The following is a 67,570-nucleotide window of genomic DNA, read 5'->3' as shown; positions in this document are numbered from 1 at the left end:
AGAGAGAGAGAGAGTTCTAGAGAGAGAGAGAGAGTTCTAGAGAGAGAGAGAGAGATGGAGAGAGCGAGAGATGGAGAGAGCGAGATGGAGAGAGAGAGAGGTGGAGAGAGAAAGAGATCGATTATATATATATATATATAAGAGAGAGATCACACATCAAATACACTCCCCCGCACACATAAAATAATACTGGAGTATCTAGGCCTTCTCCTGGATACTGCTCTGTCCAGGGTCATCCATTCACAGAAATGTTTGGACTCCACAGTGTTCTGGGCTTAATGGTAGCCTCTTTTTGAAGCAGTTCCATATTCCCAACTTGGCATTCTGGCTGCTTGAGACAAGCAGGCTTAGTCTCTGGACTATCCCATGTTCTGACCCCAAGACCAGGCTTGCCCTGGCCTGGTGGATCACAAGTCCAGAGCTGGAATTGGGGAAATCCTTCCTCCTGCTAGTCTGAAGGTTCTGGTGATTGATGCCAGCCTGTCAGGCTGAGGAGGAATCCTGGAAACCCTCAGTGAAAGGGACTTGGTTGCTGGAGGAAGGTTGTCTCCTGATCAACATTCTGGAGCTCAGAGTGATTTGGTTTTCTATTCAATGCAGAACCTCTTGACTGTAAGGTCATTTTGACCAGGATTCAGCCAGAAAATGCCATGGCAGTGGCTTACGTCAACCATCAGGGAGGAACCAGAAGTCTCACAGCTCAAACAGAAGCAGATCAGATTCTGGCTTGGGCAGAACTTCACTAGCCCTGTCCGCCATGCACATTTCAGGTGTGGAAAATTGACAACTACCTCAGTCAGCAATGTCTAGAAAATGTTCTCTTCACTCGGAGGTGTTTCAAGACCTCTGTTTCAGGTGGAGAGCGCCCCCCGATGTGGACCTCCTGGCTTCTGGGTTTATCAACAAATTAGCCAAGTGTTGTGTGTGGGCGGAGACAGCCTGCGCTGTCACAGGAGGCTGATCTCTCCTCCCTGCCCCACTCGTACAGCCTCCTGTGACAGCGTGTCAGAGAGAAGAGCGGTACAAACAGCCAGTGATCAGTGATCGCTGAGTATTTGTACATAATTGAGGACATAGTATGGTTAATATATCCTCAATTATGAATGAATGGAAGTGATCTACATCCCCTCCTGTTCATTCATAGTCATAGTTATAGTAAACATACTCTGTCCTCATGTTATGAATGAAGAGGAAAACTCATAGATGATTCCTGTTCATTGATAACAGGGGATAGAGGACTTTGTGTCCTCAATCTCTTTTTCTATTTTAAAAGGGAAATATCAGGGGTCTGTTTAGACCCCTAATATTTCCCTGAAGCACCTAAAAAAAGTGAAAAATAAAAATATTTAGTAACTAATTAATAAATACAAATATAAAAAAAATTAAAGTTGTTTATAAAAAATAAAGTATTAAAATAAAAAAAAATGTAAATAAACATTTTCGGCCTGACAATTTTTTTTATTTCGGTTTTGAAATTTCCATTTCGGTGCACCTTTTAATACTGGGTTCATGATACAAGGCAAGGAAGTTCCATCTTAGGCTCCATTCACACTTAGGCGTTTTTGTTGCTCAAAGCTAAGCGTGACAAAATGCTCAAGACAAGGAATCCAATTCATTTCTGTGGCCCCTGTTCACTGCAGATTTTTTTTGTCACACACACAAAGTTTCCCATTGAAGTCTAGGGGGACTAGAAGTACTGTAATCTGCCAAAAAAAATAGCTCATGTACTTTTTCCAGCGACGGGAGTTTTTCGGCTTGCAACAAAACGCTCAGGTTATGAGCGGGGGCCATAGAAATAAATAGGATTCCTTGTCTTGAGTGTTTTTGTCGCACTTTTGAGCGACAAAGCGCCTAGGTGTGAACGGAGACTTGGAAAGTACTCTGTTGGACGAATCCTGTCTTTTCTCCTATCTGGTCAGGATCACCATTTGGCCTTGAGTGCCATCAAGGGTCAAATTCCGGACCTTGGGGATTCTCCAGATTGCTTGACTCTGTCTTGGTTAAGGCCTTTATACAGGGTGCCGCTCAAATTGTTCCCCCTGTAGGTTCCTGCAGTGACTCTGAGACCTCCAACCTGATTCTGTTGGTTCTTTAGAAACCATCCTTTGAACCCAACACAGATATTCCTCTGTCTACTGAAACTCACAAGAAGGCCTTCCTCAGTGCCAACACCTCTGCAAGACAAGTTTCCAAGTTGGTGGCGTTAGACTGCGGCCTTACCCCTTTCTTGAGCTCCTTTCACCTTTTATTCAGGACATTGTTCTCCCATCTCTGTCCTGCTCCACAACATCCCAAGAATGGTTTTTCAGCTACAGTTTCCTTTTTAGAAAGTCTGATATTTTGTCATTCCTGTCTTTCTCATTCCACAAGCTCCAGGTGGATTTAGCAGCTCAATATTCAACCCTATAATCTTAAGGACAAGGTTCTATCCCTTCCCTATCAAAGTGCACTTTACTAGATCAGTTAATGCTTCATCAGCTTTTCAGCATCAGCCCTCTGTTTCTCAGAGCTGCAAGGCTGCCACCTGGTCTTCTGTTCATTACGCTTTACCAGTGGATGTTCAGGCCCCATATGATGCTTTACAAAACATGTCAAAATGTGATGCTCCCGGCATTGCTCCATCGTATCTATCCAGATGCCCCCAACACATGTTGGCGATAGGGATGCACCGATACCAAGTACCGTACTCGGTACAAGTACAGATACAGTACTAGAGAAACATTCAAAAGTTAGGAGGCATCTGTCATTTGTAAGGAGCACACTGAGCTCCTGGGATTTGTACGTCTGTTTTTAATGTATGATTTTGTTTTTATAAATGGATGTACCAATACCATTTTTTTCAAGTATTGATACTTGCCCAAGTACTCAGTTACAAGTACTGATGCATTTTTGTTTATTGTCATGTGACAGTTTTTCTAAAACAATACAGACTAATGATTTCAGGACAGTGGTGGTGCACCAGAGCCAGGTCCCAGTTGCAATCTCTGCAACCCTGGTAGTTCTCATGAAAATGCCAAGTATTGGCACTGGTATCTGGACATCCCTAGTTGGCGATGCACTCAGGCTGTCGGTACACTCCTTCACGTTAGGTGGTCATGCCCACTTATCTCATCCTTTTGGACGGAGGTACATACTCATTAGAACCATAACTGGTATTTCGTTAGAGTTCTCCCCAGCCTCCCTCTTATTTATATCATTTTGATGAAGTCCACCACATCGCCAAGAAATCTCTCCCACTACACCTGCTGAATGCAGCGAAAACAGTAATCCCTAGACATTGGAAGTCACCCTATCCACCGACCGTCCGGGAGTGGCTGTCTCGACTGGATACGGTGTCGACCATGGAGCAACTCCTCTTTTCCTGTAAGGATGATATGCCCAGCTACCTAAAAACCTAGATGGCATGGCACCTGTTCAAGGACACGGACGCGTATGTTGCTTTTGCTCAGTAACTGCTTACTTTTTCTCTTTTTTTTTTTTCTTTCTGTCCTTACCCCTTTTCTCTTTCAAAGGGAAGCCCAGACGGGACAGTCTCCTTTCACTTACCTCTTATACTTGTATGATCCTCTCGCATCAACTCGCAGCACTTATCAGACAGATATAAAAAAAACTCTTTCAATGGTATCTTTAACAGTCCAAAAAGTTAGCAAATAAGAGAAGTTCATTAAAGGGGGTTTCATACACTTTTTAAAATGAGCCACCTCTAGGTACCTTACTTTTGTTTTGTTTTAGGCATTGTACAGGCACTTATGGTACTTTGCACTTGCATTATATTTTAATACCTTTTAATCCCGACTCTTATAAAGCACTCATAGATTATGGGAGTTGTAAGCAAATAAAAGCATTCTTCTAAACAAAGGCAGATATGTTTTATTTGTGTGTGTGTGTGTGTGTGTGGGGGGGGGTTCTGCTTTACACGATTGCTATATATGATTCATTGCTGGTTTATTTGCAAGTTAAATAGATTTAAAGACTTGTCTCCTGCTTGTGGTTTTTGATTTGTATGCATACTTGTGGCTTTGAAATAAATATCTGATGGTGCTGCATGATCTAACACTTGTTACCTCACAGACATCAGATTAGCCATCTATACAGATCTCTTGCAGATTGTGATTGCTCCATCCATAAGTGTACCCTAAAAGACCTACACAAAGTTGCCATGTTGCTTCTTCTTGCATAGTTGTCTTCTAATATAGTTGCCTTGTAAAAAGTAAGGAATATGATTGAAAGGTTAAGTGGAAAGGAAGTATACATTACAAGAAGCAGAAGTGCTAGATAAGTGTGAGGCAATTTGAGGTCTCGAAAGAAAGGTGCTGGTTGAGTAAGCATGAACATGACTGACGGTCATAGCATGGTTTTGTTTTGCCTTAGACAGTAACCTTATTACTTCTAATACTTTGGCAAGACACTCTAAAGGCTTTTCATTGGGAACATAACTAATCTCAATTTGCAGCCAGGAAAAGACCAGAGGCTGCAGCAACATCTTAACTACTGAACAGGAAGTTATCTGCGGCTTTCCTCATGTTCAACAAACATGTCGGGTATACATGCTTCCATTTTCTTTGTTCAACTTGCCGACTCAATTAAGAAAATAGAACAGATTCCTCCAACAATGCTTATGAGCGTTGATCGAGGAATCTCCTGCCGTTTCCTTTTGTATTCTGAAAGCGACCGCCATAGCTGGCATGCTCCTCATGAATATGTGCAGTGTTTTGGGTTGTGGTAGACATGGAGTTTGGTCTGTTGGCCTTGAAGCTCCGTTTTGATCTCATTGGACCATAGAACATTATTCCAGATTGAGGGATGCCGGTTGTAAAGGTGCTGACAGCGGCACCCATGCATCGAATTTCAGCCAGTTCATGAAAAACAAGCCAAAGTATAGCCGGCTTTAGACAGTTGTCACCAGAAGCTTTACCACTTATCGTTCAGTCTGATTGTTTGACTAATACTACTGCTATCTGAAAATCTATTTAGCGCCTATAAAAAATACTCACCCTATCGGTTTTCATGCTTTGTGGTCAGAACATTAAATTAGTGGATAAAATATTTTTTGGACAATGATCTGATCAACAGAAATGGGCCATTTCATGACACTAAAAATGATCTCTGCAAAGTAATTTTACATTATTTACAATTGAAAAAACACAGAATAACTTTTTCCATAGGTATACAGCTCAATGTTTGTGTTTTAGTAGAGAAAGCTCTGAAACAATTGCAGCCTTGAGTCTGTGTGGATAGGTCTTGATCAGCTTTCCCTTTTAACAGAATTGTTATGGCTCTCTCAGGTTGCATGGGAATTGTAAGTAAATTGCTGTTTTCAGGTCCAGCCTCAACTTCTTTAATGCACTGAGATCTGGACTTTGACTTGGCCATTTCAGAACAATAACGCTGTTTGTCTTCCAGCAAGGCAATCTTGTCCCTGGACTGCATCAAATTTTGATCCAGATTTTTCTATGTTTCACTGCATTCATTATACCCTCAAAACCTTCCAAGGCCTATTGCTAAAAAGCATCACCATAGCATGTTGCAGCCACCATGTGTCACATTAGGTATGGTATATTCATGAATAGGTGCAGTGTTTTCGTATGGTATATTCATAAATATGTGCACTGTTTTGGGTTATGGTAAACATGGAGTTTGGTCTGTTGGCCTCAAAGTTTCCTTTTGGTCTCATTGGACCATAGAAAACATTATTCCAGTTGACCTCAGAGTCTCTTGTACTCGCCTGTAGGCATAACGCCATGTGAGTTTAAGTTAAAATCAGTTTCTTTCTGCCACTCTCCCCAAAAAAAACTGTGATGGGTGAAGCACCCAGGCAAAAGTTGTATGCATAGTATCTCCAATCTCAGCCACTGAGGCCTGTACCCCTCCTAGAGTTTCGCAGCAGTTGAAAATCAAACCAATAGGAAAAAATTGCAGAAAATTAAAAAATGGCTTGGCCAGCTGATTTGAAAAATGTTCCGGGATCTGCATGGTTAATACTGTCTATGGCAGGAACAATAAACAATGATGAGCCATTCTTCATGGCAACCAGTCAAATGGTTTATTTAGAGTCTGAAAATATAAAACACCTACTGTATTTTTCCGTGTATAAGACTATACTTTATCATTAAAATATTTACCTAAAAATGGAGGGGCGTCTTATACACGGGGGGCCAAGAGGAGAACCGCAGTTGCGAAACTGCCGATACCTCTGCAAACTAGCCTCGCGAGTGAAACTTCGATTGCAGAGACAAGCTAACCGGTTTCCTCCAACCATGACCCTTATGTACCCGACGTCAGCTGAGGCTGCGGAGAGCCTGTAGCCAGTGCCCAGATGCAACAGGGAGCGGTAATGTCGGAGCATTCTGAGCCCATAAAATGTCAGAAAACAAACAAAATCCCGGTAAATACCAATACCAGGTTACGGCTGTCTTACTCTGCAAAATTTAAACTGGATACAATCAGTTATGCAAAAGAGCATGGAAAATATTGATTTCAGAATTTTGGGTAAGAAAAGTGGAGGGCGTCCTATACATGGGGGCGTCTTATAGACGGAAAAATACGGTAATCTGGTTTCTGCTGAGAACAGCATTGCTTCTTATCCAAATGTATCTGCAGGTTATTGTCAATATGCCAGTGTCCTATAGTAACATGCTTCTATTTTAAAGGGTGAAGCTACATGCAAAAACATCCAAGCTGAGGAATACCTGGAATGTTCAGCCAAATTTCAGGAGAATGTAGATAATGTCTTCAGGGAAGCCACACTCATTGCACTGAATGGCATGAAGAAGGAACAGAAGATGAAAAAGAAGCACAAGAGCTGCTTGCTTCTCTAAGACTGCACTGCCTTTCTACCTGCCACCTCCTGACTTCCCAGGACGGTCATTTTAAAAGTACCTGGACTCCTTTTATTGTAAATACATTTTTGTTTTAATTATTCTATGGGTATTTTATAATTCAAGCCCAGTCTGCTGTTGACTCATTGTGAAACATTTTACCTTGAAGACTAAGTAAAGTTTGCTGAATAAGTTCAGGCAGTGGTTTCCTATGCAGGGAGATGGATGTTGTCTTCACATCTATTCTTCTTGCCTGCTGGAAACCACATTGCTTACCAAGGCTGAGGCTCTCTGGCTGGCTGGAGTAAACCCAACGCCTTTTATGCCCATGACCGCAGGACGGGCTAAGTACAAGTGCTAGCAACCATGGCATAATGCTGTAAATGGCAGAGGAAAATTTACCATACCACAAATAAAGATCATGCCTGAAGCTAATTTTTTTTGGTTAAATATGAATCACCATTTACAACACAAACACCAAAACAATTTTTTACATAAGTCGATTATTTACAGTTTTGCATACCTTCATTTTTTTACCTTTTCGCAAAAAGGCGCAATTACAAATTTGCTAATATTTGTTATTTATTAACTCAATACAGTTTTATCTTTTAGATTTAGTCAGAAAATAATTTTTTTTGTGCACGGATACTGATTTTAGTGTGTTTTATCAATTGAATTGTGTATTTTTATCGGTTTAATATTAATTTGAGAAACATTTGCACAATTATCGCACGGCCTACAAATTTAGTATCACCATCTTTTTATTCTACCGGGCCTGCGCTTTCAGAAAATATATGGTTTGGGGGGTCTTTTACAAACGCTAGCAACGCAGCAGTTGAAAATCAAACCAATAGGAAAAAATTGCAGAAAATTAAAAAATGGCTTGGCCAGCTGATTTGAAAAATGTTCCGGGATCTGCATGGTTAATACTGTCTATGGCAGGAACAATAAACAATGATGAGCCATTCTTCATGGCAACCAGTCAAATGGTTTATTTAGAGTCTGAAAATATAAAACACCTACTGTATTTTTCCGTGTATAAGACTATACTTTATCATTAAAATATTTACCTAAAAATGGAGGGGCGTCTTATACACGGGGGGCCAAGAGGAGAACCGCAGTTGCGAAACTGCCGATACCTCTGCAAACTAGCCTCGCGAGTGAAACTTCGATTGCAGAGACAAGCTAACCGGTTTCCTCCAATCATGAGCCTTATGTACCCGACGTCAGCTGAGGCTGCGGAGAGCCTGTAGCCAGTGCCCAGATGCAACAGGGAGCGGTAATGTCGGAGCATTCTGAGCCCATAAAATGTCAGAAAACAAACAAAATCCCGGTAAATACCAATACCAGGTTACGGCTGTCTTACTCTGCAAAATTTAAACTGGATACAATCAGTTATGCAAAAGAGCATGGAAAATATTGATTTCAGAATTTTGGGTAAGAAAAGTGGAGGGCGTCCTATACATGGGGGCGTCTTATAGACGGAAAAATACGGTAATCTGGTTTCTGCTGAGAACAGCATTGCTTCTTATCCAAATGTATCTGCAGGTTATTGTCAATATGCCAGTGTCCTATAGTAACATGCTTCTATTTTAAAGGGTGAAGCTACATGCAAAAACATCCAAGCTGAGGAATACCTGGAATGTTCAGCCAAATTTCAGGAGAATGTAGATAATGTCTTCAGGGAAGCCACACTCATTGCACTGAATGGCATGAAGAAGGAACAGAAGATGAAAAAGAAGCACAAGAGCTGCTTGCTTCTCTAAGACTGCACTGCCTTTCTACCTGCCACCTCCTGACTTCCCAGGACGGTCATTTTAAAAGTACCTGGACTCCTTTTATTGTAAATACATTTTTGTTTTAATTATTCTATGGGTATTTTATAATTCAAGCCCAGTCTGCTGTTGACTCATTGTGAAACATTTTACCTTGAAGACTAAGTAAAGTTTGCTGAATAAGTTCAGGCAGTGGTTTCCTATGCAGGGAGATGGATGTTGTCTTCACATCTATTCTTCTTGCCTGCTGGAAACCACATTGCTTACCAAGGCTGAGGCTCTCTGGCTGGCTGGAGTAAACCCAACGCCTTTTATGCCCATGACCGCAGGACGGGCTAAGTACAAGTGCTAGCAACCATGGCATAATGCTGTAAATGGCAGAGGAAAATTTACCATACCACAAATAAAGATCATGCCTGAAGCTAATTTTTTTTGGTTAAATATGAATCACCATTTATTTATAAGGGGAGTCTTGTATGTATGTATGTATGTATAAAAAAAAAAGTGTTCAGCCTCTCCGTTTTCAAACCTAATAGGGAAATGTGGAGGTATTTCTTCAGATACTTTGGCAAATATTTTATATTTAATGAATCTACCCAAAACTAATATTTCAGTGTTTGTGAGTCCCCAGGGACTTAAGGGGGTCTTCTGCATCTTTGGTGGCCTATTGGAGGAGTTTAAAATCATCCACAGGAATATGCAAAACTTCAAGGTGGGAGGTAAGAGAGCCTGGAACCACGGCAGGGAAATCTCACAGTCCCAAGAGAGCAAAGAAGCATAAAATAACTTTTCGGTTTCAATATTTTTTTATTAACATTTTATAAAAGGTGTACCATAGGACTTCTGTAATTGAAGCAGTGAGCTTTTGTTGTCTGGTTGCTCCTTGTAAGTGTGCTTTTCCCCAGCACATTGAAACGATGGTACAGCGCAACACCATTTTGTGCTGCACATCTTATGCATACATAAAACATCACTAAAACTTTTTGGGTAAACTCATTTCCGAAACACTTTTTGTCTAAAAAATGAAGGTAACACAAATAGACATGCTTTAATTGTAACAACCACATTCATGGTGACTCAACGGGAATGCAAGATTTCCCATACGTCTCGGATGCTGTGGCCCAGTACTATGGAAATTCATGATACGATGGGCAGCTAAAACTACTGTTGCGGTCACTGCAGATCATAAAAGTAGCAGCTAGACGTGTGGTACATTGCGACACTGATAAGGATGAATGCAATTTTTCATTCTTACTGACATTTGAGACCAATAGATAGTTACATAGTATTTGAGGTTGAATAAAAGACATAAGTCCATCAAATCCAACCTATTGTTGTAGATATGTACTCCAATAATAAACAATTGGAAGGGAATTGTTCAAGGGCTATACAGAGACATTGATGTGGCTCTCAATACTTTTGTGTTCTCCTGAATAGTATAGGTCAGGGTTAAGTAAACTCCAGCCCTCCAGCTGTGGTACAACTACAAATCCCATTATGTATTGCAAGATTAAGCACCACAGGCATGACTCCGTGGCAGATGCATGCTGGTATTTGTAGGGTCACCACAGCTGGAGGGCCAGAATTTGGAAATGATCACCTACCAGGGGTTGGCAAAGCTGTCCAATTTGCAAAGACCATCCACAATGATAGTCAGACTAGGCCACAAAGAGCAGGGAAGTCACAAGAGAACAAGTGGATTTATTAAAAGAAACTTTGGCTGTTCACTGAAACTGCTATCTATGCTAATCATCTGATCATGTTCAAGCAAAAATCCTGTGTTTTAACCAAACAAATTTTTTTTAAAATAAATCAATGCTACAATATGGTTCTTTGTTATCCATGCGTGCTTCAAACCTCTGGGCTGCCGTTTCTTTAAAATCTTCAGCGTTCAGAATGCTGGGGTGAACTTCCATCCTCCGTGTTCCATGGAGTTGCTCCTGTGCTAAGACTACAGAAGTACGTAAGAATACAACCTGCCTGACATGTACAGGACTGTCTACATTTGATTGGCAGCGGCTCGCATGTGCTGGATTGCTGTGATTGGCTGAGATCTCTCATTCATATTGAAGGTTTTTTTTCCCCCAACAAGCTTTATGTCTTATGTACATGGAATAGCCTATGAAGTAATGTGTATGATGGCTCCAGCCTTTTTTTTTTAAACAAGCATTATGCTTAATGCGTATAGATTGTGGAGCAATGTAACATTTACATTGCTGCAGTCTTTCTTTTATCAAACTTTATGTATGCATTTTGAGCTCTGAAGATTTTAAAGAAACAGCAGCCCAGAGGTCAGAAGCAAGCATGGATAACAGTAAGAACCATATTGTAGCATTGATTTACAAACATGGGAGGGTTTAAAAGAACTATGGGGTCAGTGGTTTTCCCAATAATTCTAAAGGGTCACAGGAGGACACAAACTAGCATCCTCCCGTGACCCAAAGCTCAGTATACCGCAAGCTACAGCTCGCCGTATACTGAGACGGATCCCGACATTACTGTCGAGATCCACCCAGCTGCATAATTGATCCGTTCTGCCAGTCAGCGCTGGAGGATCGGGCGGGTAGGGGCGGAAATCCCTGCAGGGAGCCGTGAGTGACAGTCACAGATCTCTGCAGGGAGATGATTGAGAAGTGAGCAAGTGCCGGTATGCGTTCGCTCACTTCCCGATCTATTGAGCCGACCTGTGACAGTTTCATTGTCACACACCGGCTCGAACTAATGAGGATGAGTGATTTCTCATAGTTATCCTTTTAATATCACTTTGCAAGGTGAACATACTTCTACACACCTTTTTAATAAAACAAAAATGTCCGAATCATCTGTGTACCTATAAATTAAAGTTGAGCAAGGTTTTTCCTGCTCTGTGTGACATTTTCAAGAACTGGCATGTGTAAAACATTTTTTTGAAATGCTAAATGCAGCTACTCCTGTATCCTTCTAGACAGTGTTGTGGGGCTTTACAGAATTTCCCTCAAGCTGTTGAAGATAAAGCAATGTGCTCTAAAGCTAAAGGGCTGTCAGCTGAGATGTCAAGGTTACCAAGGCTCCCAACATCTTAGAGGCTACTGCAGCAGCAAGGGTGGCAATGCTGCAGATGGAATATGGTCTTACATCACATACAATTTTATGGTTTGACCATAGTTCTATGTTCAGAGAATAAAAGCAGATCTTTACCGCTATTTACTAAATAATAAACCCAAATAATGCTACAGAGTGAAACCTAAGTGGCTGCCAAGTACCATTGCACATCATTTACACTTTGCATTTTTTTTTATGCAGCTACAGTGGGGCAAAAAAGTATTGTCAGCCACCAATTGTGCAAGTTCTCCCACTTAAAAAGATGAGAGAGGCCTGTAATTGGCATCATAGGTAGACCTCAACTATGAGAGACAAAATGAGAAAACAAATCCAGACAAATCACATTGGCTGATTTGGAACAAATTTATTTGCAAATTATGGTGGAAAATAAGTATTTGGTCACCTACAAACAAGCAAGAGTTCTGGCTCTCACAGACCTGTACCTTCTTCTTCAAGAGGCTCCTCTGTCCTGCACTCATTACCTGTATCAATGGCACCTGTTTGAACTTGTTATCAGTATAAAAGACACCTGTCCACAACCTCAAACAGTCACACTCCAAACTCCACTATGGTGAAGACCAAAGAGCTGTCGAAGGACACCAGAAACAAAATTGTAGACCTGCACCAGGCTGGGAAGACTGAATCTGCAATAGGCAAGCCGCTTGGTGTGAACAAATCAACTGTGGGAGCAATAATTAGAAAATGGAAGACATACAAGACCACTGATAATCTCCCTCGATCTGGGGCTCCATGCAAGATCTCACCCCATGGGGTCAAAATGATCACAAGAACTGTGAGCTAATAAATTTGTTCCAAATCAGCCAATGTGATTTGTCTGGATTTGTTTTCTCATTTTGTCTCTCATAGTTGAGGTCTACCTATGATGCCAATTACAGGCCTCTCTCATCTTTTTAAGTGGGAGAACTGGCACAATTGGTGGCTGACTAAATACTTTTTTGCCCCACTGTATATAAATGTACCTTCAGATTTACATGTCAACTGAATCACACCAAATTGGGCTGATGTTTAAAAAGCACACTTGTTTTGTTGTTCTGCCAATCGCTGTAGGTGGATTCTGTGAGCACCAGGGTGTAGGTGTAATTTTTTTTTCTCCAACATGCGGTGAATGAGAATGTGCTTTTTACACACACCAAGGGCTTGTTCACGCCATTTTCTGGTCCAGATCTGGAGCAGACGCGGTGCTATGCGTGCAGTGTGTTTTTGACACGTTTTTACCACCTTCCAGTTCAAAAAAAAAAACTGGAGTGGGGCTCAGTATGTTAGCTGCAGTGCATTTTCAGCACATTTTCATTGCGTTGACACATTCGTGCGTGTCCAGACCAGATTGAGAACTGTAGACGATAAAACACATATAGATGCATTTTGGGTGCAGGAGTGCATGGTTCTGGTCCAGACATCGTGTGAACAAGCTCTAAATATTTGCTTTGGCTTTTTATTCCTTTGCATACATCATAATTGAAAGTAAAAAATATAACACAGGCCTTAGTATGATGACAGCTACTAACCTAGTTTAAATAAAATAGTCTTCCTGGCTGACTGTAAAGGACAACCGCAATACTCCTAGAACACAGCAAGCATTCTGTTGTAAGAAGGGCACTTGGAATATTTAATATCTTCTCCATGCATCCTGCAATATTTTTATTTTTTCCCAATATAGATTTAAAAGTCACTTGTTCTAAATGGGGAGATCAAATCAAATTCTTTAACACTGCACTTTTTAGGGAAGGTGCCAACTATTAAGATTCCTTTGATGACTTTGGACACTTTCTGTTGCTTACGTGTAATCAGCTGCAAGTCTGGCTGATCTTTTCATCCTGTATGTGGTCTACTGTATATACAATGGGGGAAAAAAAAAACTTGCAACTGCTATAATGCAAACCAGGGATGTTCAGATACCAGTGTCGATACTTGGCATTTTCACAAGAGTTACCATGTTTGCAGCTGGGATCTGGCACTACACCACTGTCCTGAAATCATTAGTCTGTATTGTTTTAGAAAAACATGACAATAAACTAAAATGTATCAGCAATTGTATCTGTGAGTACTTGGACAAGTATCAGTACTTGGGGGGGGGGAAATGGTATCAGTGCATCCCTAATATTAAAAAAAATAAAAATCATATTAAAAACAAATCCCAGGAGCTCTGTGTGCTCCTTAAAAATGACAGCTGTTTCCTAACTTTTAAATTTTTCTCTAGTCTTGTCTTGGAGCTGGAAAAGTATCTGTACTTGTACAGAGTACGGTACTTGGTATCTGAACATCCCTACTGCAAACATTCATTTTTACATTAAGTACTCTGGTTAGCTGTTACATTTAGTGTGTCTGCCTCACACAGAACTCACCCTCCGCTGTGGACTAGAACTGGAAGGGTCAGAGAAGCGACGAGTCAGCTGGACCTGAGGGGCCTGATGAAGCCAATAGGTATCTCGCGGCCTTTATTTTTTCTGGGGAACATGAAATAAAAATTTTAGGGTCACTTTAAGATGCTGCCTTTTTAACAAGCATACATTGCACCGCACATTTGACTCTTGTTTTTTGCACAGCAGCTGTAAAAAAAAAAAATTGTACTTACTGTAAAATCTCTTTCTTGAACTAGGTTATTATGAAAAAGCATCTGCTGTTTTTAAAGTGCATTGAGGAACACAGGGATTTAGTAGTTCTTAAACTCTTGGGTTATGCAGCGGCCTTCAGGAGGTGGCCACTGGCAAACAAAAATAGTTTAAGGCCTGCCTCCGTATAACCCTGCCCCTAACCATCATGCATCAGTTTGTGAGCAAGCAGTATAAAAGGGTAAGTGACGTATAAAAGGGTGTGTCCCTCAATGAACTTCAAGAAAAAGATTTTGCGGTAAGTCAAAATTCTTATTTTGTACTATACACAGGGATATAGTAATTTTTAGATACTTGGGACATCCAAAAGCAGTGCAACTGAGGGGTAGGCAACAGCCTCTGAGAGATCCAACAGATGTGAAGGTTTTACTAGAAGAAATCCATTAGGAATAAATGCCTGAAGAGGCTAAAATGAAAGAAAGTAGAGCAAATATACAAATTGCTACGAACAAGGAAAAGAACCAGGAAAAAATCTGGTGCTCCAGGAGGAGAATAGGTGGCATCACTAAGGGAAAACTGCTGTCGAAAAGGACGATGGACCTCAACAATAAAGTGATGGATAGCCAAGCAACCACCATAAGGAAACAAATGTGCAAGAATAAAGGTGGAAGCCTAAAAACAAATCTTGACTTTAGGGAAGTAATACTGGACAAACAAGTATGTCTCAACCAAGATCAACCAGTGAACAGCTGAAGGTTGATGCAATGTACCCCTAACCCTTGATTTCAGAGTAAGAGTTCCAAAACAAAAAATAGCCCTCAACAGTCATCTAAAAGGGATAGATGAGAGGAGACATTCAATGAGAAACAAAAAGGGGAAGACAGATTCACATACCTAAGTGAAGATACACTGTAACATCATTTTAATGTAATAGGCTTACAGGAGGTGGGAAGGAGAACTTCCAAGACACAGGAGGTGTGGTAGTCACAATACAACTTGTCAGCTAGGTGAACTCTGTATTGAGGTAGTGTACATTGATCTTTCTGGGATGTACGGAACTAACAAAATGAATTTCCATGAGAGGAAGGAAAAAGTTCTAGTTAACGGAACCCTCTGTGTAAGGAAGGAAGTTCAGGTGTAGGAATCCATAAATGAGTTTCAGTCCATCATGGCATAGTGTATATACCCTGTGTGACCGATAATGCCATCTGGCGTAAGGAAACAGACTTCAGTAGTGATAGGGGGAAATATTAAAATTCTTCTAGAAGAAAGTAAGTGCAGACAGTAAACCTAAAGACCGACTCGTATAGCAATTTGCTTATGATCTGAAAAGGTGTCTGTTCCACAGAACCAGATCCAAGAACAGGAAAAACAGATCTGTCTAGATAGAAAAGGTTTATGGATGAAAAGGAGGGGGGGAATTCCCATCCTATTCCAAAACCAGCAAATAAAAAGGAGTCTTGTTCAAAAGTCAGAATCTGCAATTTAGGATAACAAAACAAGCAGAGGGACAGTACAAAAGGGAAGTCTGAACAGAGTTCCAATAACCCCAGAAGCCCTTAGAGGATAAATGGGAAAGGGTATGTTATACGAGAGAGAGAGGAGCTGACACTTAGTACAACAGCAAGCTTTCAAAAACATGGACACTGAAGTCTCAGTGAAAAGCTATAAGCATTCCATGATGGGAAACCTAGGAGCACTAGTGAATGTAATAGTCGGGGCTGTGACGGACCTGGCCCCTCGAAGAAACCCAATAAAACAGGTGATACCTGTGTTGGTTGAGAAGTTTCCCTGGAGGGAGACAAGAGCACCACTAGAGTGCAATAATCCGAAGAGGACTAGATCTATATAGTAAGAGAAGGGGAAGAATACCCCAAGACAGGCTCCTATAACATAGGGGGACAAAGCCCCAAGGCATGGAGAGTCTACAAAATGCAGGATTACATATACTGGAGGTACCAAAATCTAGAAACTAAGGAAACATGCAAGATCATGTACCCGAGTAAAAGCTGAAGGGTAAACCTGAGCATTAAACTAAAAGGTAGAGTTTCCAAGAGAACTTAGGCTAAATAACAACCTACTGGTAAAAGTGGGGGTAGGGTTTTAAACAGAAGGCTTATGACTGTAATATCTGTGGTCCATATGGGAGAAAGATTTTGCTTACCTATAAGGTTGTGCAGCTGTAGGCTAAAGATTCTTCCACGTCATGAACAGGTCCCCTACAGTGAAGCAGATGCCCAGAGCAAGAATCCGGAGCTTTGGGCATGCCACTATTAGAGAGTATCACCAAAGAGACGCCTTCTCTGAAAAAGCAAGTGAATAAGATATTGTTTAAACATATGTATATCCCAAGCACGCAGCCACAGTGCCCTGTACATATGGACAAACGTAGCTGACATACAACTTAACTTCAAAGAGGCCAACTCAGCTGGATCGTGATGGTTAGGGGCAGAGTTATAGTGGACAGGTCTGTAACTTTCTTTCTGTTTGCCTCGGTTTGTCTGTCCACCTCCAGAAGGCATCTGTATAAACCAAGCATCTAAGAATCACCATGTCCCTCAATGCATGATATAAAAAAATATGTTTATTACTGAAGAAAATATCAAAAATAGATTCTTTAAAGAAGAACTTCAGTCATTTTTTGTTTTGGATGGAGCACAAAAGAACTAGAACTTTTGGTCTTTTTTTGTTGTTCATGACCCCCCGCCCACCCCCAATTCCACATGATGTGTAAAAAGTAACTATTCATACTTACTGTAGATGTGATGCTGAGTTTTCTGGTGGATTACATACCAAAAGAGCTACAAAAATATTTTAACCTAGCTGGACTCAATACGGACTGCAATGCATTTCTGTAGTTCTATTACCTGTATAACAAATGTGTAACACTCCACAAGGGCAGATCACTTGTCAAATGAAATAGAATAAAAAATTGTCACTTGACTGTTTTTGCTACAATCAACACATTTTAGATGCCAGCTTGAATATTTCCAGAGCCCTTTTTTCTTGAATGGATCACTTGGAGATTATTAGGCGTGCTTGAACATCTCTACACGGTCTCTACAGATGCCAAAGATTTTTGTCACACACAGAACAACGTACTTTAATATTTAGGCTCATTACTATTGAAACTGGTATACAATATGGCTGGCACGAGGTTCCTTGCTCTAGGAAACACACAAGACAGAGCCTACCCACCAACTGTCAGTACATTACAGACATCATTACATGCTGTCAACATTTTTTATTTCAAAGTTTTTCCTTTCATTTACAGTTTCCTGAAGTATCAGACTCCGGGCTCCCCAAGTAAAAACCAGCAATGCGCTTTTCTATGAAAGACTATTTTGTTTTATTTTGCACTCTTTCCAGTCATAACCCACACATTGTCACCAACATAAACATTTCCTTATGTAAACATATCATTAGGAAAAGTCCCTTTTCACATTAATTCATTTGTCATCAAGTTTTAAGATGCAAAATGACTGAACAGAAAATAAAAATGAATGCCGGTCTGTACACTCTTCCCAAAAACAGTATTTGTAAAAGGTTTAGGACACAAATAATTATTCACGCTATGCATGCACCTAAGACTTTGCATATGAGAATCAGACTTTCACGAAGCTTCTCCAATAATCCATCAGTTATATGCAGGTGATTTCACAAGCACTTTAAGACCTTAAAGTGGTACAAAGTGGAGCACTACACCGTGATGCCCCAAGTGGCATGTAAGGTCTTATCACTGCAGATGAAACTTAGCGGTTTGGTATAGTAAAGTCAGTGGTCTCTCCTGGAGAGAAAAAAGGAAGCAGCATGTGAGGACTGCAGACAGTCTCCAGTAGTGTTACAGATGTTGGGATACCTGTAGCTTCCCACAATCCCTTTTTCTGTTAAACAGGTTTCATTTTGGGTAATTTTTTATTAGCTACATAACAGTCAAGTCCAGGGTCTAGTTAACATCAAGGTTTCTTTTCTTTATTCTTCTGAAACTTTGCATGGACCACTTTCAGAGTCGTCAAAAAGTTCCCCAGGAACAGGATAAGAAAAGTGAGAGCCAACACGAGAACCTGGAGGATGCAGAAAAAAAAAAAGCCCAAATTAATAATGCAGCAGAGACAATAGCAGATAGCTTCCCAGAAGGTGCTAGCTTAGTAGCTTCCTATCATTATTAGCCCTGTAGGGGAGAATATGTACAACTTGATAGCGACGTGACAGGTTGAAGCATCATTTAGGGCAGCGGTCGCCAACAAGTGGCCCTTGAGAAAATTTTGCTGGTCCCCGGGCCCCTCTGATGCCGTGCAGGCTGGGCCATCATTGAAGCGGCACAGACGCTCCGGGGCTGCCTCTCACTGACTCAAGCAGTGGCTGTCACAAGGAATGCGCGGCTCTCAGTACAGTGCGGGCTCTGCAGGAGGCGGGGCATCTTATACACACACACACACACACACACACACACACACACACACACAAAATTAATTTTAGTGGTTCATGAGGTCCGAAAGGTTGGCGACCGCTGATTTAGAGGTATTTGCTCCAGTGAGAATGAGCAGTTGCAGGCCTTTGTAATGCTCATTACTGACCAGAGATTTCCCAATTGCTTCTAAAGCCAGCGGAGTTGCAGAAAGAGAGGGACATACACACTGTGGTCTGTAGACTCACAACTACGACTAGGTCGACAAACTTCAATTACAAAAGGAGATGGGTGGACAATTGTCAGATGCTGCCGCTATTCAGATATTCAGACAGCCCCTGGTGCTGGCTGAATGAGATTGGTACAGTGTGGATTTATCCTCCACTGTCACAGTGTTCCCTCCACCCTGTCTCCTCCTCTGTTGCAGTAGTGGGATTTTCCTCAGCATCCTCACACCTAAAGACGGTGTATAGATGTGATGATTTACGGGACCTTAGACCTCTGTAGAGGAGGGGGAAGAGACACCCCAGGGACCAGCCTAAGAGCAAACCAGCTCAGAGAATCTGCCAATTATTACTTTGTTTTTACCTAGAACGTTAACCCCTTTGCAGTGCAGAGGTAGCCCTACTGCAAGGGTTAATACATTTTTTTCTTGGAGTTCTTATGTAAAAAACATGTGGGTTTGATAATGGACGCATCTTGTATTAAATGTACAACCCTTGCTTTTATGGGGGATGATTTTTGAATTCCATCTTTATAGAGAATAAAATGAGTGAATGTGATATCTATATATTCTTGTATCTGTGTATGCACTGAAGGGTACCTGAAAGCCCCAAATAGATTTACTCCACACAGATGAGGAGTCTAACGTTCTTGGTGGAAATGCCAACATGAGACATCTGAACAAGGTCTTAATGAAAGTTCAATGATACAGCGCCTACTTGGCTGCAACCTAGGAGGCTCCAGCAAGTGTCATCTGTAAGTGTTTGTACTAGCTAGGTGTGCCCTCAATACTCCAACATACTTCAGCCTCGCCTGGGTCCCGAGCCAGGCTCCACCCTTGATAAACTCTGCAGACGTCTGATCTGCAGCAGCACAAGGTATGAGTGATTCATGTACCTGGGTGACAATTACAGCTTTCATTCTGGATGAAACCACTGATATAACTTTTTATGAAGTGTGACAAATCTCGGTCTTTACACCTCACACACCTTTAATAAATAAAAGACATTTAAAATGGTATTTAGTGAATGCTCTATGACAAAGAATGAATCACTAGACCTGCAAACATCAAAAACTCATTATGACAGAAATGAGGCCACTGCAATGGATGACTCCTAATAGAAGGTGCAAGTTACAAGGTTGTCACTCTAATCCTATCATTACTTTTTGGTTGGTGACCTTAAACAACATGCAGCCAGAAAAGTCCTAATCTTCAGTTGTTCTGGGTCAGTGCCTCACACAATGGCTGCTCCCATATTTCAGTTATGACATGATTACTTTAAAGAGAATCTGTCACTGTGAAAAAACGTCTCCTGCTGATATGCCCCTTCGCCATGCTCCCCCACTCTTCTGTTCATCTTTCAGAGCCCTCACAAATACTTAGGACTTCCAAGTATGAAAAATACAATGACTTTTCCCCTTTCCTCTCAATATGCAGCGCTCGGTTTGAGAGCCTATAGTCGGCCCAAACACTGTCATGTGGGGAAGGTAACAAGATAATAAACCCTGCATGAACACCAATAGTGCCCAACAGCTTGCAAAGGGATTAGGTTCAGGGTTACAGCAGGTGAACAGGTTGGTGGGGGAGCACAACGAAGGAATGTGGAAATCCAGGCAACAATCTCAGGATCTCAATAGTTAGCGCGTGTGCGTAATATATCCATCTGTTCTGGGGTAACCATCGTAGTCTATTTGTAAGGTAAGTGCCCGGGTGCTCATACAGAAAAATAGGTATAGAGGCACTCACGGGTAGGTCAAAGCATCAGCATTTTATTGTCAACTTTTGGACGGAGCATACATACAGTACATATACACCGATTAGCCATAACATTATGACCACTGGTAGGTGAAGTGAATAACATTGGTTATCTCATTACAATGGCACCTGGAAGTGGGTGGGATATATTAGGCAGCAAGTCAACATTTTTTCCCTGAAGTTGATGTGTTGGAAGCTGCAAAAATGAGCAAGCGCAAGGATTTCAGAGAGAGAGAGAGGAGAGGGAGAGAGAGGGAGAGGAGAGAGATTTTTGTTTAATGGAGCCAATTAGTTATAAAAATAAAATCGGACAACTAATCATTTATGAAAATAACCGTTAGCTGCAGCCCTACACTCATGCTTTTGTTTCTGAAAAAGCATGCTTGCTGGTTTATGTTAGGTAGGTAAGTGGTTAATGTGTATGTAAGAGAAAAACAATTACACTGTGATGAACCTATAAAGCACATGTAAAATCCATCCACAAAAAAAGTAAAAACCACTGAGGGGAATTTATCACAACTGGAGCACACAAAGTCTGGAGCAGTTGTCCATGCCAACCAATCAGCTTATCTCTTCAGTTTGTTCAGTTGAGATTTGAAAATGAAAGATAGAAGCTGATTGGTTGCCATGCACAGCTGCTCAAGATTTGATAAATTCCCCCCATTGTTTTCAGACACAGAAGTATGAATGATGCAATTCATTGTGTTAAGTCGTGAAGAAGTGTACATTACCTGCCACTCTTTGCATGCTTGGTGTCTAGACAGCTCAAAAAGTGTGACTGAATTGTACAGCTGCCAGAACTGGGGAAAGAGAAGGATGGTTACTAATGTGCACAGTCTGATCTTCATCAAGTCTACTGATTACACAGTGCAAAGCTACCAGGGACAGCTACTGTTTTCTGTGACTCCGCACTGCACTCTGCTGTTCAAAAAAAAAAAGCAGCATGGAAATACATGGACAGCACTAATGGTTCCTTCTTTCATAATAATAATGAACCTTGACCACGGGATCAATGAACCTGCTGGGGAATTCCCTAGGTGAGGATGTCATGAACTAAAACTGTAAAGAGCACAACCGTGATAAATAATTGAAATATACACAGACACTAAAAAGTATTACAAGTGCAAGTGTTACCTACTAACCCGAGTCCAGTATTAGTGTAACACTTGCTCTAGAAAAATGACAGCTGATGTCAACACAGCCCTTTATTTTTGTACAGGACACCCCCTAATTTAAAGAAGAAGGTTGCAATTAAAAACAGTATCTTTTATGGTTTGTAATTGCAAAGCTGAGCAGATCACAAACAAAACTGTGCTGCTTTGTCTCCATTTCCAAAGCCAAAGGATCACTAACATGTAATTTAGTAGTTGTTACGTTGTGCCTGTATCCTACTTCACCACTGACAGCTATGGCATGCTAAGGAGGAATGAACACACACTGCTCCGATTTCCCTTTACTCTGCCTTATATGTCAGAGTGTTTGAAATGTCTTGAGGTTCCGCAACTCTATAAAGCCAGTAGCAGAGTTTTTCTTTACATAGGGTCATATAATTTATTGAACATACAGTACTTTGAGGAAAACCATATGTAGTTATACGTTTTGCATATTCAAACAGACAAGTGTACACGGGGTACAAAATAGCACTTACATGGCCAAAGAAGAGAAAGGGGAGAAGAAAGGTCAGTCCTCGCCACATCCATGACTGAAAGCCCTCTAGAAGATAAGAAGAGATGTAACCCCCTGTAGAGAGACCCCCCCCCCCTCTCCCATATAAAACACAGCTTCTGCGGTACAATTACAGGGATATCTGCACTGTATTTATACTTACAAGTCATTTAACTAATTCTATTAAGTGTCAGCATGACACAAGCTACAATTGGGATACTGTTTTTTGGTTCAATCTAAATTTGATTGTGTTTAACAGAAAAAGGGTAAGAAATACAATAAGAATGGTGTGTGAACAATGAGTCACGGAGGACTTAAAAAAAAAAAAAAAAAATTTTAATGCTTCATTTTTTTTGATTCTTTACATTTTTGTATTACTTTTTTTTTTAACACAACTTTTGGCTTTCACATAGTGGGGCTAAGAAGCCTCCTATGTGATAGCCAATTTACATGACAGGTCCTCTTTATGAAGACATTCCAAGACCCCCAATATCACCTAGGGACCCCTAGAGAAGCTGATGAAGCAGAGATCTGCTTCATCAGCTTCTGTAGCTGGAAAGTGACACTGAATGTAGGAAGTGATGTAATATACATCACTTCCTGCATTCCTGGACTGGAGAGTAGATCAAAGGGAGATCGTGTACTGATCTCCCTTTGATCTCCTGTCACAGAGCCGTGCCGGTCCCGGCCGCATCGGGCACAGCGGATCTCAGGACCGGCAACGGCAGTGACAGCTGCTGGTAATACAAGCGATTGGGCGTCTCGAGACGCTCGATCGCTTGAATGTAAATCTCCCGGCCGGCCGTGTAATTACAACGACCGGCCGGCAAGCTGCTCGTCGGGCTCCGCCGTCCTCTCGCCACAGACGAGCGAACAAGTGTATTTTTTAAGCCCTGACTATTACACTTTGTGAAAGGACCATATAAAGGTTCCAAAACGGTGCATTTTGTATGCGATGCCATGTTTTAAGCCTTGTTTGTACCCCAAAAATTTATGTGGAATCCTTTTGTGTGGTGAAGGTGAAAGTAACAGTAATTTAAGCATCTGCTCCACCCCTTCTGCTACCAAAATGCACTGCAAAAGTGTTAAAATAACACCCAAAACGTTATTTTATCACAGCAATAGATAAAATAAAGTCTGTGATGTTAAAATAACACTTGCTTAAGGAACGTTAAACTGCGTGTGCATTAACGATTCCGGCTTTTGTGAATTGCATGTTTCAGCCAGTAAAATAAAGAGTGGTAAAATAAGGATAGATAAATTAACTTCTACTCTCATAACGCTGAGCTTTGTGAATTGACCCCCATATAAGGTTCCAAAACGGTGCATTTTGTATGTGATGCCATGTTTTAAGCCTTGTTTGTACCCCTAAAATGATATGTATTACATAGTAGGTGAGAATGAATAAAGACAAAGGTCCATCCAGTTCAACCCAATTGTAACCAATGGTGGACTTTGGACCTTTCTGACCAATAATATTTAAAGGTCTTTTCATTAGTCTTGTGCGATTCTATCTATATATCATTTTTTATTTTATGTTGCTTTAAAAAAACAATATTAAAAAAAAAACTTTATTTTATTTGTCAACAACTTTGCAATATTTTTTTCTACCAGAATCATTGTGAGTGTATTTTAAAGCAGGGCAAATTATAAAATAAAATGTATACCTTTTTATCTATAGTAGCGCACTTCCTTTTTTTTGTGTGTGTTTTGGATTATATAAAATAGACTGATTTTGCTCTGTAGGAATTCAGTATCAATTTTTGTCAGATATTGTATCTCAGGCCTTTTTATTGTCTAAATATTCTTCTTGTTTTGCAGGCTGTGTACAGTTTCTACAATATTACTATCAAAGTGGCTCTCTATACAGATTACGTGCATTAGGAGAGAGAAACCATTTAGACCTTACAGTTGGTAAGTACATCAACTTGCTGTATGTAGTTTTATTTTTGGAATGAGCACAGATATCTTCTAAAACAGCAACTATATAACAAGCGATATCAATGAAATAACGGCCGAAATGAAGAAAATAAGCTTTGTGAATTGACCCCAAGGTCCTTTCACAAAGTGTAATAGTCAGGGCTTGAAAAATCCACTTGTTCGCTCGTCTGTGGCGAGAGGACGGCGGAGCCCGACGAGCAGTTTGCCGGTCGGCCGTTGTAATTACACGGCCGGCCGGGAGATTTACATTCAAGCGATCGAGCGTCTCGAGACGCCCAATCGCTTGTATTACCAGCAGCTGTCACTGCCGTTGCCGGTCCTGAGATCCGCTGTGCTCGATGCGGCCGGGACCGGCACGGCTCTGTGACAGGAGATCAAAAGGGAGATCAGTACACAATCTCCCTTTGATCTACTCTCCAGTCCAGGAATGCAGGAAGTGATGTATATTACATCACTTGCTGCATTCAGTGTCACACTCCAGCTTCAGAAGCTGATGAAGCAGATCTCTGCTTCATCAGCTTCTCTGGGGGTCCCTAGGTGACATTAGTGGTCTTGGAAACCCCTGATGTCTTCATAAAGAGGACCTGCCATGTAAATTGGCTATCACATAGGAGGCTTCTTAGCCCCACTATGTGAAAGCCAAAAGTTGTGTTAAAAAAAAATACAAAAATTAAAGAATCAAAAAAAATGAAGCATTAAAAAAAGAATTTTTTTTTTAAAGTCCTCCGCCCCCCACATACACATGCAGATATGCGTCGGGTGCGCCTACAACGATTGCGCCTATTGTGCCACACGTTACATATAACCGCGAACGTCGGAGTGTGAGCAATAATTTTAGGGCCATTACTGATAACACTAAAACTGATGAGCAGTAAAAGCGTCACCTATGGGCACTTTTCAGTGTGGTAGTTTTTTTGCGATTTTGCGGGCGCATGCAATTTTAAGGCTTGACATGTTTGGTGTCTATTTACCTGACGTGACCCCATCTTTTATATTTTACCAAAAATATGGGTAAGAATAGATTTTTAATATAACGTAGGGGGGAAAAAATTTTTATTCGAAATTTACTGTACTTTTTCATTATATAGTAAAAAATAACCCCCCCAATGGTGATAATATACAGCCAAAAGAAAGCTCTATCTGTCCCCAAAAATGTTAACATAAATTGAAAGGCTATAGTCCGGTCATGCTGACTGGTGACATTTTTGACTGACTGGTGAGACACCATCAAATTTTTCAAGCCCTGGTAATAGTGTTGGTGTGTGATGACATGCGATGAGAGAGACAGTGCTGAAGTTTTTAGAACTTAATTGAAATGTCGCAAGTGACATTTCACAAAGTTCAGACTCCAGAGTTACTCCACAATTGCACTCGCCTTCTTCAATTGGGGTAGCAAGTGACTTCTATGATACAAAGCTCAGGCCCGAACAGTATGATATTTTACAGCCGCTGCCACAGAGGAACAAGCAGCAATGTTGAGATAAGAATAACAGAGTTGGGAGGTGGCTGTCACACATTACAGTTTCCCTTCAAAGTGGAATGCAAACTTTCCCCCCACCCATCTGTAGCAATGACTACTAACCAATGTGCCTTACTTTTTATAGGATTGCACTGTAGCCAATATTGTTATACAATTCTGTCCCAATCTTTGCTGTAGTGGAAGCAACACAATAAAATATTAAGTGGGACAGTCAGATCATCTGACCATTTTATGGCACTTTCAGGATTATATATATTTTTTGTAGGGCTGCGGAAATTAACGATTAATTTCTGGATTAATCGTTAAAAGTTTTGATCGATTAAAATTCTTTTGATCAAAAATGAAAACTCACCTCTCTGCCGGCTTCCGGGAGTCTCGTCGGAGATCCGTTGACGTCACCGACATCGACGTTATTGGACTCCTCCCCCCTTCCCCAAGTGGCTCCGTCGGCTAACAAAGGGAAGGGGGGAGGAGTCCGGTGACGTCGATGTCCGTGACATCACCAGACTCCTCCTCCCTTCCCTTCGTTAGCTAGTAATCCAGCACGTTATTTATCTCAGGTGCCCCACTCAATATGGCCGCCGCTTGAGTGGGGCTACTGTATTATGTGTTGAAACTTTCTGAACCAAAAACCTGTGCACCAAAAATTACCTCACCAATGATTTTTTTTTTACATTTCAGCATGTGATATCATATTACTTGCTGTAATATCAAGTGTACCTGCCATTTCTTAGCATGGCTGTGGCCTAATAGCAATATAATACTGGTACTATGCTAAGGTTTAAAGTGACATTAACCAGTTGACATCCAGGGTGTTAAACCCCCTTCCCATCCAGGCCATTTTTCAGTATTCAGCGCTGCGGTACTTTAACTGACATTTATTCCGTCATGCAGCGCTGTACTGAAATGAATTGTATACCATTTTTTGGGGACAGATAGAGCTTTCTTTTGGTGGTATTTATTCATTATGGGGGTTTTATTTTTTACTATATTAAAAAAGGAAAAATTACCAAAATTCTACAACAAAAAAAAAACCTGTTTCCCCTATATTAAATAATAAAATATAATTACCCCAAGAGATCTGCTTCATCAGCTTCTTCTCTCTGGCTATAGCAGCCAGATGACTGACAGGTGAATGCGGAAGTGATTTAATACACATCACTTCTGCATTCACAGCCCGGAGGGAGATCAGTAAGGAGCTGATCTTCCTTCCTCTTGACGCCCTCCCGAGCCGGTCCCGGGCCGCAGATGGGGCAGCGGATCCCGGGATTGAATGATGGGGGGATGGGGGGGGCGGCAATGCGAAAAATCGGCGGCAGCAGATGGGGACCGAAAAAACGAGCACATATAGACGATCAGCAGGCTATAGAGCACGGGTCTTCTCTGCCCGGGGGCGCGCGAGAGCATTAAAAAAAATGCAGACGGCAACCCGCCAATGCAGCAGTGCCATCCGTCCGTTTTTTTACAACAGGCGGACGGCAATCCCATCTTCTTTCCTGTCGTTTTGATCTGTCCCTCCAGCGGTGCGGCAGGTCTCCGATCCAGCGCTGACTCCTCTGAGCTTGTTGGCACTTCCTTTTCCACGGTGTCTGCATGCGGGTTCAAGCGTCCATAGACTTACCTTGCGTCTCTCCTCGCGTCCCAGCCGTAAATGTGATCTGTTCATGTGCCCGCCCCAAGATGCTTTGCGGCCGCCTGAGGATCTTCACATTTTCGGACGGGAGCGCGCAGGGAAGACACGAGTAAGTATTAACCTCTGTTAAAGCGGGTTTTTTTTGTTTGTTTTTTTACACTTTTTGCATAGATTTACTGCTTGCCAGCAGATCTATGCAAAAAAATTGAGGCTTTAATTATCCTTTAAGAAAGCTAGAGCCTGGAATCCTGACAAATATGGAAGGCAACAAACCCAGAGCAATGCATTACACATCCCTTTATTTGGGAAGAAACACTATTAAAAATTGTGTGTTTACATTCCCTGACATTTGACAGATTCATTTTTTTGGCACCAAGTGTGCTTACGGAGTGCAAAATCCTTGGCCGATTCCCATGTGAAACCTATCATATGCACAGAACAGCTCCTGTCCTTTATGAATATTATACAGGATTTGTATTGCACAGTTTGCGCAGTGATTTACAAAATGAAAAGTGATCGTGCTGCGACAATACCATTTCAATACAGGAGGGTTAGGAGGGCCCTGCTCATGAGAGCTTATAATCTAGTAGTAGTGGCAGGTGATACAAAAAGGTAACATTTGTGTGGGATGAGTTAATGGAAGAAGTGGAAGGACATTTATTATGGTGAGGTGGTATAGGCTTCCACTGAAGAGATGAGTTCTCAAGGATCACCTAAAATTTGGACAGAATAGGTGTAGAATGTGCTCTGCTTTGGGGTGCATTGAATTACTGACGGACAACTGAATCTTAAATAAGTGTTTGAGTTTATTCACAAATAGGGATATACATACATTCTAATTGCAATTAAGGGAAATGGAGAGGGGATTTGGAGGGAGGCAGTAGGGATAGGAATTGAGGTTAGGATCCTTCAGCTAGCAAAATCATTCTCTCTCTCTCATTCACACATGCCATGGGTTTTTCTCTGTGCTCAGAACACTCCTCTCCAGCAGGTCTCTCTTTCAAAATGGCTTCCCCTCCTCTAATGGCCTCTGCCTCTTTATTCTAACCAAGCCAATTCACTATCAGTAGGAGATAGGCGGACAGATTAGGAGATAGGTGGAGAGATTAGGTGGAGAGATTGGGGTAGGGAGTTCCAGAGGATGGGAGAGGCTATGGAGAAGTCCTGGAGGCAAGCATGGGAGGAGGTGAGGAGAGCTGGAGTTCTTGAGGAGTGGGGAGGACAGTTTGGGTGATATTCTGAAATGTGCTTGGTGATGTAGCTAGGGGCTGAGTTGTAGATGGCATTGTATGTTGTTAATATTTTGAATTTGTGGGCGGAGACAGCCAGCGCTGTCACAGAAGGCTGAGCTCTCCTCCCTGCACCGCTTGCTCAGCCTCCTGTGACATCGTGTCAGGAAGGAGAACGGGTAAAAACACTCAGCGATCGCTGAGTGTTTGTACATAATTGAGGACATAGTACGTTTACTGTATCCTCAATTATGAATAAATGGGAGTGTTCTACATCACCTCTTGTTCATTCATAGATGTAGTTGTAGTAATAAAAAAAAAAAAAAAAAAAAAAAATTTTAAAAAAAAAAAAAAAAAAAAAAATACTAAAAAAAAGTTGAAGAAACATTTTCCGTTTCGGCCTGACTTTTTTATTTCGGTTTTGAAATTTTCATATTGGTGCCCCTCTAATTTTTTTCGCATTGTAACATATCTGCACTACCCAAAATCAATATTCTTGAAAGTCCCCCCCATCACTTCCTATAACATAAGGAGCATCAATGCGCTTTTTAAACTGCATGAACAATGCATGCACGCAGGTGGGAGAGGACCCCGAATGTAATGCTCTGGCCAGAAAATACATCTACTTACTTTGAAATATTGAAAATGCAAGAAACTGATTGCGGAACATCCGATACATTAGCCCATCTGGCCTAGATAGATAAAAGATACATGCATTAGCTCCTTTTACCCGTGTTACACCTTTTAAATAAAACAAAATAATGCTGACAACAAGGAGAACTGCCATCGTTTCTATACCAGGTTGAAGGAAACACTGCCCTTTTGCTGTGGCAGCAGCTCCACTTTCCTTCATTTAGGTTTTCATATAGTGACAATATACTATACATTAAGTCTGTATTCACATTAATGCATTGCAGGAATGCGCTGTAAAGCACACAATTCATCGCACATTACAGCAATGCATGTTAATGCGCAAACTACAGTGAGGTGTGCATTGTAGTGCATTCATTTAGGTTAGCATCCAAAAACACTGTTACAGTGGCACTGCTTAAAGAAAAAAAAAGGGGGGTGTCAAGTCTGATTTTCAGTACCTTCCATATATGATCCCTCTGAATTATAACGCAGGTGCATTATCACAAGGTATAGTTTGAATGTAGCTATAGTGCATTATTTTGGAGACATGATGCAAAAAACTAAACAGCTGCAGGCTACGAGCAGAGGTGTAGCATCTACATTCATAGTGTGGAAGGGGCGGATGAACACTTTGGCAGGTAGGACAGTTTACACATACAGTATCTCACCGAAGTGAGTACACGCTGAGCACGTGCACTCAACTTCTTTGGTCGACCATGGCGAGGCCTGTTCCGAGTGGAACCTGTCCTGTTAAACCGCTGTATGGTGACCAGTATATGAGAGAGTGAGAGCAATAACACCAAATTTAACACACCTGCTCCACATTCACACCTGAGACCTTGTAACACTAACGAGTCACATGACACCGGGAAGGGAAAATGGCTAATTGGGCCCAATTTGGATGTTTTCACTTAGGGGTGTACTAGCTTTTGTTGCCAGCGGTTTAGACATTAATGGCTGTGTGTTGAGTTATTTTGAGGGGACAGCAAATGTACACTGAAATACAAGCTGTGCACTCACTACTTTACATTGTAGCAAAGTGTCGTCACATGAAATGATATCATAAAATATTTACAAAAATGTGACGGGTATACTCACTTCGGTGAGATACTGTATGTAATGCATCTTTGTCTGCATGTTTACCTGAAGCAGTTCAGCTCACAAAAATGTGGTCAGACGACTCCTCTATTGCTAGAACATTTCTAGCCATGTCACAAACATTACTACTTCCAGAAAGTGCCACGTTCTTTAACTTACCACGTGAGCATCACGCCAGATAGAAAAGTAGATACATAATGATGTGACACCCACCATCCTTTTATTCTGAAAAAAACAAAGCGTTAAAATAAAAACAATTATTTATAAAACGTACAACACTGAACAATGACCTGTTGATAACAGACTATTAGAACAAAAGAACATGTAAACATCAGGTATAAGGATCCATCTATAGAAGAAATATCTCCTTAATAAAATCATTAAGCTTAGAAAAACAAATGACTGATATGTAAAGTGTTTGAAACACACAGAATAAAAAAGGACAGTAAAGCAGAAGTCCAAGGAAAGAACAGAAAAAAAAAATACTAATGCACGTTTTATGGTCACTGACCTGGAACAAGCAAAGGAAAAAAGGAAGAATGGAGGGAGCAGAAGGATTACTTTATCCATCTGCTACCGCTCTTTCACTGGCCACTTAGTGAGGCTAGGGATGTGTTCTTTGCCAAGCTGAGCTAAGGTTCTACAGTGGAGATTGAGGATTTGTCTGTGCAGTCTGGCACAGGTGGCAGGATCTCAAAACTTGCTCTTCAGAATTGCAAAACCTTTGGTAGGGAAATTGCATCCCATATGTGTATTACATCTGTACATTAGGTAGCTTGCCCAAAGCCAAGTCTAAACAGCAGGTTAATAAATGTGCAATAGGCGATATCTACAACCTTCCAAGTATTAAAACTGTGTTGGCATTACATTTGTTTATCCCAGGAGCTGTTGCAATTCTAACACAGAACTTTCAATAAGGGTGGTCTCCACCACAGTAAAGTCAAAATTATTTGGCATTATGATTTTATAGGAAAATGATTCAGCCAAGTCCTGCATTCCCCTGCAGAAAATGTTATCTAGTGCTCTGCTAACTGAGAAGATAGAGCAATAGATCGCCATTATAGGTGAAAAAATGTAGTGTGGGGAACCCCAGGGGTACACATGTGTCTGCAACACAGTCCGATAAAAATTAGCAGCTTTTATTTAATCCAACGGTAACAGAACAAATAGCTTTCTTCAGCAAAACGGCAAAGTAAAAGGCTTTCCACAGCAAACATAAAGCAAAAAGTCTTTCAACAGTCCTGCACAGCGTAGTGCGTTTTGGTGATCTCACCTAGATCAACTCCACAGGCGTCTGAGCAGCCACACACACAGACCTTTCTGTCTGTCTCTCAGCTCCCCACTCTCTCTCACCAGACTTCCCTTTTTAACAGGAAGGGCATTCGCGATACCATTCACAACTTTTGAAAATGGCAACAGGTTGCTTATTCCTCTACATGCAAACCCGACTTAACCCTACGTGACAACATGGAAGGGTGGAAGCTCTTAACTCAATGGCAAATGTTTCCACTGCACTTGGTTACATAAAAGCCCCTTTATATAAAATCCTTATAAATCAGAAGACCCTTTGATGATATTTTGGGGGTAAATATCAGGGGTTGCATGAACTACATAAAAAATGCGCTGGTGAAAAAAAAACAGGGAAGTGCAATTCTTTCTTGTTTTGTCCTTTATTTTTTCCATAGGAAATGAATATAAGGCTAATGGTTCTCAAAGGTAGGTTCAAACTTAAAGCGACACTAAACTCAGGAGTCAAATCTTAAAAATGCATTTGAGTACATTAACAATTAACAAAAATGTATCTTATTTTTGCATCACTCAGCTGTAGATCCTCAAATCATCTCTGAATTGGTGCTGACACTGTCCTTCCTTCTGGAAGGTGGCTATGTTTGTTCCCCATGGTCCCTGTGTATGTTGTAAAGCGGTCACCGCTCCAAGCTCGCTCCTGTGATGGACTACAATCTCAATACAGATTACTAAACTAAACCTGAGATTGTAGTCCATCACAGGAGCGAGCTTGGAGCGGTGACCGCTTTACAACATACACAGGGACCATGGGGAACAAAGTAGTCACCCCCCAGGATGAAGGACAGTGTCAGCACCAATTCAGAGATGATTTGAGGATCTACAGCCGAGTGATACGCAGATAAGATACATTTATGTTAATAGGTAAGGTACTTGAATGGATTTTTAAGGTTTAACTCCTGAGTTTAGTGTCACTAAGTTTAAAAAACGCCTGAACAGAATTCCCAGAGATGAAAGGCTATTAAGACAGTTTAAAGCTTTAAAAATTTGAAATAAATAAATAGAGGCTTTTACCAGCTTTTGGATGCCAAGGCACTTAAGATACCATCATGCAATGGCAGCCCTCAAAGCATGTAGTGTCTTAGTAGAAAACTACCAGTTTCCAGGGTCTGTCAAATTGCTTAATTTTTTTGCCACCTCAAGCTTTCATTATTGAACCCCCATATGGTTTTACTTTTGTTTTGGCACTCACCGTGATCCATTGCTAATGAGGATACTTTCTCTGATAGTTAATGTGCAATAGTACCAGACTAGCAAGAAATTGAAGACTTCATCTGTCACTCTAGGAGACAAAATAGAAAATCTGTGTGTGAACATTATTTGGTGTGAAATGAACACAGGAAGAAGAATAAAAAAGGGCAGGTATAGAACTCACCCATGAACCAAAACGGGTATGCAAACTCGGCCCTCCAGCTGTGGTGAAAGTACATCATGCTTTGCAGGAATGCGAATCCGCTCCTGTTATGGACTACAATCTTACATTTACTTTACCAATTTGTATTGAGATTGCAGTCCATCACGGGAGTGAGCTTGGAGCAGTGACTACTTTACACCACACACAGGGACCATGGGGAACAAAAGTAGCCACCCAGCAGAAGGAAGGAGAGTGTCAGCACCAATTCAGAGTGATACACAAATGATACATTTTTGTTAGTTGAGGTACTTGAATGGATTGGTCTAAGGCTCCATTCAAATATAGCATTTGTGTTTCCCGCACGTAAGACCGTGCAGGACGAAATTGATCAAATATTTAATCCGCATGATGCCGTTCGTTTTGTGGCTAATAGCTGCGAACGCGCAGAATCAGCAGGATTATCGGGCTTGTACTATTTCGGAGGCCATACGGTTTCGTACCATGCAGTCCCCGCAATAATTTGGAACAATGCACATTAAAGTACATTGTATTTTGTTTAGAGCGGCTTTGCGCGTATCCATAGAGCCGTATACGTGCAGACAGCAGCTCATGTGTAAATGGAGCCTAAATTAGACCTAAATTGTAAGTTCTTTAATTGATTAGTCAAACACAACCATGTAATGAGGGAATATGAAAACTGCCCCTGATGGCTTTTCTGTTTCTGAAAATGCGCACTACAAGCTGTCATTCTGATCCAATGCTTTTGTCACTTTCCGAGAGACTGGTCTAGAACAAGTATGCAGATTAGGGGTTCAACTTCAATCTGATATTGCTTGCTGCATATTATATTTGTCAGTGAAGAGACACGCAGTTCATAGCCCTTTGAACCATTTTTTTTTTTTTTTATTCTTTGCACACGTTATCATGCACCTTTTAGGCCTGAAGGTTACTTATAACTACAAAAAGAAAGGAACCAATAAACAAAAAAAATCTGTGTCAGTGAATTTGTCTAAATTAAAATGAAGAATAAACTGGGTCCTGCACTGACTAAAAATGCAGAAGTACATCCAAAGCAGACTGGCTCAACAACAGAATTTCTGTCCAACTGAAATGCTGTGACATCCCACAAATGTACAGAAACAGACTTGTATGCAGGAGCAAGTCAAACTATGTCCCAACGGCTACTCAGATCTTATCAAGCATTTGGTTACAAAGTGTATTTTCACTTTTGCAGCTAAACTGGGTTAACACATTTTATATTTGTTACATTTACATATTTTACACTCAGAAAGCATTACATTTGTTGTTGCTCGCACAATACATGCTCTAGAACTCATGGGGAGCTGGGCAGGTTACAGTAAACATCACTCAGTCTATACTGTGCAGGCAGATCTCATTATCAGTAGTAAAATATTTGTAGATCTTAACACTGTTCTAGCAAACGGTTTAAAATCTAGAAGCATCGTATACTCAGTTTGTCCCTAATCTATCTATGGTTACAGACCGTTTTCTGTCACACAGACACATCTAAAAAGTTACGTTTTTAGAAAATATTGCCAGGCGTGCTGTGTGACTATGAACACATGAAAAGCATACAGTGGGGTGTTCTCAAATTGGACTGCAAACGTGGAAATCGATGTTACAAATCATCAGGAGGTCCTACCAAATATTGCAAATTGTTTCTGATCAATGACCTTTGTTGTTTAAACTATTAGTTAGATCAAAGATGCAATGCTGCATGCATTGCTTGTTAAATAAGATGCCGCTAAATATTATAAACATTTTCTGGACTTTACCAGACAGTTTTGGCCATGTGATCTGATAAAATTTTGCAAACTTTTTTTTTTTTTTTACAAATAAAGAAAAGTTGTATTGAATTGTGGGAGTTTTCACTCCTATAAGGCCGTAAGCAAGGTTGTTAAAATCAGTTCCTAAAATGACAAGAGCCGGCGAGAAAAGCTAGATTTATATAACTATGGAAGCTGGAAATGCAATGCTTGACTGATGTATTTATGAACTAATGTCTACATTTGTGTTACGTAAAGCATTTCATCTGCACGATAAAATATTACAATGCTGTGATCAGAAGAAGAATTTCTCACCTGTAATGAAGCACAAACCTACAAGCTATGGCTCCAAGTAACAAGATTATTGTTAAATAAAGCTTGAATTTTTCATATTCATCCTTGTAAGCAAACCTAAAATAAAAATGTAAAGGCCACAACAATGAACTTAGAGCACAGACTAAAACCAAACTATAGACATACATACACACATTATTTATGTATACATACATGCACAATTTTTAATCAATTACTTAGGATCCAAATGATCAAAGCAGAGTCTCAGTGACCCCTACTGTGTGATATTCACACGGCTTTTTCTTTTTGCTGACTCCTTACTACTTCTATAAGTGTCTAATGTCAGTCATAGCACACAGCTAAATAAAGAGAACAGCCATGGTGCAATAATGTAGAACATTTACAGCACTTGGTGTGGCTTTATGTGGACTATGTGCTGACTTGGGGCAGAAGGAAGAACACCTATTTGTTATCAGCAGTGGCGCACAAAGAATGCCATGTCACTGACATTTATGTGTCACATATCAAAGCTCAAGTTCCCAATTTCTGGTATAAAGAAAATGTGTTAATACTTGATTATATAACGAAAAAAACATGCAAGGCCTAGTAAAACTCTCAAGTGAGCAAGGATCCACTGTCACAACCTGAAAAACTATTCAGTGTCAGTTAAAAATAATTAATAATAAACCCACAACGCATTAATGCGAGTTACCCTTTGTTAAATGATCATTAGTCATAAATGGCATTGGAGACTGCCTTGTCCTGAGATACCGCTATGTACAAAGTATTACTGCAACCTACCAATCTGTAAGCCTAACAAACATATTAAAGAAGGTTTCCGGCAAGGAAATATATGGAGTTTACATCTGAATGTGTTTATTCTTTAAGGAAACCTGAGTAATTGACCTGGAACAAATTTAGCAAGGTGGATCAGAGTGAAATCAGAACCCCTGATCCATACCTGTTCACATCAGTAACGCATAAAATTATGATGTCCATCAGCCAGGCAACTAACATTTTCAGAAGTCGGTCAGCATTAGCAGCTTCCATATTTCTATCAGTGCAGGTATTACTTTATTGCATCATTTCTGAATATAAGAAACTGCAGATTAATGCTGGATTGTGAATTTCCCAGAACATTGAAATGCAAACTTGTATGGAATTTCTAGCTGTCCCTGCTTGGGGTTCTCTTATAAGAAGTGATGAGATACTGTTATAAGGGAATGCGGCATAGCTAGGAACGCAGAACAAGTAGAAACTGTTTGTGAAGATTTTGTATACAAGAAGACAAATGGAATTTAGTAAAGTTCATACTTACTTTGCTTGATTACTAAGAAGAGTGACATTCACATTCCCGAGCACTAGGTTTAAATATAAACTAAGAGGAGAGAGAACATGTTGGAGTTACACAAATATGACCGAGGCTCTTATCAAAGAGCTAATAGAATACAACTAAAAATTGGGTTCACATAATGAAGTCTAGGAAAATGCTTGAAGATTACAGGACAGCTTTTCAATGACTGCAGTACTTTCAAATGAAACAACGTAACTGACATTCCACAAGTGCCCTAAACTGCTTATGTATCTGGTAAATAGTTACATGTAACAGGACTTAATGTGCACAGATAGCATTTACTGCAAAGGTCACCACTTCAGTACAGCAGTGGAGCTGCACAGCCTGAACAAAGGGCAGACTAACACTGCAGTCTCTGTCCTGGTACAAAACAAACATTGCTAGTAGCACACTGAATGTTAAAGGAAATTAAACAAGAGCAGCATCAGCATTAACAAATAACAGGCATGGTCAGAATATAAAAAAAACTACTAGCTATTTTAAGAGCTGGGCAGCAATACAGACACCAGGGATTGATTTAAATAAAGGGACTTTCCACTTTAATAGTAGGCCCACACTTCAAGGAACAGATGTACTTTGTCCTGGCAGTCTACATACAATATATCATTCTATATAGAGCACTGTAGCTCTCCCAGAGAGCAATCCTATCGGTATGGTAAGTTCTAAGTTGGGTTGAGATTGTGGCTGATGCTAAAAGGCAAAGGGTATTTCCACAGAAGATTTCATCCACTATATTGCTCATGAAAAGGGAAGTCCCTGTCCTACATAGTACAAGTAGTAACCAAAATTATTTCATGAAAATGATAAAAAATGTAAACAATGGGGACAACTGTTCATTACTGGGAAGCTGTACGAGGAGGGAGAGTCCTCTGTATTATAACATATAGTGATCCAAATCATAATGGACACCTCTATCTCTGTGGTATATATCATATATATTAATTCTATATTTATATACATTTTTTGGAAATGAATACGAGCATTTCTTGACTATAGTATTGTAGGCACGCCTACTTAAAGAAAAAGCCTCACCTTGTATTAGTTTCACAGCTCAGTCACCTAACTCCCACAGAGTATGTTGCTTTTTATCCCATTCTTCTGTGTGCTGGAGAAAGACTTTGACAGTTCACGCCTCTTCATTTCTGATCATGCTCCACAAAGCAAGACTCTGGACTGCCAGCTTTTATCTCACTGCCCCTGCATTTTCCAGACACAAGGCTCCCCTTTCAGTTCTAGTGCCTGTGCAAGTGTCCCCCTTCCTTCGCTTGTGTCTGGAAAGTACAGGACAGCGAGATGAGAGCCGTCAATCAAGAGGCCATCTCCTAAGCAGTTTGTGGTCGAAGCAAGCTATCCAAGTTTGTAATATAGCTTCTATTGCACACAGAAGCATGGAATAAAAAGCAAAAAATAGAGCTTCGGTGCACAGCACAGATACAACCTAAGTTTAAAGACATTCATTCATACTAGCATATGTTTGATTAAGTCAGTTTTGCCCCGATCATTGCATGCTATAGAACCCTGGCCATTACAAAATTGGGCTTTGGGGAAGGGGGCGATACCAGACTAGAATAACTATCTTAGTGAGGCAGGGCAAAATGAACTGAAAATCCCCTTTCCTAAGGCACTGCAAGGTACACTTTTGGCTTTGCCTTTTTAAAATAGAAGGCATTTGCATGTCATCACTCCCAACACAAAGCCAATAAAAATGTAAGCAATTCTTTATTTTAGGACATTGGGCATACAATTAATGAATTGCTTGTCCCCGGGCTGTATCTGTGTTATATACCAACCACTATGGATGCACAGTTAGCTAAATTAACATAAAATTATTTGCATGGTTCTACCCAAACGAACACATGAAACCCATGCATTACTGATTGGGGCTGGTAGCGATGACATAAGTACCTAATAGTAGATAGCACAAAGAAAGACTGTAATAGAGCTTAAAGACAAAATACAACTATAGTGGGCTGATCACATAAACCAGAAATACTGAGAATTATACTCTCTGCTTTTCTCTGTTACTAAGGATTCCAGGGATAGGAATTGTAAGTATATTTAATTAAAGGTCTTCTACCTAATCTGTGGAGATCCAAACAACAGCAAGTACACCACCATTTGTGATGATACTCAAGTGAGAAAAAAAATGGTGCAACCTACCCATTTCTCTTTGGCAAATAAGCTTCCATGTCAAAGAAGGCATTGTGTCTCTCTTTAATGGTACTGCCTATCTGCTGGATGAGGTCAGTCTCGCCAAGGCTGGCAGAGTGTTTATGCCTTGATGGGAAGAATAAAACAAGGTTATCATTATTTAATTTCATTTAATACAGGCATTTATATATCACAGACAATTTATGCAGCACTTTACAGACTGTGCATTCACAACAATCCCTCAGAGAGCTTACAATCTATCATTCCTATGTCACATATATAAACTAGGGCCAACTTTAGAGGGAAACCAATTAACCAACCTGAATTTCTTTGAAGTGTGGGAGGAAACCAGAGTACCTGAAGGAAACCCACACAAGCACAGATATAACATACAGATTTTCTACACAATCCCCTGTGGTCTGTACAGAGTATGTCTATATAGACAGTGAGGCTACCTTCACACCAGATACTTTCCTTTTTAAACATCATTTTAGAAGCACTGTATATGTATTTTGTAGGTTCACATCTTAACGATCTGAAAGTCAAAAACCATAAATGCTCCGCTTAGAAATTGTTCCAACAACACAAGAAATCTACCGTATTTGTACATTTAGCAACCAACCTGGTCTGACATGCCCCATCTCTTCCTTTGTCAGCCCGCTGGATGTGCGGTAATACTGTATGCACGGTAGCTTCAGCTACATACAGTATACTGCGCTGAGCCAATCACGGCAAGCAATGTATTCTATGAATACAAAGCCTGCTCGGATTGGCGGAGGTTGTGTACATCGCTCCACGTGATTGGCTCAGCGCAGTATACTGTATGTAGCTGAAGCTACCGTGCATACAGTATTACCGCACATCCAGCGGGCTGACAGATTAGCCTCCCTGGCGGTCTGATTATTTTTTGTTCTATTTTTTTTTTTACTTTTAAAATTCCCGCCGGTTCTGCCCCCCTGCGACGCGGACGCTCGCAAGGGACGGAACCCAGAATACGGAGGACACAGCGGGGATCGTGGACAAGGTAAGAGCGCTGCGCTGTAATCCTGAGTGTGGCTCTGGGTTACCGCTTATGGTACTGAAAATTAGCCCCGAGCCACACTCGGGAATACCGCCAAGGAGGTTAGTGGGTGTATTTAAACATTATTTTGGGCTGTACTCATCTTATACGACGAGTATAGCCTAAAAATTAGAGGGTCGTCTTATACGCCGGCAAATACTGTATTTTTTTTAAAAAAAGCACATTGGCAATACTGATTGTTTAGAGATCTGAATTCATTGGACTGGTAATACAAGAAAATGCAGTCTGGTGGTAACAACCCTTAAAATGATCCTGAACTCAAATTTTTAAACTTTAGGAAGTAAAGGTCCTGCTTAAGAGCACACATTGTAAATGCCTATTACTTTTATACCATGAGCCAAAAAAGCTTCCTGTGCTAACTCTGATTTAGTTTTTGAGTGATGGTCTTACCGACTTCTTTATAGCCAAGCTCCAAAAAATACCATCCCTTATCCAATGAAAGTGCCCGTATTGGCAAATTTATTGAGTACACCCATTACAGAATTGCAAGACCCACACTACTGACTAGCTGACTAGTCTAGCCAGCCAACTCTGCAGTAGGCAAGTCTATTGCATAGGTTTTACACACACACACACACCTTTCTCTAGCGGGAAAAAAAAAAAAAGTCAGAGCCCATTCACACTTTGCGTTTACATGCGTTATGTAAAGAAAGTCCATGGTCCCATCGCACTCCTGACCACAAAAAATCCTCAAGAGACGTGGGTGCTGCAGTAGTCAACGGATGGCAGCCGTAACAATCATGAACAGAAACAGACACCGGCAAATTGGCAAGGAAATGTCTATTTATTGACATGCAGCATAGTTGAAAAAAGCAACAAACGTTTCGGGATCATACAGGATCCCCTTCATCAGCCAAAGTATGCTTTGGCTGATGAAGGGGATCCTGTGTGACCCCGAAGTATGCTTTGTCTGATGAAGGGGATCCTGTGTAACCCCGAAACGTTCGTTGCTTTTTTCTACTATGCTGCACGTCAATAGACGTTTGCTTGCCAATTTGGAGTGCCAGTGTCTGTTTCTGTGCATGCGTTATGTTGCACGGTAATGTGTGCTGCAGCCCATTCAAATAAATTAGACACCAATGCATCAGAATGGACAGTGGCAGTACACCACAACACATGGAAATGCGTACTGTGCAACATGTGTGTCAGAGATGATTAGCCTTAGTGCATTAGGGTGCCATTCATTATAAATGGGATCACAAAGCACTAACCGCAATGCACAGCATCAACCCTTAAAATAAAATGTTTTCCTGACCTTACTTTCAGGACCTCAGTACCATGTTGTAAGAAACCTGTTGTGTGCCAGCACAAAGAGATGTAGTGTGGATAATAAAAAGACAGTTCCCTACAATATACAATTTCAGATTCTACGGAAAAAAGATGCATAATGAATGCCAAACTGTAGTCCATATAGCACTGAAGGGACCTAGCTATATTAAAGAAATGCTAGGACATGAAGGTGTGGAGAAAGATGGCCACCATCACCTAATAGGAAAAGGAAGAAAAGTAACAATGGGCAAATACAGTGTTCATTATTAGCATATTTAATGTGCAGCACTCCAAACTTTAATACAAAAGCTTAAAGTAGAACTAAGGCCTCCCTTTTAAAGAATATGTGATGCAGCACTTAATTATAAGTGCATCTGCACTTCAAGTTTCACAAGTCTGGTCCTGCTGCTGGCTACATTCTAACTAGTAAACTACAATAACTATAGATTCTTTTACAGCAGGTATCCTGAAATTGACATTTACAGAACAAAGAATATTCATGTTTTATAGGTATTGCAAAAGGATTCTGACAGCAGCTGCAACCATCTAGCAAGTTCTAATTGATTCGGAACAAGTACAGACTTGTGGGATTCTCCAGAGATTACTGCAGGTTAGAAGGTGAGAAAAATACATGCAAGCATAGGCCTGTGATGAAGGGGAAATGAACTCAAAAAGTGAAAATGTTATGGGGAAAATTCAGAAATGTGAATTGTGCCTAAGCAGTCCCTGAAAAATTTACATTTTGTCAGAAATTCCTCCTGAAAAATATAGAGGGTAACTTCATGGTATGGGAGGATGCCTAAGCACTCCTGTGGACCCCCTATATTTGCAATGTCACATTAAGACACTGCTGCCTCTGACTGCTACTCTTAGGAGATTTGGTGATGTCACTACGGTGCAGATCAATTCTCTTTGTTGGAGGCTCCATGCACAGACACATTGCAGAAAGAGGCATGGTAAGTCAGTAATGGGGAAAAGATCAGCTGCTGGAAGACATAAGGCAAAGCAGGTGACAAGTCCTTTGCTCTCTGCATGCTTGTTTGGGCTCAGCTTCTAAAGTTCAGTTCCTCTATAAAAACACCACTAGATCTATACAACACTAGCGTACTCATGTCATAATTAGAAACTTGCTAACAGTCAGTGAACATTTACGTAATTAGTCAAAATCAACTTAACATGTTCTGTAATGTTAAAGCCATTTCACAGTCAATCCAAGCCGCCTTTTCAGGTGTCTAAATTGAATAAACGGCTTCAATAAGCTACAAAAAGTCTTCAACATTTCAGAACAAGTCCACTTGAATGAGACCAACTACTACTAGTTATACCATGACCCGGACAAATGAGAACCTTCACAGTCAGGCCTCACACAGGCATTGTCTGTTCCGATCAGCAGGGGATCCATGAACAGATCCTCTGCTGACTTGGAGCAGAGCTTTTGTGAAATCCGCATGCGTTCAGTTGTTTTCTTTGATTGTGATGAAGAGAAAAGTATACTTAAACCTGACCCATGTAGGTGTACGGGCAGTCGGATGTCAATGGATGTGCGATCTGTTATGTTTAGGTCTGAAAAAAACAAACGTTTTTTTCAAATTGTTTTTTACATAGACAGATTCCAAGGTAAATCAGATATAAACGAACACATATCTAATAATGAGCTTTCGATCAGAACCGCCTTTATTGACATCGAGTGCTGCAAGTCTACCTGTCCTGGCTGCATCCATAGAAATCTATAGGACTGTAATGTGCTGCTGCAGCTAGGAGAGGGAGCATTGTGGAGCTGGATGTAAATAGCAGAACCGTGCCCACTGGATCTTGGTAAGAACGGATCTGTTTAGGGGGAGTGTGGGATCGTTTAGGTCAGGATTTTGGACAAAACAAATACCATATTTGCCGCCATATAAGAGGACCCCCTACTTTTTGTGTTTAAAATATAGGTTTTGGGCTATACTCGTCGTATAAGACGAGTGTAGCCCAAAATAATGTTTAAATGCACCCACTAACCTCCATGGCGGTATTCCCGAGTGTGGCTCGGGGTTAATTTTCAGTACCATAAGCGGTAACCCCGAGCCACACTCGGGATTACAGTCTCTTACCTTGTCCACGATCCCCACAGTGTCCTCCAGCTACATACAGTATACCCCGCTGAGCCAATCACGGCAGGCTTTGTATTGCAGGCTTTGTATTCATTAATACAGGCTTTGTATTAATGAATACAAAGCCTGCCATGATTGGCTCAGCGCGGTATACTGTATGTAACCGAAGCTACATACAGTATACCCGGCGTATAAAGGACGATCTACGATTTTCGCCCGATGTTTTTGGGTCTAAAAACCCGTCTTATACGCCGGCAAACACGGTATGTGCCAGATTTTTGTTCCCTTCAAGCAGGTCTTGTATTCCCACAAAAGTCTAAACTCATTTGAAGCAGGTTAACTCCAGCTGTCAATGAACTCTGAATGATCGCAACAACATGTCAAACTGATGTCACACTGCTGCCATAGACACAAGCTCAAAGCCAGTCAGGAATGTTCCTAAACTTTTCTCCACACTATTCAAAACATACACTTTAAGATGCTTAACAGGTGAATTATAATTAGTACGGCTTACCGCACTTCAAATAATGTTAACCTACTATGCACTGCCTTATTAAACAAGCACATCAAATATTGCTACGCTTCTCGCATGTTGCTATTTTTAAAGTAAAACGTTGTGTGACAAGCATCACAGGAAAGAAATAGAAACTCTAATCGCATCCATAGCAAAATAATTGTGGTTAAACTAGGAAGCAAGCGACACAGAATGAATCATTAGCTGGTAAGGACCACATTTATTCTCAGCACTGATTTCCTTTCTACATAAAATATCACATTGCAGGGTAAAAAAGAAGAATTTACTTGTTCAAATTGCATTTTAAGTCCGCTAGACGCCTCTTATGCTTGCTTATGTAACCGCTGCACACGTTCTGAACAGTGTTCAGTTCTTCCAACCTCTGTTTATAAACTTTGTGTGTTTCCTAAAAGAATATAATCACAGAAAAAACAAACAAATTAGACATGTTACATAAATTATATAGGTAATACAGTTTCTGCTACATCAATCTTCAAACTGAAAATAATGGGCATCACATGGTGACCAGTCATGTTTCGTAATTCTGTAAATACAATCATAAACTTAGAATAACTATTCCAATATTAGGGTTTTGGTTTTTTAACACATCAACATACTAATACTGCTTACAGACCTATAATTACAGTTCTACTCTATAGTATGTATGATTGGTCACATCCTGCAGGTGTCACTGGAAATCTTCCTATACATTATAACTAGGGAAATCCCGATATCGATACTAATATCGGTCCCGATACAGGGCATTTTACACGAGTACTTGCACTCGTGAAAATGCCCCGATACTAGAGGCCGATACCGGCACTTTAAAAAAAAAAAAAAACGAAAAGGCAGAGGGGCGTGTCTGGATGCCGAGCTGAGTGCACGCTCTCCCTGTACTCGCAGTATTACAGCTCTACTACTGCTTTTTTGGTCTGCACAATGGGCAACAGCCAGCAGATCTTCCAAGCTTCCCAGGAGCTCCCGCCAGCCTGCTCTGTCTCCACTGGGCCTTAACCATTCATTCGGGCCACAAGACCATCCTCAGCACACTAATATGGTGCCGGACCACATGGCCGCATCGGACTCCCGCTCTTGAGTCTCGTACTGCAGATCACTCCCTGGCTGAGTCTCCAGCTGCCGCTGATGGAGCCTGCTCCCCGAGCCGCTCTCCTGACAACTGATCCTCTGGATCCCCGCCGCCAGCTACAGGTGAGTTGTCCTATACACAACAGCCTAAAGACGCTGCATAAGCCAGCAAGCTTCTCCACCTGTCACAGCTCCTCGGCACCGCATCAGGCCTCCCAGCACTCTCAGACAATTACTTCTGCTGCCATCCTACTCAACGGTCACCAATAGACCCTGCTCCAGGGACCCCTCCCATGGCTGCTCTTTCTTCCTCAGCCCCCAGATCGCAGGACTCTAGTGTGCATCCCTGGTGAAACCCAAACGCATCCTTGTTGAGACCACACACAGGGATCTGTAGTCTTCTATTGCTGTCTGCCATTCTCCGTTGATGTATAATCATGCATTGAGTTACAATTCTTCATAATTATAAAGAAACTGCCCTAAAATCACCATTCTGTATTGTTTTAGAAAAAATATCACATGTCCCTTTAAGAAAAAGTATCGGTAATTGGTATCAGCAAGTAGCTGAGGGAAAGTACTTGCACTTGGTCTTGAAAAAGTAATATCGGGACATCCTTAATTATAACAATGCATCTGAATGTCTTAGCTTTATCTCTCTGTAATTGGGTACACTCACCTTTACGAAGGATGCAATCATTTCTACATTTCATCATACAACAAATTGTCAATTAAATTAGGTTATATTAAAATGGAAGGCTATTATCGAATTTAGCGGGAATGATTGCAGACTTTTTTTAAAAATTCCATTCAAAAAATAGTTAGACAAAAATATTTATAAAAAGTGTAAAAAACAAAAATATACAAACAGAGAATGAATACAAATATTTTAAACCCCTGGACTTCTCAGTCATAAACAGCCTAGGTAGCTCACAACCTTCCAGATGCATCTTGGGACAATTAGATCATCACACTTCCACTTCCTAATCTTTCCAACCTTCCTCCTTGGCTACACAGGAATCCATTTTTCATAAAACACTGCATCCTCTGACCTTTTCAGTCCTTTTTTTATGCTTGCACTACTGAATTGCAAGTGGAGCTAGAATGACATAATACTTTAGGACTTTGCTTATAATTACTTATGTCATAATTATAAGCAAAGCAACCTAAAGGGTTTTTTATTAGGTACCATTACTGAATCAGGGTATAGACTTGTACAGGAATGCAAAATCTGCTTGATGTGAACAAACACCCGTGTTGACACATCCCTTATAATGGTGCATCTTTGTACTGGTGCCTCTTCCAGTCTCTGTATAAGATACTGCAAGTAGATGATTTCCAGTTTCATAATTTAGGCTAGGTTCACATCTGCGCGATCCGGGACCACTCGGCAATCATGCATGAAACTGCGTTCACAGAGTCACCCTCCATAGCCGATTGCGCTGGCAGTGTGTAGTCTCATTTTGAAGGCCAAGTCTTCTTTGGGCATTCCCAACAACTGTTTCAACTATACTTAGGTCTGCCTGTCAGGCTTACTGATTGATTACCAATTGTAAACTCAAAATCAGCAGTACAGTAAAAAACTGAATCTCCAAACTTGGATAGATTAAAATATAGAAAATCAATCATCATTTAAGGTTCACACATACATATTTCAATATCTGGTTTTAACACAGTGCCATTATTTTTTAATGGCATCCCAGTCGCGCCGTGTGGATCGTGCGGCTTCCCACCACAAATCTACCTGTGCAATTGAACACGATTGCGGCTATAAAAAAAAAAAAAAAAAAAAAGGTATTTTTAGCGATTGCCACGCAGATGTAACCCCATTGAAATCAGTGGGGCAGCGCAGCAATCTCTGCATGCACCCGAACACGATCGTGCGTCTGGGGTATCACTCAGATCTGAACCTAGCCTTAAGAAATTCACTGCATTTAACGTGTAAAACATCGTTATCTACCAGTAACATTTTATGAAAATACCAATATAATTTAAGTTATTCATAATATAATTACTGACAACATTCTAGGATCCCTTTCAAAATATAAAACAGCTAACATGTAAACATATGAATGTTATGTTAACAGTTGCTTTTGGGTTATTACAGTGATAACTCAAAATTATCTATATAGTGCGCTGATCGACGCGCTGTAAAACGCCCTGCAATTGAAATCCCATTATTTCCTATGGGCATGGTTCTCACTTGGACGTATTTCAGCGCGTCGGAACGTGCTGAAAAACGCCCTATGCCCAAAGAAGTACAGGAGCTTCTTTGGGGGCGTATTTCCGCACCTATCTATTAGAATACAGCCGGATAGCCCTCGTAAACGCGCGTTGTGGGCTGCAAATCACGATGAAAACATGCACCGCAAAACGCGCGTCATACACGCATATTTCGACCGCCTAGGTGGGAACCCAGCCTAAAGGAGAACTAGGAGGTGAGTGCTTTTCACTCACCTCATAGTTCTAGCCGACCTGTGACAATGAGACTGTCACAGGTCGGCTCAGTAGATCGGGAAGTGAGCGAACACATACCGGTGTTCGCTCACGTCTCGATCCTGTCACGGCACAGAGCGCTGACTGGCGGAACGGACGGGGATGGGGGCAGGTACAGCTGGCTCTGCCTCTGCCCCTTTTTAACATAAATTGCAAGGCTATAGTCCGGTCATGCTGACTGGTGAAATTTTTGACTGACTGGTGAGACACTATCAAATTTTTCAAGCCCTGGATATATAGATATATAGATATAATTCTCCCCATTATCATGTCGTAACTAACCTACCAATCAACTAACCAACTAACCTACCAATCAACTCCATGAAAAGGGGATTGAAAAGCGGGTCAGGTAATGGATACAAGAAACATTTTGAGTTACAAAAAATAAAAACAAATTAAAGCAAGTTTTAACACAATAAAAGCGTTAAATCTGCAAAGAACATAACATCCACCAAAAGTGAGTAACTGTGTAAAAAGGAGACCAATGAGAGAGGCCACCTGTGACGACTCTGAAGGAGTTAACAGGTCTCAGTGGATGAGATTGGGGAGACTATGCATAAAATGTTGTCTGCCAGCTTCACTAGTATGAGCTTTTTAATTATTTATGACCAGACAGATTGTGTCCAGGGCTGGTCACTTGCTGTAAGAATTTGCTGTCTGGACCTATTTAGACGTGTGAATGAGGCCTAACAGCTTAGACATATCTGCTGGTTGTTTACATTGGTAAGCCGGCAGCCTGGCAAGATCTATTCTCATAGAAAAAGAATGTCTGTATTGTGAAATATGAAAATTAATTTCTTCACAATGCTTATAAATACAGAGATACATGAGAGCTTGTTTTAAAGTGCTTTCACTGCTTGTTTAGAATATGGAAAAAACTTTAGCGTGCATGGTCTAGTAACAGGTTCACTTTGAAGAGAGGCTGTCGCTTTGCCCATTCAGGACCAAGTGACAGCACGATTCTGTCCAGACTATTTCACTACACAATGGGGGAGATTCCAAAAACATACTTTTAGCACAGCAAGTTCAGTTCAGGACATTCCCTTCCACCGTCTATCACATCAATTTCAGGAAGTAGGTGGGAGGTCAGGAATGCCGAAGTGAGCCGGACAACAATTAATAAAGCCTATTCCAAAATTTCGAAACATAAAGAATTATAAATGCAGATGCATATTCAACCGGAATCTTTTTTTCATTTTAGGGTTAGTGAACTTTCATGGGAAGGTGGACTAACATAGTTCACAATTATGTTTTACTGAAATGTCTGCTTAAACCCTTTTGCTGCATAGGCGGATTTTTAATTTTTTGCACACATGCTATAATGAACTTTTAAAAAGGAGAACTATGGGGTTAGGGCTTTTCCCCATAGTTCTCCTTAGGGTAACGGGAGGACACAAACTAGCATCCTCCCGTCACCCTAAGCTCGGCTACAGCTCGCGGTATACTGAGATGCCGCAGTATACCGCGAGCTGTATACTTAGACGCCGCAGCTGAAGGGGATCCCGACAATTATGTCTGGATCTGCCCAGCTGCGTGAGTGACAGCTGGCACTGCCTATCTAGAGGCAGAGCCAGCTGTACCCGCCCCCTCCCCATCCATTCCGCCAATCAGCGCTAAAGGATTGGAGCGGGGAGGGGGTGCCTTGTAGGTGTCAGTTATGGCCATTTTAATCCACCTGGCAATCGTGCTTTTAGTAGCCCTGTTCCCCCTAGTGGGGCCCCCAAACGTAACAAAGAATTGCAGCTCAGAAACCAAAGTGATGTAATTAGCATTGCTTCTGGCTTCTTTCAGCCTGGAGATCAGAGAATCGACGTTCGCCATTCTCTCTCCCTGCTACCCACCAAAATTGCCGATGCTGGGCACGCAGGAGGGGCAGCGGAGCCTGGGAAGCAAGGAGGGTAGGGGGCTCTCTTTACTGTCCCCTGGAAGCGATCTGGTGGCTTTTGACAGTCGACTCTAGCCACCAGGAGTCTGTTTACAGGGCCCACTGCCAGCACTGTATGCCTTATGTCGCTGGCAGCGAATAGGTTAAAGGGTATCTATGAACTCCTAATAACCATATCAATCTAGAAGTTTGTAAACGTACCTATTGAAGCTGCCTATAGGCTGTACTCAGACAATTTCACAAAGCCCGATGAATATTCACTTCGTGTCACAATTCTCACAGAGCCAGCCTTGTGAACTACAATTCAACGTCTGGACAACGTAACATTATCACTGCTTGTTGGAAGCAATGCATGATGGGGTATGTAGTCTTGATAAATCAAGATTGCATTACATCAAACAGCAGGGAAAGAGACACAAAGCACACTGGGAATTCAGGAAGTTGATATAAGTAATGGACAGACAGAAGGCAGTACTCACTACATAAAAAGGATTTTTCAAGTAAGCTTTGATTGCATTATCAAAAACAAATGTAGAATGTATTCCTATTACAATGCTAATGTTATAACAGGACAGTATATACTGGAACTTTACAACTCCTTTAGTATTTTTGAACTTGCTCTCCCTGGATCCGCCACTGCAGCTTTATATAATGTATTGCTGGAATTTGTAGTCCTGTGTAGCTGGTGGTTTTCTGCATTGCTGTATAATCATTATACGGGAATGCAGAATACCACAAGCTATACAATATACATAAAGTCAGCAATGCTGAGTCCTTGGCGGCCATAGGAGGGGAGGGAGCGCAGGAGAGGGTCCTCACAATGACCCAAACAGCAGGATGTGGTTACCTGATAGTGCCTGCAGAGTCTGTACAGGCTCCGCCAGGCTAAACACTACTTACAGGTGACAGGCATTTGCACAGCCACCGATACAGCTGTCACCGCCACAGAGTTTACTGGGGTCCAGTGTATAAAACCGGCACACTATAAGTAATCTGCCGTTTTTTTGTACAATGAACCGCAGTAAAGTCTGTGACAGCTGTTTGTAGTGTCACTAGTATCACGGGTGGGAGAGGCATGGAGCGGCAATCTCCCTATCCAGTCGTTCCCCGTCACTGATAGAATGTTACTTGAGTGAACAGCTCTGAGTCTGCTGGGGCTGTGGGCGTCCCATACAAGATGGGGGCATCCAGTAGCAGTCTCATGTTGTTGCTGAAAGGAATAATGTGGCGACAGGATCTCTTTAGGCCAGGTTCACACCATTTTCCGAACCAGATCTGGAATGCGGTACATTGGGTGTTGTAGTGTTTTTGCCCCCCGTTTTTGTTATCTTAAAATGGGCATTCAGGTGTAGTCCAGTGCGTTTGTATGTATTTTTTATGCGTTTCAATGCGTTCCAGACCAGAGAAAAATGAGACAAGCAGTATTTGTCTGGACCAGAACGGACTGCGCTGGTGTGAACAGAGCCTAGAAATACCATAGGGATACATTGGAATGTTTTTTTGTTCCGGGAACAAACTGTTCTGATCTAGACATGATCCGGACATGGTGTAAACAAGCCCTGAGGCCTTGTACACCCGGGTGGCATGTTTACACACACACCTCTGAAAAGCCATCTGCAGGGGATCACTTTTCAAAGGGAGTGTCACAGCCAGTTCACAAGAGTGTTCAGGAGTAGATATTGTCAACTCCTGAATTCCTATTTTTGTGTGTTTTATCCCAAAGAGAATTTTATATGAAAATACTTTGCCCCAGCTGCGTGCCAAGCAGTGCGGTGGGAAAAAAATGCAGACATGCTGCATATTTTTCTGCACCTTACCCAAGCGCCAGTCACCTGAGCTGCAGTGAATACAAAATGAATGAAACGTCACTGACATTTCAATAAAGTTTTTTTTTCCCCCCAATTAAACAGCATCTTGCTGGTTACAACACAAAGCACCACCAGCAAACAGAAGATACCAGTTGGTGTGAACGAGTCCTTATTGTGAGATCCTCCAGCCCAGAGACAGCAATTGCATAACAAAGCCCTGAATGTAGTTAAAGAGGAACTTCATTCGGGGGTTAATGTGCTTTTACCCCCTCTTACCTTATGTGCTGGGTTGAGCTCAGATAGGATACTTACCCGCCCAGTGAGGCCAGCATTGCCCTGCTGTGATCTGTCAATCACATGCCAGGTCCCATGCTGCCATCTTAAAAAGGTCTGGTGCATGCACAGACACATTACGAGTCTCAGCCAGGTCCAACAGACCAAGGTGTATGAGACCTGGCTGAGACCCACAGTGTGTCTGCACATACATCGAATCCATCAGATATGTGCACATGTGAATTACACGGCAAAGATCCAAGTCAGTCTGCACATGAGCAGACATGCGGCAGGTCGCTGTCAGGTTTATGGAACCTAGCAGAGACCGATGACGGTCTGCACATGCATAGATCTGACATGGGGGGGGGGGAATGCGTTTAACTGGCCGCCATTAAAAGGTCTGCTATAACTCAGACTGGTCTAATAGACAAACACCACCAACAGATAAGTACCTAGACATGGAGAAGAAGCAGCCAATCAGAACATATCTGCCACTGCTCTGACTTAAAATTGAATATACAATCTGACTACTAACATCCTTTTTAGATTATAAAAAATGAAAAAGATGTAGAGATTTGTTTTTTTTATAGCAATTCTCAATCTTTTTACCCCAGAGGAACACTTAAAATATTTTTTTTAGGGTAAACCAATTCATTGGGGGTCAAGAAGAACAAACTCTATTGGTTAATGGGAAGAACGCACCCCCCTCACAGTGCCAGCCTTACACACAGCTAACAAGACCATTGGTGTCATACCGCTGGCTCTGCCAAGTGGCACTGGCCCAGGGACTAGGCAGGTATCATCAGATGAGAGGTCAATCAATCAATGAACCCATAGCAACCTCTGGAGGAACCCTGTGAGAATGGCTGTTGCTTTGGTGTTAGACTTTGTACTGCCACAAATATCTATAATGTGGAATAAGGATTCATGTTTGGCTTTGCATTGCCATTATGTAACAACTAAACTGCTGAAGCGTGACCATGTCATACCGTTACCTATGCAGTATTATCATAATACAGTAAACTCCCCATTATCCAGCATCCACAGATAGATTCCAGGTAAATGTAGTTTCTGGTTTCTTGGGCGTTACTATTAAAATTAAGCCTAACTAATGCCATACTATACCATATCTTGCAATATAAATACAAGTTTCTTGTTAAGAATCTGGTTTTGCTTGTACTCAGCAATTACACTAACTAGCAATTACACATGCTCAGGCTTGTACAACTTGTTTTGTAAGTAAGAAATGGGTATTTCTCAAAAGTAAAACTAAGACTGGTTATTTACTTCTAAGAGTACACGAGGCTCCATGGTAGATATTCTTAAAACTTGTACAGGAGGCTCCGTGGTAGATATGAGGGGTGCACCGATACCGGTTTTCCGGTATGGAGTACGAGTAGCGATATTTTGCTTTTGGTACTCGCCGATACATAGTACTGATACCAGTGCTCCCGCTGGCATGGAGCCGGCTTCCCGGGCGGGAATGATACCATTGCACTGGCTAGTCTATAAGATTGCACAGCAGAGTAGTCCATGGCTAGAATACTATAGTCCATGGCAGGGATGATACCATTGCACTGGCTATTCTATGATCAGATTGCAGAGTAGTCCATGGTAGGAATACTATAATCCATGGCAGGAATGATACCATTGCACTGGCTATTCTATGATCAGATTGCAGAGTAGTCCATGGTAGGAATACTATAGTCCATGGCAGGAATGATACCATTGCACTGGCTATTCTATGATCAGATTGCAGAGTAGTCCGAATGATACCATTGCACTGGCTATTCTATGATCAGATTGCACAGCAGAGTCCATGGTTCAGCAGGCATGCAGTACAAGGAGCTCCTGATCTAAAGGCTTTGGATCCAGGATGCTCCAACAAGGAGCACACAGTATGGGGACTGAGTAAAACAATAACACAATGACAAGTCACAGCTACAACATACAAGACAATAGAGCCCAATCATAAGGCTCCCTTCCATTATTCAGCATGGACCACCACTGAGAAGTGCTCAGCTCCTACCCCCGGCGTGCATTTCTATGTGAACTAGCTGAACTCCTACCGCAGCTCTGTCCCCGGCTCCCACCTACCTGAAGCTGCTTGAATTCCTTCTCCAGTTCGTTCCATTCTTCCTGACACTTGTGCAAGGACATGTTGGGAGCCGAGATCTCCCCCGGCCTCTGCAGCCACGCTCGCACCTGACGTCACCTCCCCGACTCCAGTACCCCAGTCACCGGCCAGACAGAGGGGAGGAGCCCACGCATGCGCACTGCGCCCCTCCGGGCGGTGGTAGAGCGATGCGCAGATGGCAGATTGGGCAGGCTGTGCTGTTGGGTATTATAGCGCTGTGAGAAAAGCAGTGTCCTTTACTAGAACCCGGGCCTGCCATTGTTCATTTCATTTTGCTGTATTCCATGCAATACAATCTAAGTCCCTAACTCAAGCATGCGGCTTAGGAAATCAGAGTTCATGATCCGCATGCTTGTTCAGCAGGACAGCCGGGATATTAGCATTTTCAGAAGAGGAAAGTAATGGCAGCCTAGCTTTAAAGAATCCCAGACATAAATATTCCTAACCCCTGCATTGGTGCTACTCTTGCTCTGGAAGGGTTAAGTGCTTGTTTTCTTCTAGGGACCAAAATTAAAAAGGTATACTCACCTGAAACTCACAGTCAGTTGGCTGCTAGACCAGTCCTGGCAGCCTCTCTCCCCCCTCTGCTCCAGCAGTCTTAGGTCCTGTCAGTCATCAGGTCCTGCACATAGGACTTGAGGGCGGTGGGACATCACATCACTCGAGGGGGATGGAGTGGTGTAACATGCAGCTGGCTCCGAAGTTCAGATAAGTATAACTGTTATTTTTATCCCTAGACGAAAACGAACACTAAGGGCTTGTTCACACCATCTACAGTGCGTTCCTGTGCAGTTAGCTGCTGGAACGCACTGTATCACATTCTGGCCAGCTTCCTGCATTCAGGGGCGGGAGGAGGAGGCGTGGTGGTGCATAGGAGTCAATGGCACCGAAGCCAGCCCCCCCACAGTGCGATCGCCCACACCAGACGCCTGGCACATCAATGCCTATGTTCTGGTCCATTGTGATCTGAAAAAAAAGGCTGCATGTACTGGTGTGGCGACCGCACTGCGGGCAGGGAGCGTGGCTTAGGTTGTTATCGCCTGCACCAGAATGCGTGGCACATCAATGCTTGCACTCCGATCCAGTGCGATCTGAAACAATAGTGCATGCAGCATTTTTTTCAGATCGCACTGGACCGGAACATAGGCATTGATGTGCCAGGCATTCTGGTGCGGCCGATCGCACTGCGGGCAGGGGGCGTGGCTTAGGTGCTATTGCCTGCACCAGAATGCGTGGCACATCAATGCCTGCACTCCAGTCTAGTGCTATTAACTCCAATGCTCCACCAAGGCCCCCTGCTGCCCCTGGACACAGGAAGCCGGCCAGCATGCGATACAGTGCATTCCAGCAGCTAACTGCACAGCAGCGCACTGTATATGGGGTGAACAAGCCCTAAACTCTTGCAGTGCAGGGGTAGGCCCACTGCAAGGGTTAAGAATATTTATGCCCAGAGTTCTTCTATAAAGAGCCATGTCACATGATAACATTTTAACTACTTCAGTACCGGCATGTTAAACCCCCTTCATTACCCGGCCACTTTTCAGTTTTTAGTGCTGTGAAAGTTTGACTGAGAATGACTCCTTCACACAGTACTATACCCAAATAAATGAAGTCTCATGTTTGGAGACAGACAGAGCTCTCTTTTGGTGACATTTAACAACCGCTTTTTATTTTTTACTATAGGAAAAAAGAACAAAAGTCTTGAAAGAAAAAAAAAAAACATTTGGCTGTTCACAAAAGGGTGAGGAGTTTGGAGAAGGGAGGAGAAGTGAACAATCTAGGACAGTGGTTCTCAACCTCTCTAGGGCCGGGACCCCTTGGTAACATTTGCCAAGTTGTGGTGACCCCCAACGGTAAAATTTAGGGATGAGGTGGCTGCTGCAGTGACATCTGGCGGCGTGGCGGGAGAACTGACACTGCTGCGCTAGGAGAGGGCTGAGGAGAAATCACACAGCGACCCATAGGTTGAGAACCACTGCTTAAAGGAGACCACAAATCCCAAAGGAATACAACAAATCGCAGCAATAGTACATTATACTATAATGTTCTATTGCTGGGATTTGTAGTCCTCTGTGGCTGCTGGTATTCTGCGTTGCGCTGTAGAATGTATTATTGCTGGGATTTGTAGTCCTCTGTAGCTGCTGGTATTCTGCAGTGTGCTGTATAATGATTATACGGCGCAACGCAGAATAACACCAGCTATAGAGGAATACAGCAAATCGCAGCAATAGTACTGTACATTATACTATAGCTGGGATTTGTAGTCCTCTGTTGCTGCTGGTATTCTGCAGTGTGCTGTATAATGATTATACGGCGCAACGCAGAATAACACCAGCTATAGAGGAATACAGCAAATCGCAGCAATAGTACTGTACATTATACTATAGCTGGGATTTGTAGTCCTCTGTTGCTGCTGGTATTCTGCAGTGTGCTGTATAATGATTATACGGCGCAACGCAGAATAACACCAGCTACAGAGGACTACAAATCCCAGCAATAGTGAATTATAGTATAATGTACTATTGCTGGGATTTGTAGTCCTCTGTAGCTGCTGGTATTCTGCATTGCGCTGTATCTAATGTATTATTGCTGGGATCTGATGTATTCCTCTATAGATGGTGTTCTTCTCCATTGCGCCGTATAATTTATTATTGCCGGGATTTGTAGTCCTATATAGCTGGTGGTATTCTGCATTGGGCTGTATAATTATTGTACATAATAATGTACAATAGTACATTATACATACAGTGTATAATGTATTGCTGGGATTTGTAGTCCTCTATAGCTGATGGTACATATACAGCACAATGTACCATCAGCTATAAAGGGCTACAAATCCCACTACCCCAGCAGTACATTAATGCAGCACCATATGTGGAGGGGGGAGTGCAGATTGTGGGACTGTGGATATAACCGCGTTATGTACGCCGTCAGAATAAAAAAAAAAAAACACCATAGGAATGCATAGCTAGATTCCTATTGGCTATTTCACTTTGCACTAGCCAATAGCAAACTAGCTATTGCACCCGCCCTCTGCTGCTGTCAATCACTAGAAGGGGACCTGATGGAGAACTTCAGGTCCCCCTCTGATGATTGGCAGCAGCAGAGGGCTTTGCATTCCTATGGTGGTTTTTTTTTCTGAATTACCGCTGCCCACAGCCCCAATGTCAGGAAGAAAAAAAAACGGAGCAGAGAAAGGTTTACTCTGCTCGATCGAGCAGAGTTAACCTTTCCGGGACAAAGTGTTTCTCTCCCAGGCGGCCGGAAGCTGCTAGGCGACCCCTGGCAAATCGTAATTCGACCCCCGACGGGGTCGCGACCCACAGGTTGAGAACCGCCTGCTGTTTTTATCTGTCCCTCCAGCGCTTGCACGGCTGTCCAATCCGGCGCTGACTCCTCTGTCCTTGCTGGCACTTCCGATCCCGCGGTGTCTGCGTGCGGGTCCATAGATTTACCTTGTATCTCTTCTCGTCTCCCGGCCGAAAATCTAAACTGCGCATGCGCCCGCCCCATATCTACTGCTTGCTAGCAGTAGATATATGCAAAAAAAACGGAGGGTTTATAAACCCTTTAAATAATTTAGTACACTTTATTATTTGCTGCTCCTGAAGCTTGTTTTCCCCAAGAATGAATGAACCAATGCTTCATTCATGACCCGCCCTTTACTCTCCCTGCCACTGTTGTAAGAGGAAGGGGAGGGCTTGGCAATGTAAATCTGTGATTGCTGTGGTAACCAATCACAAGGCAGTCAGAAGCCATTACTTTCCATTGTCTAATGACAGTGGGAGCAGCGGGTTGCGTGCGTGGTGGGAGCGTGCACACGGTAGACCCCGGGGGATGTACAGGTACATGCTCCCAGAACAAGAGGGTTGCAGATCGGCTGTATACAGTGGGTATAAAAAAGAATCACGCCCCTATAAAATAATCACATTTTGTTGCTTTGCAGCCCGAAATGAAGACAGACACAGTTTTTGTTTTATCCAGCTGTATTTACTCAGTGCAACTTACTAGACATTGTACAGGAAAAATGTTAAGCCTCGATGTTTCTTTAATCCCTGTTTTCTGGTGTTAGCGCCATTTAGGCCACTGAAATATACATTTTTATTTAAAGTATTTGTATCATAACTCTGAAAAGTTAATTCCCTCCACATTTCATCTTCCAGAAACATGTCCTTCAATAGTTTGAGCTTCCTCTGATTTCAAGGTTATGTAACAGCAGAACAAAGCTCATTAAAGTACAATTAAAGCCAACACTTTTTTGTTTTGAATAGAGTAAGGAAGGGTTATTTATTTATTTTTTTCTCCAACCCCAGTCAGTTCTCTACTCCGCTGCTTCTCTCTTCTTGGTTCAGGGTCTTCAGCCCAGTGGCATCACAAGGGGGGTGTCTCCCCCTATGAAAAGTCGGGCACTTGGTCACGGACAGAGAGCCCAACAGTGGCAGGAGCGATGAGGGGACCCGGCCCTCCTTTCTCTGGACGCCGGCAGTCATAAAAAAGACGACCGCACATGTGCAATGATGTCACAGGGGGGTGTCACCCGGTCTCCATTCCAGGTGTTACCCAGCCTTGTGAAACCCCCTGCTTCAGCCTCTTGATTGGCAGACCAGGATGATTTAACTCCAGCCCATGTGCACGGGAGTTATTTCATCTCGGCACAGGACCTTGCCGAGCCCATGCACTGAGCTGCACATGTGCGGATCAGTGCATGCAAATAGTGACAGGCAAGGAGAAGCAATGATGACAGAATGGATATACCGTTTCTCTTCTGTCTTAATAATCCCACTTGTTTGCAGGTTTGTTTGTTTTTTTAACAGACTTGACTTCTGCTTTTAATGCAGTGCTTTATACCTCTGTAGTACATGCTTTGCTTCTCTCCTCTGTGTCCCAGATGAGATGATATGTTGATATACGCAGCTTAGATTAAATTGTATTCAAATATCTTACAATCAATACGTAAGTAGTGTTCCTAATTGTACAATATTTGTGCCTTCTTCTTTAGATTGAACAACTTATCTAAACATATAACTCACAATCTACTTAAAAATCCATCCTGTTTCTAGCTAAACATGTAGACCCTTACACTAGGCAAAAGAGTATGCACAATGGCACTGAAATATGTGGACAGCTTTAAAATCTTTTAAAGTCTGAAGCTGGAAACATGTTTCAATCTGAAAACACAGTCTCTATTAGATTTGCCAACAACAACCAAAGTTAATCTGAATGGACATACACAGAAAAGATGGTTTGGAAAGGCCCTCATACTACACAGCTGTTGGAAAATCTAAAGGTGATTGTACAATCTGATTGTAAATGATGGCCACTTTATAAAAAACTTCCAGCCTTTCCAGTCAATGAGACATATAACATCAGCCAAATGTAATAAATGTGTTGAATCTTTTGTGAGCCCACACCCCTTTAGGTTTTATTATAATTCAATTTAACAGAATAAGGTTACTACATGTGTGTCAAGTATTCTTGGACTTCAGTACAACCGCTAAGGCCAAAGGTTACAAATACAAGGTAATTTCATGTCATAATTCTGAATTACCCCGTCATAAAACAGGCACACATTTGTTAGTTATCGTGTATAGCACAGTTATGCCGTTCAGCGATTATTTCATAAAGAAGAAGCATCTTTACAGTTACGGTGGTTAGAAGTCCTATATGCATCGGTCAACCTGGGAGCTCTATACTCACAGAAATCTGACTGTAGTCTGTCTTTGAACTTCCGGTATATAGAGTACCTGATGTTCTTATTCCAGCCCAGGGGTGTCATCTGATAAGCTGTACAAATGATACAAGGTTAGGTCAATGGAAATGATTTATAGAAATCACTGGTTGGGTTGCTGATCTTGGGCAATGCTACAGGGTAACTTACTTACACAAGTTAATTTTTGTCACGGAGCCATGGCATGGCCGCTCTGCTGCACAATGTTAGCAGTGTGTCCCTTTCTGGCCAGAGCACCCCAGGATGCCAAGAGCCAGGCAGAGAGATGTTTAAAGGTGGCCATACACTTTACAATCATCGCATGGTTGTAAAGTAATAAAAAAAACATACGATCTGCACATATTGGACACGCAGATCGTACTTGCGATCATCGCAAGTACGATGACCGCAATGCATGTCTCCCGAGCATGCCACAAACCAGTGCATTTGTCTCCCAAGCATGCCACAAACCAGCCGAAAATCGTAAGACATGCTCCTTAGACAAAAGACGTGCGACCGTACAGTAAAAACGGTTGCACGCCTTCCATTCACTTTGCGATTATCGTACGATTTCCCGCAACAGTGTATGGGCACCTTAAGCGCCATACACATCTCCCCACCCAGATCTTAGCAACCTGGGAGGCTCTGGCTGGCGTCCCGCCCAGCTCCTGGCAACCACTGACCTGGGTGGATGCCTGATTGCATGCAGCACCAGCACTCCCTTCCTCCTGGCCTTAGGTGGCAAAAAGGCTAGGGACAACCCTGTTGTTATTACTTTCTTTATTAGCTAAACAACAAAAGTATCACACTGTATCCATCAAGTTTTATATGTAACCACAGCTACAGCTCTCACTAAAAGTAGTAATTTTCCACAAACTCCTTCACTTTTTAGGTAGAATTAGACTTTGCAGTAGAAAAAGAGTACAACAGGGAAAACCTTGTAAGGAAGGTTGAACAGGGGACATTTGTCCAGGGATTAACTTTTGAGAGATAAAAGGAAAACAGGAAAAACAGAGAATGATTTTAATGTAGTGTTCACTTTTAAGTACCATACACAGGCACATGAGATGATGAAATAGAAAAGATCATCTCCGGATACTGGGATATACTGAGGGAGGACCGCATTTTAAACTCTGAATTACCAATAAAACCTACATTTATATGGAGGAAAGTGGAGAGTTTATTAGAGCTGCAGCTAACGATTATTTTCAAAATCGATTAGTTACCCGATTATTAGGTTCGATTAATCGGATAAAAAATTTAAAAATAAAATACATTTTAAAAAATGGCTCCAGTGATGGACTACTAGTTTGTATTGAGATTGCAGTCCATCACAGGAGGAAGCTTGGAGCGGTGGAAGGAAAAAAGGAAAAAAAAAAAAAAAAAGGTATAGTGTGCAATATAGTGAAATTAAAAGGGTGTCGGGCGGACCTGGCAGCGGCGAGCGTGAGGTGGGGAGGAGGTGTGGCGCGCAGCGTGTGTGGAGCCGTGAGCAGGACCAACCAATCGAAAGACGATTAATCGATGATTGAAAAAGTTGACAACTTTTTCAATAATGATTATAATCGATTATGTCGATTAGTTGTTGCAGCCCTAGAGTTTATGGTAAGACATTGCCCCTATAATAATAAAAAACACTGGCAGTAAAACCCAAATTTACGGGAAAAATTAACATCTGAAGGGATTTGTGGTGTGTCAATGGCATGCGATACACACAGTATAAAAAAAAAAAACACAAACACATCAAATTAAAGATTTTATAACTTGTTCAAGAAAAGGAGTTACATATGCAACACAGTGTCCATGCTAGAAATTATACATGGGCAGGCAGGCAGGGCCGGATTTACTCTCTTTGGTTCCTCAATGCACCCGCCAACCCCCTCCCCCCACATGGAGCATGGCAGACCTGCAGGCTGCATACAATGTCGCTGAAATCACTTGTACAAAACAAGCAGCGGCTTCCCCGCTGTATATTTAGCTCCCTTTGCCCAAAGCAGGGCTACGTGTAGAAAACAACTGCCCGCCCGGGCATTAGGAGATAGGAATTCCACACCCCTGCTGCCCCTCTACTCCCTGCTGCCCCGAGGCCGAGCCTTGGTTGGCCTTGTGGAAAATCCGGCCCTGTAGGCAGGATGAAGTGAGAATTAAGAACCAGGGTAGAATAACATTTTGTAAAATCCTATTTGTTAATGGCAAATGCCCCCTATCTGGGCACTATAAAGAACACCACAACAACAATTTGGAAGGAAGCACTTTTGGGGGGTGGGAGGGGGGGTGGTCCTAAAACCTGATTGGCGAGGGTGAATTTTATTCAAAAGATGCCCAGGAATGAATCAAAGTGGATCTAAGACCTCAATTGCCCCGCTAGACTAAATAGAGATACAGATTTTTATTGCATTTGACTGATGTGGCAGTGATTTTTTTTCCACAATACGTTTTTATTGAAAACTACAGGAGATAACATAACATACAGGTTTAGGGTACATACAATAATTAGAACAAGTATATGAACATTCCTGGGAGCCCCACTGGACATCTCTAAACGCAATCACAGGTAATATTCTAGTGGATACAGTCCATAACAAAGGGCCTCCCATAAACCGTATGTAACACAGAGAAAAAGAGACCCACCCCTGAGGTAATGCCAAAAGTGGGAAATAAGACTCATGCAAGGAAGAGAAGTAAGAAAAGATAAGAACTAGACAACTAGAAAGAATAAGGCGATAAGAACAGTATAAGAAGAAAAAAAGGCAAGGAAATAAAAAAGAGAAGGAAGAGAACCCAGGACAACCCCCTCAGGGGTGCATGCATTGATGTTAGAACTGACCTGCCTCTGGGGGCATATAATGAGAGGTCCAAGAGTCCCATACATTGACACTTCCATACAAAATCATACTAAATTACAGCAATATTTGTTCACCGAGTACCTAGACATTTTCCATTTCACTTGCAGCACACAAGGAAATGCTGATTTCCAAGCTTTAGCCAAAACCGGTCTTTTAGCTGCCATAAAATTAAAGTCATTAATTTAAAATGAGCTTTAGTACAGACAGCTGTTTAAGAGGGATTCCCAAGGACTCAGCTAAACACTTCTATCGAGTATTGTGTACATAAGCTGGTGGAGAAGCCAGATGTGGAGAAGCGTGCCTGTATCAGGACATCCTCTAAAGCAAGAGGGTAAGGTCCCTGACACAAATTTAGCTATTCTCTGGTGGAACTGTGTACCATTGCAGTAACAATTTATAATTTGATTCTTCTGCTGTCAAATTAGTAGAGTACTGGGCCACTGTATCCTATATCCGAGTCCACTCTTCAGGTTCCCTGTGGGTCTGGAGGTTCTCATTGTGCAACATATGGTTGAAGGGAAAGTTGATGACCTTTCAAGAAGAGAGTTATAGATCAAAGAAACTGCCCCTTTTCCAACAGGGTTATGGAGACAAGAAAATTTAAATGGAGTAAGAGGTTGTCGGAGCATAGAATTATAGCGGCAATAGCAAAGGCCTTAACTTGGAGATATTTACAAATGCCAGAGGGGAATTTATGGGTTTGTCAGAGGGAATCAAAGCTGTTAAGCCCGTCAGGCGTTAGTAAGCCGTGAATCCAGTGCAGCCCTACTTTAACATAGTTAAAGTAGGCCCTGAATTTCCCCATATTGATTGCAGAAGGAGGTGTTGCAAAATATGTAAAATGTGGCAGTGATTTTTTTGAAAAAGAAAAAGATCAAGCAACAATTTTTTACAAATAAACTCTTTTTATAAATGAACAATAAACTCAACCTGCAAATGCAGCAGTGCCGTCCGTCCGTTTTTTTACTACGGGCGGACGGCAAGAGGTTAATATTATATTTATAGCATTTGGTGGGCATATGTATTAGGTATTTTTGTTCCTTTTTTTATAGTGAATACAAAGTGTGAGAATGGGTACGAAGGGGCATATTAGGGGGGTCATACAAATAGGGAGGATCAGGAGAGCCTATATAACTGCTCCGCCAAGGTGCAACTTTCTTCAAAAGATTAGTGTTTACCAATTGAAACGCATCTGGATCGGCATACCCAGATAGCAAGTAATTGTGCTGCAAGTTTGAAAATGACTTGCTAAACTATTGCAGACTTGCCAAGCTTCACCATTTTGTTGCACAATTACAGCAAGTCTGCATTGCGAGTTTCCAGACCAGCGAGCTCTTGCTAAGACCTGCAGGACTCTTGCTGTAGAGTTGCCAAGCAAATTTGCTACAAATTCAAAAAGTGTCAACTAGAACTTGTGCTGCAAGTGTTCTGCAGGTCTACAACTTGCCAGGAATGTCTGCAGCAAGTTAACAAGAATTACAATTTAACCCTGCCACAACTTTGTGGCAAGCTATCCTTGCTATCTGGGTAGTAGCACTAGAGGTTTTATTATTAGTGATGGCAGAGCAGCCTGGATGCGTTTCCTGTTGCTACTTTTTATAGGATTTGTAGTGGTGGTTACAGTTAACACTTGATAGATACAGTGTGATACTTTGTTGTTAGAGGAGAACTATGGGGTCAGGGCTTTTCCCCTTAGGGTAGGGTGGAGGACACAAACTAGCGTCCTCCCGTTACCCTAAGCTCAGTATACCTGCTACCGCGCCGCAGCGGATCCCGACATCGATATGCGCCAGGCTGCGTGAGTGACAGCTGGCTCTGTCTATCTAGAGGCAGAGCCAGCTGTACCCGCCCCCTCCCCCGTCTGTTCCGCCAGTCAGCGCTGGCAGAGCGGGGAGGAGGGAATCCAGCCCCTCCCCTGTCACGGCAGAGAGCCGTGACAGGATCGAGAGGTGAGCGAACGCCGGTATGTGTTCGCTCACTCCCGATCTACTGAGCCGACCTGTGACCGTCTCATTGTCACAGGTCGGCTAGAACTATGAGGTGAGTGAAAAGCACTCACCTCATAGTTCTCCTTTCAGCTACTAGAAAAAAGTGGTAACAGTGTTTGTGATAATATTGTTGCAAGCACTACTTTCTGTGATTTTTGTATACACCATTGGTGAGAGACTGCTTCATTTCATTACAGCTGCTGCATTTACTCCTGACTTGCACTTAGGGCCTTTGTATTTTTTTAATTAACTAGTATTATGGCAGGGTGGCAATGGGCTAACTCAGTGTGCTTTTGATGTCACATTAAGACTCTTCTAAGATCATTCAGAATTTATTGCAGGTGCTGTTGACCTGTGCCAGCTGCTTTTGCATTCCTATAGAATTGTAACGGGAGAGAAGCAACTCTGAGGTCAACCAAAGCCAATCAACACAGGCCCTTAAAGTGACATTAAAGCATATTTCCCCCTCCCGAATGTATACTGGGCAATCGTTTTCTCACTTTGGAGACATACAATAGCAAATTATCAGCAAACACCATCATTTTAACCCATCAAGTTCCTATAGAGAGGCCCTGAAACTCAGGTAGACAGTCCAGAAGGCATAAGAGGGGGTCCAAAACCAAGTGAAACAAAAGAGGAGAAAGGGGGCAGCCTTGACAAGTGCACCTCCGCATACTTAAAGAATTACAAAGTTGGCCATTAATAAAAAGCTTAGCAACAGGGTTTGAATAAATGAATATACATAGTGAACACCGAATCAAATACTTTATTGGCCAAAATAGGATTCGACAAAGGCCATTCTATTCCATCAAAAGCTTTCTCCACATCTAAAAACTCAAAAGCATGAATTTAGGGACATCTGGCTTCTGAGAAGCAACATTCGCTGATATTGCATGCCAAATGAACAGCCAAGGTAGGGTGCTTGTTTTGCACAAAGCCCAGCTGGTGTTTGGTCAGTAGCGAAGGCAAACGTTTGTAGCCTATTTGCCATTATTTTAACCAGTAGCTAATAGTCAAAGTATAAAAAAAAGGGTCAATAAGAGGAGGTGGCTAAAGCCAGGTCCCTACCCTCCTTTTAGGATCAAAGTTGTGTGGGCTTAATTGAAGTCAGCAAAGGGGTATTGTGAATTTTATTCAGCAGAGGGCTAAAGTCAGGTAAAAGTAATGTATAAAATTAGTCCGAATAGCCATCAGGACCAGGGGATTTATTATTCGTTGACTTCTCAATAGCTAATTGGACTTCCTCCAGCAAGATAGGGGAGTTCAAAACATCTTGCTGCTCTGCTGTTAATTCAGATAGAATAAATCATATGAAAAATTTTAAATATCATTCATCTTAGCATTCAAAGTAACTTATCATTTAACAGACAAATCTATCTTGCAGGCGGTAGCCAGAGAAACTCAATTCATGTAACTACACTGAAAGTGCAGTTAATCCTTCAAGAAAGCAGAATGAAAGAGGCCAAGTCAAATAAAGTGCTCCCTCTAGTGGTTCATTTACAAACCTCGATTTAATAAAATAATATTAAAACGTTTGCATTGAAAACACATCTGTAAAAAGGTGTGTAGCATTTTGAGTGACAATATAATCCTTCTGTTTTTAAAAGATGGCGGTAACAATCCGCAGTATTTAATCCCAAGCACTATACCTGCTGTTATTATATCAGCAAATGTATTTATTTATTATGGGTATTTATATGGCGCTGACAATTTACTTGACATAGTGCATGTTTACATCAGTCATCAGCACATCATGTCTCCTTTCCCAAACTCTCTTTAGGGATGCGGTGCAATTGCTTCAACAGCCTGCAAAGTGCCATAACGTCTGGACAGGGGAAGAACTTCGTCTAAATGATGAAGAAAGGGTCTGGTACAGATTTTGGAGGACACCCCACAAAGTTTATTTTTAAAGGGGTACCTGCCTAAAAACTCATACTAGACCTTTATTTATGAGCAAAAGCACATTTGCACATACTATTTAATGGTGGTTAGTGGTTTTAAACCTGGGCACTCATAAAGACACTAGCAGCACATATATCCTGTGCAAGGGGTGACCACTGACAGGAAGGACCTACAAATACCATGCTCATCATTTCCCGGTTGGAAGTGAACACAGAATACCAGCGCAACAAAGCCACAGTTCTAAACATGAAATTACCTGTGTTGCCTTTATGACAGAACAGATGAACAGTGCCAAATTAAAATAAAGCAAATAAAAAAAAATATAATTAAAGATATTTCATTTGATCAGTGCTTTTAAATGGAACTGCTCAACGTATGGGCAGTTCTGCAAACCAATGAAGACTGAAAGAACAGGATGTACACCCCAGGGACAGTGTTATATTAGGTGTAAGCCTATAGGGTGAATGGCTCTGCACGAAATGTGATTAATGTGATGCAATGAATACAAATACACAGCTACAAATGATGTGGAACTAGGTTCAGTGATACTGTAGTGACATTCCATATGGTCTTTCATTCAGTAATCCTCAATCAACCCAATGCAGTGGATTTCTCAATCAGATTCATTGTTTCACAGTCACAAGTTACTTTTCCACAGGACAGCAAGGACCCTGTTCTTGTACTGCAAATAAGACATGACCATTAATGAGAACTCTGCACTATACAGCATAAACATTAAAGCACCATAGAGGAAATGTAATGAGAATAATTGGATGGTGTAATAAAGTGTACGTCTAGACAAAACTTTTTTTTACGTTTTGGATAAAGTAGGGGAAGGATTTCCTTTGTACGCTACACCATGTATAGTAAACATGAACATTTTGGTGCTATTGGATTCAACAACCTTTTTTCGACTTAAGCCATACATTCAACGGTTCTAATTTCACCATTTGCGTCCAGAAATGAAAAAAAAAAAAAAAAAATCACTATGCTATGAATTCACAGACTCAATATACAGAAAAAAAAAGAAGATGGAGTGTACATAAAATTTCCAAACTTTAATTACTGTCAACAGCATGCAAGAACAGAGAGGTTGCAGATAAACTTGGTCTATGACTTCATCGGCAGATATATGTATGATGTTACAAAACTGGTCCGTTATAATAGCCCCCTCTTTGTTTTTACATCCTATTGAAGGTGAATAATATTTGTTAGATTTATGAGCATAAGAAGTTTTGAGTTCCTAGCAAACTTTATGGGGTATATATACATTTATATATAATGCTCAGCCATTTGTCCTGCAAAACTGCATGTACATTCATTATGTGTGAACTGAGGCAAAAACAAATGTTATTAGTAGGGATGCACCAAAACTTTGGCCGCCGAAACACATCGGCCAAAAAAGGTGCCTTGGGTAAAGTGCCAAAAGTACAATTTTGTGGTTGAAATTACGGTGCATCCATGGTTTCTCTCCTCCTTGCTGGGTGCTGCTGTGTGTCCCCTTTGACACAGAGCAGCACCCAGAGGGGAGGAGAGAAACTTTCAGGAGGCGGGGGGGAGACTCCCCGCACCTCCTGCTCAGCCAAAAGAGTCAGGATGGAGAGCAGTTACAAGCACTCAATGATATCAGCGATATCAGCTGAGTGTTTGTAAATAATTGAGGTCACAGTATATTTACTGAGTCCCCAATTATGAATGAATAGGAAGTGATCTACATCACTTCCTGTTCATTCATGATTGTGGGCATAGTAAACATATTATATCACGTTATGAATGGACAGGAGTACACAGTATAGACTCAAGTCTTCCTGTTCAACAGGGGCTGCAGAAAAAAAAAATATATTTCAAAAGGGAAATAACCAGGGGCCTGTTTAGACCCCTGATATTTCCCAGAGCCACCGACATTAAGAAAAAAAACAAATATATATATACAT

General features: G+C 41.6%; 2 protein-coding genes across 2 annotated transcripts in view; one reads left to right on the top strand and one right to left on the bottom strand.

Annotated features, from left to right (window-relative positions):
* RHOF (ras homolog family member F, filopodia associated) overlaps nucleotides 1-7,083 on the top strand; it is a 52,521-nt gene extending 45,438 nt beyond the window's left edge. The window contains exon 5 of the mRNA XM_018557094.1: nucleotides 6,651-7,083. Within this exon, the coding sequence (XP_018412596.1) occupies nucleotides 6,651-6,818 (168 nt within the window). The 3' untranslated portion in view covers nucleotides 6,819-7,083. The remainder of the gene's footprint in view (nucleotides 1-6,650) is intronic.
* A 10,490-nt stretch (nucleotides 7,084-17,573) lies between these two features.
* On the bottom strand, nucleotides 17,574-53,312 carry TMEM120B (transmembrane protein 120B). Its single transcript, XM_018557033.1, is given in 11 exon segments — nucleotides 17,574-18,308; nucleotides 21,362-21,430; nucleotides 22,279-22,453; nucleotides 29,205-29,270; nucleotides 30,469-30,534; nucleotides 32,807-32,896; nucleotides 35,071-35,166; nucleotides 36,368-36,427; nucleotides 38,564-38,680; nucleotides 43,799-43,917; nucleotides 53,154-53,312. Coding segments are annotated over 11 exon segments (1,029 nt in total). The 5' UTR covers nucleotides 53,217-53,312; the 3' UTR covers nucleotides 17,574-18,200.
* Nucleotides 53,313-67,570: the final 14,258 nt, after the last annotated feature.

The sequence above is a fragment of the Nanorana parkeri genome, unplaced genomic scaffold (genome assembly GCF_000935625.1).
Source record: "Nanorana parkeri isolate BGI_ZX_2015 unplaced genomic scaffold, ASM93562v1 scaffold13, whole genome shotgun sequence".
Classification (NCBI taxonomy): domain Eukaryota; kingdom Metazoa; phylum Chordata; class Amphibia; order Anura; family Dicroglossidae; genus Nanorana; species Nanorana parkeri.
Note: the sequence above shows the minus strand (reverse complement) of the source record. Positions and strands in the feature narration are given on the sequence as shown.